At 40.8% G+C, this 60,948-nt stretch overlaps 1 protein-coding gene and 1 long non-coding RNA gene across 2 annotated transcripts; one reads left to right on the forward strand and one right to left on the reverse strand.

Annotated features, from left to right (window-relative positions):
* Nucleotides 1-19,733: 19,733 nt before the first annotated feature.
* Nucleotides 19,734-23,042, reverse strand: LOC108647926. Its single transcript, XR_001924792.1, has 2 exons — nucleotides 22,955-23,042; nucleotides 19,734-19,970 (listed from the first exon to the last, which is right to left on the reverse strand). It is a non-coding gene; the product is annotated as an uncharacterized LOC108647926 (long non-coding RNA).
* rgs20 (regulator of G-protein signaling 20) lies at nucleotides 22,022-56,264 on the forward strand (the record flags this gene model as incomplete). The annotated part of the gene is given in 6 exon segments (NM_001128030.1): nucleotides 22,022-22,048; nucleotides 22,992-23,083; nucleotides 40,352-40,500; nucleotides 45,924-46,010; nucleotides 46,122-46,356; nucleotides 55,133-56,264. Coding segments are annotated over 4 exon segments (657 nt in total). The 3' UTR covers nucleotides 55,322-56,264.
* Nucleotides 56,265-60,948: the final 4,684 nt, after the last annotated feature.

Below are 60,948 nucleotides of genomic sequence, written 5' to 3' on the forward strand. Positions count from 1 at the left end.
GTGCCATTGAGTCCTATGGGAGACTTACCTTGGGCCAGGTTGGAGCTGCAGAGTGCCATTGAGCCCTATGGGAGACTTTCCTTGGGCCAGGTTGGAGCTGCAGAGTGCCATTGAGCCCTATGGGAGACTTTCCTTGGGCCAGGTTGGAGCTGCAGAGTGCCATTGAGCCCTATGGGAGGCTTTCCTTGGGCCGGGTTGGAGCTGCAGAGTGCCATTGAGCCCTATGGGAGACTTTCCTTGGGCCGGGTTGAAGCTGCAGAGTGACATTGAGCCCTATGGGAGGCTTTCCTTGGGCCGGGTTGGAACTGCAGAGTGACATTGAGCCCTATGGGAGACTTTCCTTGGGCCAGGTTGGAGCTGCAGAATGACATTGAGCCCTATGGGAGACTTTCCTTGGGCCAGGTTGGAGCTGCAGAGTGACATTGAGCCCTATGGGAGACTTTCCTTGGGCCAGGTTGGAGCTGCAGAGTGCCATTGAGCCCTATGGGAGACTTTCCTTGGGCCAGGTTGGAGCTGCAGAGTGCCATTGAGCCCTATGGGAGACTTTCCTTGGGCCGGGTTGGAGCTGCAGAGTGCTATTGAGTCCTATGGGAGGCTTCCAAAATCATGCACAGAAGTATCAAAGTTAGAAAGGTTTTCCCTCTGTTTACGATCGTTCGGACACAAAAATGTAATGACGATATTATCGTGAATATTACGATTCTTTCGTAAGCATTTTGTTTTGTATTCAAGAATTTGCAAACTTTCAAGTTTCATAAAATTTTGAGTTTATTCAAATTGAAAAAATTCCCTGTGTCTGCTTTCTGTACGCTGTGTACAAATTTTTCCTATAGCTTGGAATTTTTACCAGGCATACTGTGCTTATCAGTAAATACAAGTGTAGAACAATAATACCCAAAGCAGCATTCTAGGAACAAATGCAGAACTCTCTGAAACAAACATGGCATATTATATGAATCTATGAATGTATGGCATGATAATGTAATAAGTAGGGAGGAGTAAACTTTTTTGCCTTTTTTTGCAGCAGCAAATATTTTCATTAATCTGAGAATTTTCTTCAACTTTTTCCCACACTTACCTTTTCAATTAAAAAGGCAGAGATAAATCTGCACCCTATAAATATAATTGCATTGGTAAAAGCATAGATAATCAGCAAGAATGTTCCACTTGTTTAATGGTATGTGATTCATAACAAAGTACATTTTTAATTATTGCTTTTAAGACCTCCTGACGTATGCGTATGATTTTTCACATGATGCCTACACTTAGTGCAAAAGCAGCATCTTTTAATGTGGTCTATAATTGAAGATCAATTTGCCAATAATTGGCTTTGTTAATGAAAAAAAAGGCCTTCATTTAATAAAGGGGTCCATTTGAACCACAGCAGTTAATTTACAGAGAAACATGCCATAAATACTTTTACCCCTAAATTGTCCTGTTCGAATATCTTTAGCTTTATGCTGTTGTAATTAGTACTTAGCAAATTTTCTGTTGCAATGACCAGTTTCCTTTAAAATTACATGGTGCTAAATAGAGGGTAGGAAGCAGCGGGTTAGGGTTTCTTTTGAAATTGATGTTCAAATCAAAATAAAAACTGGACCTATTCATTCCAAATATCAATGCTCTCTATATGTTGTTAGACAAAGCAGAACATATGAAATGTTGGGGGCACTGTGTCATATAATGCTGGGGACCCAGGTCTATGCACCATGAAAAGCTGTGTTATATATTGCTTTGGCCACTATGATAGAGGAAGTCACATAGGTGTTCTGTTGTATTATGGGGTGTGACCTATGTTGCTAGGACAACTGTGTTATGAAATGCTGGGTCCATATAATGGGGTGCCAAGCATTGTGGAAAATGGATCTGAAAGGAGTACTACATTGTTTCAGTGGGACATGTAGTCAGAACCATCAGGAAATACCAAAGGACCGAGCATGGTCAGACAAATACTGCTTTTAAAAGACATGCTATTTACAAATAACTTGGAATGAAAATTAGTAAATAATATATACTGGATCAATGTTTACAATTATTTTTTTACATCTGGTGCTCAGTGCAGAGGGCAGCGTCAAGGGGGGAACGCGTGCTTAGGAAATGAGCACTAAGGGGTGGCACTAAGGGGTGTGCTCTTTGGTCCTCCAGGGTCTTAAATTACCATTCAAGGATTATAAGGAAGTTAGTGTGTTGTAAAATCTTGGGTTATTATAAAGTAATATACAGAACCTTTTTATAGAAGTCTGTAAGCCAAATTCTCCTTTTTACATGGTTTCTTAAAAGGGGGAGATCTGTCTGATGACCTTAAAAAATATGGGAGACATTGGTAAAAAAAAGTTGGATGAGTACATTACCAGTTTATGTTCTTAATGAGCTGTTTTAAGTGCTGAATGGGTCAGTAGTTGGATGCAGAGTGTGCATTGCCCTGGTATTACTCTACATGGGATATAGGAGTCTGGGCAGCCGGCCACCTAGCCCCCCACCCACGCACTCATGTGCAAACGAGCATGCTCACACACGTGTTCTTTGTGCATGCGTGCATTGACTACAGGGGACTATTAACAAGCAGGCAGTGGGAGACAAGGGCCTGGACTAGGGTAAGCGACAAAAGAAGTACGTGCCCTGGGCCTCTCCGCTGATGTACACTAGCCACGTGCCTTTTCTGCCTACTCCTGGTTCCAACCCTGTGCAGCCTTTGGAAATTTTCTCAGAGCTTTTTGTTTTTTCTTTCTCAGTAGTGGGGGGTTGTATATCAGTTTTAGGCATGCAGTTTAACTATCAGTTTCAAGGGTGCAGTTTAGCAATGCAGCCAATACCCAACAGCCAAAAACATTAATACTATATATTATTAGTAGTATCATTGATATTACTATTAAAAAATGCAAATAAAAAAAACAGTAGCATGCATGAAGGCTGGTGTTATCCTTCAGATTTGTCTATGCTGCAAGTATAACTAGTCCCGACACTGCATGGATGTGCATTTGGATGGCACTTAGATTGTAAGCTCTACGGGGCAGGGACCTCCTTCCTACTGTGTCTCATACCACATGGCACTTACTCCCTGTGTATTAATACTTATTTATTGTATTTATTATAACACTTGTCTGCCCTGTGAGTAATTTTGTATTCTGTAAGATTGTACAGCGCTGAGTACCCTTGTGGCACTTTATAAATAAAGTTATACATACATACATACATGTATTTTTATTTTTTACATACATTTATTTTTGCTGTATTTTTATTCCCAGTAAAAATACTGCCTGCTCTTATGACTTTATGGGGGATGAACATTACTAATGTTAACCTTAAGGAAGTCTGTCAATATATTTTAATTATCACTAATGAAATTAAACTAGTCTAAAAATCTATTTAGAAGCTTAGACAATGTTTTTTTTATGTTTGCTTCCAGTTTGCTGGGCTGTTCCATGGCACCTAGACCCTTAGTCTAGACAAATGAGTATATAAGAAGACAGGGTTCAGACAGATTACACATTGCTCTGTTTTACTGGTAAGAAATATAGCACATTCGGATCACAAGTGGATTTGTCTCAACAGAAAGCAGACTTTAAGCTACTTTGTGATTAATTATCATGCAATTCAAGTAAAAGCAGTGTAGATATAGAGCAGACAGAAATACAAAAATATAAAAATATGGATTTTGCTTATCTGAAAGAAAATAAAAACTTTTTTTTAACTATAACAAGGCTCCTTTGACTGGCTAGGGAAATGAAACCCTTTACAATTACAGCCATTAGTATCAGCTTTGCAGCAGACTGGGGGGTTTCTTTGGCACATATAAGAAACTTCAGTGACAGAATTCAGCCAATGTGCAGATCTTCTGGTTCTCTATCTTCTTTATACAAAGCATTTGTTACTGGTTGAAAGCAACATATCCCTTGGTTTTAAGGTCTTCTCCAGTCTTGGAGCTTTCGTCTAAACCAGTGCTGTCCAACTGACGGCCCGCGACCCCCCTCTGTGTGGCCCCCTACCTGTCTGGCTGCTTTGATGGCTTACCTTTGTGTAAACTTTAAATGGTATCAGTACTGTGATTAACTGGCCTCCTGCATTGCTCACACCTCAGATTCAGGCTGTAATCCCCTTGTATTGTTTAAACATGTAATCCCCTGTGTTGTTCACACCTTTTAATCCCTACATTGTTCACCCCCTGCAGTGTTCACACCTCAGGCTCAGACTGTAATCACCCCCATTGTTCACCTGTAGGTACTGCACACACAGGCAGCTAAGGGCAGGCAGAGTATGGCACACACAGGCAGCATAGGGCAGGCAGAGTGCTGCCTGTGTGTGCCATACTCTGCCTGCCCTATGCTGCCTGTAGGAGGCAAACCTGGCAGGGGTTTGTTGTGGGTTTGTTAGCAGTTGGAAATAGCCATTAAATGGTCCATAAGGTGTGTAATTGTGTAATTATGTGCTGGGGGTTGCTGTGCTATCCACAGGGGAGGGGGAGGCATATGGATTTAAGGGTATATCTTAATATGACATAATATAATTCTTTCACATATGAATGACGGTTGATATCCCCGCAGTAAGGACCAAGCATTTGGGATTTTGCTGTGCTACCACCATTGTGATAAAATGGGTGTGGTTTGAAGTGGCTGTGGTTTAAAAAGGGGAGTGGTCAAAACTGGCTTCCATTAGAGGCCCTCCACCATGTATGCTAGAAAAATTCAGGCCCTCGGCACTGCAGAAGTTGGACAGCACTGATCTAAACATATGTCTGTCCCTACAACTGCCCCAGTTCCATTACACCATATGTACCTTTGCTCCACAAATTTACCTTGTCTGCCCAATGCCTAATGATCTTGAAAGTGTCTGCACACTCAAAAATTATAAAAGAAAAATCTTTTATTAAATACAAAACATAGAAAATATAGCCCAACGCGTTTCAACCCAATAAAGGGTCTTCATCAAGGGCAAAAAAAGTCCTGATGAAAACCCTTTTTTGGGCTGAAACCCAAAAAGACCCTTTATTGTTATCACCTGTAAGATCCTGCATCTTTCACACTTGCGAGACCTCAGACTCAAACTGTAAACTCACACATGTTCCCCTCTTCACACCTTAAACAGACTCTAGGAGCAGTGCTGGCATTGTGTCACTGTATTTACTGCAGTAAAATTGTTTGTCTACGAGTCATGATCAGTTATATTGACATAATAGGTTTCCCTATCACGTTCCTTCTGCATACTAAATAATAGGTTTCCCTACGTCCTTCCTTCTGCATACTCTGCCTGCCCTATGCTGCCTGTGTGTGCCATACTCTGCCTGCTCTATGCTGCCTGTAGCAGGTGAACCTGGCGGGGAGTGTTCTGGGAGTTTGTTAGCATTTGGAAATAGTTGTTAGGGTGTCCCTAAGGTGTGCAATTATGTACTGGGGGTTGCTCTGCTATCCACAGGGGAGGAGGAAGCATATGGATTTATGGTTGTGGCTTAATATGACATAATAAACATTTTTCACATGAGAGAAGGGTGATATCCCTGCAGTGGGCAACAATTATTTGTATTTTATTTTGGTGTGCTACCACCATTAATATGGACATGGTCTTAAAAGCTCTTCTGGTATCTTAAAACTGCTCAGTTTGCTCCTCTCTACCCCTTCCATCCCCTCCTTCCCCTCCCATTTCTCCTCTCTACCCCTACCCTTTCTGCTGTGTAATCTGAGCATAGCTCTGTTCCAGGAGCAGTGTGCAGGAAGGGAAGGGAAGTCAGACCAAGCTAAAATGGCTGTTTACTCAGGTATGGTAAACCAGTCTACAGAATAAATATAGCAATTTAGCTTGCACTATTGTGTCTAATCTGTTGGCAATAAAATGCCAATATGCCTTCCTTCTCCTTTAAATATAATAGTTTCATTTATGTAAGATGAGACAATGTGCAAACTGTTGCAGGTTCCCAATTACTTATCCTATCATGCATAGGTTTTTTCACTCCTAAAATCTACAACCTCCTCTGAATTCAGAAAGGTAGGTGGGGGCATGCCTCATGGAACAATCCTAAACTGCTCGTCATCAGTAAAAAAGGAAAAACCGGGGCAGGAAAGCATGGTTGCCATGTACACTGATATCCACTACCACTTTGTGCACCTTAGTGATCCAGCACTTACAACCATGGAATGGTAAATGAGCCCTTGTATGTTCCCTTTGACTTTTTTCTGGGAAAAGGATAAACAAACAACTTTATTATTATATCATATTGAGCCTCAGGTGGAAGAGCAAATACTATAGCACTACGAAACAATTAAAAAGGTAAAATGTTTGCCAAACAGCTGCTTGGCTTATGTAATATATAATATGTATGCGCTGGGCTTGAGCTGAAGTAGGGAAATTAACATGCACAAGGGTTTCTCCCTTAGCGTAAATAAATCACACCTCTTTCCACTGTTTGCTGCAATTAGGTATACAGATATAGAATACACTGAAAGAAGAAAACATCACATTAACACATCAAGTTACGTCTTGCAATGTTTACTGAAAGGCAGGGAGTGACGCAAGACACTGCATTTTTTATTACAGCAGCGATAATTTGTACAGTGTAAATTGGCTGTGTAATGGCAGCAAGATATGTACATGCACACTTAGCAGCACGAGACAGAACTGTTGCTTCCTACTAATCATCTCAAAAAGCAATGTATATTACAAAGCAGCCCAACGTATTTTAATGCATTTGGGGAATTTTTTTATTCTTTTTTTTCCATTGGATTGCTGTATAAAATGTTTTCCTTTTTGTCAATAAATTTTTATTTGTTAATATTATCCTATATTATTCTTATATCTAAGCTTGAATGGAGTTTCTGAATGGACTTTTCTCCCTTGTACTAGCACCACGTGAATTTTGAGCATGCATTTTCTACCAATTAGATATATACCCCCATATGCAATAAAAGGTATTAAGTTTGCCCAGGAGCAGTAAGCCTTAGCAACCAATGAGATGTTTGCTTTTAAACAGGTGATCAGTTGCTATAGGTTACTGATGCTGTGCAAACTTAGTGCCTTTTATTACATAACCCTATGTTTCAATGTGCAAGTGCATTGTAAGAAAGGTATTTGGTCAGGGTTGGACTGGGCCAGTGGGCACCAGGAAAAAACCTGGTGGGCCCTGCCAGCCCAGACCTGATCCCTGTGGCGCTCCCCCACACGGAAATCTCCTGGGGGACCCTGGGGGGGCAGGGCAGGGGCCCCTATGGTGGTGTAGGGCCCTTGGGATGGGAGCCCCGGTGGGCTCTGCACGCCGAGTCCGACCCTGTATTTGGTGCCCTAGAATTATAGAATTCTGTGCTCTATCTACATGAGACTGTGCTCTGTATGTAAGTACTTCAAAAATGAAATCAATACTCTTAGCATTTACAACCTGCTTGACCAGCTAACTAGTATAACAGATGAAACTTAATAATGAGCAAGGCAAATCTCCAGTAGGAAACACATTAAAGGCTCAGGAGGGAGCACCGGGGGCAGGCCAAGCTGTCCGGGCACCCTAGGCAACCCGGTCGACCACCCCGCTCCTGCACTTTTCCCCCTGCACATGTGCACACAATGCTGTTGTAAGGAGAGGGGGAGAGTCACTGCCCCCGCCATTTAATGACAAGCAGCAAGGGCAATGACAAGGGAACAGGACTAGGGGTAGGCAGGAGAGGTACCTGCCTGCTGCCCCCCCCCCCCCCATTTTTGCGCCCTAAGCAGGTTGTCGTTGTAAGTTGTAATTATCGGCCGGCATGTCGGTCTGAGTTATGTTAATTCTTTAATAAAAACCCCTTCTGCCACCCCTAGTTCTGGCCCTGAAGATTACTGTGCTATACCTTCTCTGTAACATATGCAACATGCTATTTAGTGCCCATTTGCCAAAATGTAGCTTATAGTATATTGTGATGCTAGCCTTTGCATACCTTCCAGGCATTACTCCCAAAGGACCCATACACAGCAAGAACAAGTGAACTAAACCCAAATCAGATAAACAATGTCCCTTTGAATAAACACATAGGATAAACATACAGTGTCCAAATCCTCAGGGGACTGCTAACTATCCTATGACATCCTGAGACTCTAACTGGCATTAGGATTGCCACCTTTTGCCAGGTGGCAACACTAACTGGCACGAATGTCTGCAGGTAGTACTAAATCCTCTTTACTACTTGTTATGGCACAAGACAGATCAGGGCAGCCCAGACCCAACCCTTGCCGGCGCTCCCCCTGCCCGACCGCTCCTACCCATACGCGTTAAATTTATGTGCTTGGGGGAGGAAGTCGGATGGGGGGCCTTGCGAGGGGGGTTAGGGGGCCCCAGGGGGGGTCCCTAACCCCCCTCACAAGGCCCCCCCAACCGACATCCTCCCCTGAGCGCATAAATTTATATTTATATAGCAGTCTCTCATTCAAACCAATCCCTGGTTACTAAGGTAATTTGGACCCTAGCAACCAGATAGCTGCTGAAACTTCAAACTGGAGAAGTGCTGAACAAAAATTTGAATGATTTAAAACTCAAAGATGAACAACCCCTTAAAGTTCTGATAGTTTTTTGGCTTTGTTTCTGGTCATGTTTCAAGTCATTGTCGCACTCAGTTGCACTTTAGAAAACAGATGCATAAATAACCAAAGTACTTACACATCTCAGATCTCTAGTCTTGAAATTGGCTAGAAAGTTATTCCTTCATACAGCCTAATGTTTTGATACACAGACACCCCACATTTTTACACACTCTTCTGTTCCCTTTCAGATAGGCAGTATCCCAACACTAGTAATGCTAAATACATCTGAGATGAAGTAAGGCCACTTAAATAGAAAAAAATAACATTGCAAAAAGGAAAAATAGCTAAATGCTGTGCAGATTGCCCCCTGTATCTCCACAGCCTGTCCAATCACACAGCACTCCTTGCCCAATAATTCGGTATGAATAACGGCTTGTCTCCTGGGAACATGTAGGAATTCAGTGTCTCATAACATTAAATTATAAAAGTTTATATCTACCTTTAATATGAAACAGATGCATTTGTGTACACTGCTCAAACCTACCAGGTCATCCATGCTTATTTGGAATATGAACATTGATTTTTCACAGCCTTTCAGATTCATTGATGCTGTTGTAAATGTAATTTTTTGGCAAAAATATTAGAAGAGCTGAACCTGAATTGTGCAATATCCATGAAATCATGTATGCTTTTTCTTCTTATTAAATCCAATAGTTGGGCCGACACTGACACCTGCCTAACACCTTTAGTACTACAGGACAGTGATGCTGGCTCAGGCTTTGTTAAAGTGGATCTGTCTAGCTTATAGCAAGAATGTTCATCTGGTTTTGTTGAAGGCATCTTAAGTAAATAATTATGAGGACTGTGAAAATATACATACAGACAAAGACAAGAGGTCCTCTGCACTAACCCATTATCAATATATATAGGACAGGGATTGTTTGTCCATATATTGCAATCTATTCAAGCTGGCCAACTATGTGAAACTCATTCCCAGGCTGGCCAGGTCTATACTCACTTTAATTTGATCTGACTGTGAAAATATAAGTAATACATGAACACTACTGTAGCTGACTTAGCCCCTCTAATCCCTGAGCATTTTTGTACAGATATGGCATCTATTATCAGGAATGCTTAGGACCTGGGGTTTTCTGGATACCAGGTCTTTCTGGAATTTGTATCATGATACCTTAAGTCTGCTAAAAATCATTTAAACATTAAACATGTATTTATAATTATAGAGAAAAGGAAATCATTTTTTAAAGGTTTAATTTTATTTTCATAATAACATAAACAACAATACAATAAAATATACAGTGCTTTGACCATATAGAGGAGGTAGTACACATCAGTTTAGCAGAATTAGCAATACCTGCATAGATGCAATGAGTAGGTAAGCTCTAATCAAGCATAGCATACACATTCTAAGACAATTAGCCCATGAGCATTGTCACTATACTGAAGGCTCAGCCTCAGCCGCGGTTCCTATACATTGTCGAATGCGTTGGGCAACCCCTAGCGAGGTACGTTAGATTAATGAGTGAAAGTCTGCTTGTTTAAAATTAGCTCTGTGGGAAATGACCTTCCCATAATTTGGAGCTTTCCGGATTTGGGATTTCTAGATATGGGATGGCAGTAACACTTTTACTATCTTAGTGTGTTTAGGCACTTTAAAAATATTCTTTATTTGGCTCGTAAATTATCTGCTATCATCTATTGCTAGGGTTGCCGCCTGTCCAGTTTTGAACTGGTCCAGTTTTTAAAGGGTTGTCCAGTTCAAAACTGCCTGCCAGAATTCACAAGTCAGCAAATAGCCGTCTGCCACATGGTAGCCCCACCCCTGTCATCACAAGCCCACCCTTTAATGTCACAAACATGCTCCTGGCATCATCATTTCTGCCCCTGATGTCACTCACCCTCATCTGGACTTTAAAAAATAGAAAGGGGTCAACCCTATCCAAATCTGTATGTAAAGCTATAACAACCAAATGTATAATGTAAATAAATAACCCTGTAAACATTCTTTCCATCCCCCTTCTCTTTGAGGAAATGTCATTGTACAGGCTGAATTATTGGCTTCACCTCTCAATATAGTCATATCTATTATATGTGTAGGTATACAGCCTCAAACAGTTTTAGGCAGATAACATTACTGATACTCAACTAGGGATAATGCCATTAACCTGTGCCTGTAGCCACCCATCCAGCACTGACAAAGCCCCCATCCCATCAATTCTGTATTTCTACTGTTATCTATTATTCAGAAACAACATTCAAAAAGAGCAGTAATCTAAGTAACAAGCAAGGAAAGGGGTGCACTAATAAGATGTATTTTATAGAAAGCAGGCTGAATTCATAGAACGGAATGTTCCTCTGGAGTATGTAAAATGTGTAGGTGGTGGCAGACTTAGAAGAAATGATTGTCAATTTTGCAGCAGTTCTTTTTTAATGCTTCTCTGTCCCAGTAGCAACCTACAGACCAAGAAGGGAGATAGGAAATATGTACATCCCACCATCATTTCTAAAATGAAAACTCATAAAGTATGCATTTTGTCTGGATATCCATCCTCCAGCAATGTAAGGGGGGATAATGTTGCCAGCTGCACTTGTATTGCTCTGTGGTCACCCAAAAATAAAAAGGTAATTTCCAAAAGCAGTGCGGTATAGAAAATGCAATTTTTGGACACAAATTGCCATGTGTTTACACATAATGCTAAAAATTTAGAAAATTTTAGCACAACAGCCCTTCTTTTTGCATTCATACATTGCCATTTATTATTTGCTAGTGCATCATGGGACCTGTGCTGTGGAATATGTTACCACTTTTTACAATATGTGTTAAGTATTATTTTTAGAACATATTCAGAATTCTGTATTGTGTTCTGAAGAAAAAAAACAGCTATCAGAGATATAAGCAGAACACTAATACAAGCATCATGTGGAGGAAAGACATTATGAAGTAATACTTACTAATACATTTAGGTGTCTTTTTCTGCTAATGCGATGCCTTGGTTATGTCCATTCTCTTAATTATGTCATGCCATGGCCCATGGGTGGCTCAGCCACATCCTATTTTGGAATGTTGTAAGGTAGTTATAAAACAGTAGGAGCTGAAAGGGAGTTTTAAGAAATGGCCAACAGAACCTGAGACAATGACAACTTATCCAAGGCCAAGAGTTTTTTGGCCGTGATCTACTCATTCCCTATTTAACCCCAGCCATGTCTCTGTCTCAGCTCCACTTCCATGCTGTGTAAGTAGCAAGCATTTCCGCCTACATTATTTACAGAATTTATCTCTGACAAACATTTTCAGCAATTTCTTTCTGGAATGCAATGAGCTCAGTACATTCATATTTAATGGTAAAACTCCCATACAAATTAGCAGGGGGGCTGGAGGGTCTAGCATGGCCTGGTCTGATTTCATTTGGTAAAGTCACCAGCAAAACTATAGCTCTATCGGTATATATTTTTAATAAATGATTATTATACATATATATGTATATATATATGTATATATACACATATTATGATTATTATACAAATATATATATTCCAGCAGTTCTACAGCTAAATGATAGGTTAGAACAGTCACTGCAGGGCAGTCTGAATGTTCTTTTAGAATCAGATAATTAAAAGATAGAGCGACCCTTTTCTCAATAGCTGTAATGGATATCTATGTATGTAATGTTTCATTTAAAAAGTTATGCCTTACCATAGATAATTCTACCCAAGGTACAGGAATAAGGCAGGGCTGACTAACTTAAGACAAGCTGAATGTTGCCCGGCAACTAGTTGTTGTGGGCCACAGTTATCATTTTAATAAGGTTTATTTTGAACACATCAATGTGAAGGCTAATAAGGCATTTAAGAAAGGAAAAGCACCGCAGTAAGTTATCTTTACCAAGCAGTGCCACTAATACTACATACGTATGAACATAAGATGAACTACTGATATAAATATGAAGCAATCGGAATTGCTCTCATCTTTTGTGATGAATATGGTCTGGTATTAATTGGTTTGGACTGTAAATTCATGACTACGATTCTCATAATAACATCTGTACCCCGGCAGTTTCAGAACTCTTCACACATCCATTCATGCAACTCCAAAAAGTAACACTTGTTTGAAGAGTTGCATGATACTTTGGTAATCCTTTCAAAGTAACTCCACAGCATTCACACCTCTGTGAGTTTCAGATGTCACCTTTCTGAAAAGTTACATAGTGCCATTGTGATTGGATTAGTGGAAGAGTATATATGCTGAGGACTTCCCATACCAGTCAGTTGAACTGAAGAAGCTGCTCGGATGAGTAGTGAAACGTCTTCAATGATTACCAAACAAGTCCAGTTGCTTTAAATTTATTTATACTAGATAAGACAAGAAACGTATACAAAAATATATGTATAACAAGATGCAAGTATGGTACTCTTCTAGGGTGAGTTTTATCATCACCCAGTAAAAACCTGCTAACAATTTCAGCCATTGCAGAGGCCATGGTGGAGCTCAGCCAATGAGGTAGAGGTAGTAGGTATCCAATCAGGGTGATGAGTGGTACTTAGTGGGGGTTGTATTTTATTTAAGATTTTATTTTGTTGCAGTTGGTTCTAGCATTATGTAGCTGTTGAATGAAGCAGGTTACCCTTCTGTTCTTATTTGTGGCTGCTAGTGATAGGAGAGAAAAATTTGCAGAGTGAAAAATTCGCAAAATGCTTTGAAGTCAATGGGTGATTTTTTGTGGTAACCTTTTCCAAGCCGTGCAACTTTTTTTTTTACATTATATTTGAGTATATGGGCGTTTTTTCGCAGTGAAACCTGCCGAAAATTTTTGCCAATCACTAGTGCCTGCCATATGATTACAAAATACCTTGTAGCACAATTTCCACTTGTAATGGGGGCAGTATATTGTGAAATATGACAAGTGCCAGTTTTATTCCTGCAAATGCCCAACATTTTCTGGCAGAATACACACTCTTATCCATATTCCTCATATATTTTATCATTCAGACCAAGGGGCAGTGTCCCTCTGCTCCATCAGATCAGAATCAGTAGTAGAACCAGACATCAAAGGTCACCTTCAATGTACTTGCCTTCTCTTTTACTCTATATATTAGAAAAATTGCCTTCTGGTGTAAGACAGCTCTCACACTTTGCATTGCAAGCTTTTGTTTCCCTTTATGAGACACAGATACACAGAGAAGAAATGTGGTGTACACACTATAAGTCTTATTCTACAGTGCTGCGGAATATGTTGGCGCTTTATAAATAAATGTTTATAAAAATAATAATAAGTTATGCCCTTATATTGTACTGGAAAATGCATGGAAACCTGGCATACAGTAGTTCACTTTGTAGAATTATGGGTCTTTGTATTCCCCTATGGGCAAGAGACCACACGCAAAACAAGATTTGGCTTTTAATAATGTCAGTGAAAAAGTGATGTAATATATTCACGTAGTCTGTTTCCAGTAACTGTGTCCATCAAAAGCTATTTGTCAAGGTCACTGTAATATGTTAGGCATAGTGATAGACATCCTAAACCAAAAAGACCTTCAGGAAATGTGGAACATAATATACAATAAATCAGGGAGAAGAGGAGAAATTCCAATGGATTGTTATAGTAGTGCACACAGAAAATACAAAAGGTCGAAGGAATGATCTGTCATTGGCTTGTGGATCCATTAGTGGGAAGGAACATGAAGATCCCTGCAAGACTTCATCAATCAATACAAGGTATCTGGTTTATGCTTTACAGAGGCTAAAACCCTTCTACATATTTAACACTTTCAGTCCATATTATCATCTCTTGTTACAATGGCAATCAATATGGCAACCTGAGGCTCTAAGCATTCATCTAGTTAAATAAAAATGTACAGCCTATAACCAACTAGCTTTGTCTAGAACCATATTACTGCTTTGTAGTGCTTAGGGGTATTTAAACAAAGGAAATTTACATATAACAGCAATATAAAGAAACTGATTATTATTATGATTACTATTACTACTACAAATAATAATATTTCTTAACATTTTCTATGTCAGTCGCTGTTTGCTTGGCCTAGTCCTGGATTCGATTTTGGTGCTAGAGGCTGAGGAGTTGAATACTAAGGGTGCTGCAACACAAGTGTCCACATTTTTATCGCCTATAGTTTTTTCATTCCCAGCGGACCTCTGCCGCTGGGAATTTTCCAGTATTGGTACAATAGGACACATATACTTCTGCAAGTGCAGTGAACAAAATGCAATTTAGAATGCGATTGTCATGTTTTTTTCCCACAGTGCTTCATTTCCCGCACAATTCCAGCATCATTGTGGTTGTCAGGGGGTGATGCACTTGGTGCAGTTGTGCTGTTCCTGCTGTGGTTGTGTCAAATTTTCCCAAATGACCACAACTGCGCACACATTTTGTCACAAACCAGACCACTCTGTCTGGTGTCATTTCTGGTGTTCGGCATGCAAGTGACACCTGTGCTTGTTTCTTTAAGTTAAAGTGTGCTGCACTTATTGACGCTGGGTGGGAAGGGAAACCTGGAGCTACTGCCTGGTCAGGAGGTGGTGGTAGCTCCAGGGTTACCCTGCATCAATAGGCGCAACAGCGCTCAATTAGTAACCAAAGGCGGAAAGGGCTGAGCACTGCTGAGTGCAACTATACTGAAGTGCAAAGAGCACATTTTGAAATTGAATTGAATTGAAAGTACTGTATCTTTACACCCAACTGATTGCAGTGAAACCACAACTGCACTTGCAGACGTACAGAACATGAGCCATAATGAAGTTCACCTTTTTTATTTTTGACTATTCTTCCAATTTTTCTTTTTCTAGCAGCAGCTCAATAAGGGGGTGGCTGATTTTCTATACTGTTAGGGCAGTGATACAGAGCCTTTTGTCACCCGCGTTAAAGCAAGGGTGTCCAGTTACTAACACTAAAGTCAATGTAAGAATGTCCATTTCAATGTTTGCCAATGGCAGGGTATTTTCCCCTTTGCCCCATGTGTCATTGCCCATAAATTTGACACATTAGTTATTACATCCCTTAACCACAGCCCTACTCAGCATGCACCATGAGCTTTACTAAAGTCAACTGTTACACAAATCAGTATGACACAATAATCATCATGGTTCTGCCATCAATAATTTCTGATACATGTTACGTCATTAACAAGCTGCAGTTTGATTCTGTCTCTGAGCCAGCACTCAAATAAAGCCCCAACATTTTCAGTTAATTAGTTTCCTTTTTTTTTTCCTTTTTTGCTGATATGTTGTTTCTATAATTTCCTGTGACTGTCCCAATCCCTCATTGTTTGGTTTCTTCCTGTAGGATTTGCAGTTGACGCTTTTCAGCCATAATAACTGACGGAGGAAATCACTAGGCACTCATGAGCCTTTTACAACCTATGCAAATATTATGCAAGCAAGCAACAAAGTAATTGCATTTACACAATTTTTAATTACGTTTATTAGAATGTCTCTGGCTTTGCCTGTGATAGAATGAAAACATGCTACATTTTAAAGCTACATTTCCCTGAGCGCTTGTAGAAGTGACAGTACTGCAGTCATGGTGTGGTCTGGTCACTCCTTGTAGCCATGCAAGGAAAGTAACCATGAAACCAGTGGGTGCCTCTGTTGGATCTACTTGGTTCTTTCAATACTGATTTCTTTGGTTTTGGCAGTACATACGGGCAGATTTCGCAGCAAAATGTGAATGCAAAAATGAATATAACTGTCCCTTAGGGTCCCATGTAATAATAATTATACAATGCCAACATGTTCCACATTGTTGTACAATGAATGGGTGTATACCTAAAGGTGGCTACACACGTGGCGATTTTCGATCTTTCGTGCGACCATCGGTTCAATCTGCCACTAATGTTCAGGCCTGAAACGGCAGATAAGGAGGTAGAAACAATAGGATTTCTACCTCCTTCTGCCGATTCAGCCCTGAAGCCAGATTTTGCTCAGGCACCTTCTATGGCGGCCGATCAAAATATTTTAACCCGCCCGATCGGCGAGTCGACCGATATCAGCAGCCTCCTGCGATAACAGTCGACTCGCCGACTTGCCATACACGCACCGAATATCGTACGAAATGAGGTTTCGTACGATATTATTGGTGCGTGTATGGCCAGCTTTAAACATACTGTACAACAAAACAACATCTTGAGGTTCAGGTTTTCAGAGAAAATAATAATTTATTCAAGTAAAAAATTAAGCATATCCACTTAGCATTGATTTCTATGGTGTCTCGGTGGGTCAGAGCTGGAGGAATTAAACAAAAACTGAAACTGCAACAAATTAACTGGCAAAGCAATAATACATCAAGGGGAAATGTGACTCACTAAGGTTTTATTATACACACATTTACAACATTGAACTTTAATAAATGTACTTCTTTGTAATAGTAAACAATATAGGTATAGGATGCTTGGCACCTGGGGTCTTTCTGTTATTTGGATCACCATACTTTAAGTCTGCTAGAAAAAAGTACAATGTACAGGTAAGGGATTTGTTACCCAGAATGCTTGGGACCTGCGGTTTTCCAGATAAGACATCTTTCCGTAATTTGTATCTTCATACTTTATATCTACTAAAAAATCATTTGAACATTAAATAAACCCTTAAGGATTGTGTTGCCTCCAATAAGGATTACTTACATCTTAGATACTCTTTTATTATTACAGAGAAAAGGAAATCATTTAAAAAAAGAAGAATTCTTTGCTTAAAATGGAGATAGCCTTCCTGTAATTTAGTACTCTTCTGGATAATGGGTTTTTATTAATGTTGTATTGTCCATTTAATTACACAATAAAAACAATTCCTATTGCCGCAGATCAGTGATACAAACACAAATTGTGGAGGAAGCCTGGAATTAGAGTTTTTAGTGCCTGTAAAATTATTTCTAACTGATATGAGTTTGTACATTGATTTCTCTCTGACTTCCCAAATCTTTTGGCACAGAAGCAGTTGGAAAGTAGAATCAGTGCCCCTAGGAAAACGCTTTTTTTTTTTTTTTCATGCAACCATTTTTTTCTTATGCACTAAACTTTTTTTTGCTCATTCTAAATACATGAAAGTCAATAGGTGCTTTTTCTTGGTGAATTTTTTGTCATGGCAAACATTCTGATGTAGGTTTGCGAAAAATTTGCTGATGGTGAAATTCATGCCTGTATATATATATATATACTAGCCATCAAATGTGGATCTGATATACCCCATGCTACTGGTGCAGGAAATTGTCCTTAGTAAATATGTTACTATGGTAGTAAGTTTAATAGAAATAAATAATATATGGAAGCATTTCCTTTCCTAGGCAGGGAGGGGGTGATGGTTGTGTTCATAATGAAGACATTCTGAGGCCAAGCCCTAGTGCCAGCGCTGTGAGGCTCAGATAAAGCCGCACAACAGAACCTTTGTTATGTTGTTATCATGGGCTGGGAAGGACTTGCCAAACATTGTTTGCTCTGTCCATGGTGCTGAACATGAAGTTACTGGTACAGCTGCAGGTCCCAGCTCTGGGCTCTCTGCTATCACTATGATCTCCCTCTAGCTTATTTATTGACATAAATGCAAATTGGAACAAGTGCCTGTAAACCATAATAACCAACAAGCAATTCATTTTTATCACGGTACAGTAAGTGCAACTTATAAATGGTTTCTGTAGGTTCCTGGACATATTGTGTGCCTATTATTGCAAGTTAAAAAGTACATGTAGGAAGGCTGCCAATATCTCAACTCATTCAATCACTGTCATTAACTACACTTCCCAGCATCCTCAGCTAGCTTTGTCCCATTATCAGTAAATAGTTATGTGATTGATATGCATTATAAAAATCTATTAAAGGTATGGGTATATGAAAACACATTATTCAGAAAGCATCAAATTACAGGAAGGCTGTCTCCCATAGAGAGCATTTTTCACTGTGCAAATCTGTATTGGTGAAAAAACAATCATGTTGGGTTTATTTAATGTTTACATTTTTGTAGGCTGGTGTGGAGATCCAAATTCCAGAAGAATTCCATATCTGGAAACCCCCCAGACTCAGCAATTTAAATAATAGATATAGAAAAGATCCCATACCTGTACAAGGATTTTTAACTAAACTTAAGGTGATCTAAATTCTGGAAAGATCCCTTATCCAGAAAACCCCAGACCCAAAGCAATCCAGATAATACATAGAGAAAAGATCCCATAGCTATTCGGTGACTTTAGAAATGCAATTTACCATTACGTACCCTATAACATAACATACCCCAGCTCTAGTCTTTTAACCCTATGAGGACTAGAGTACTGTATAACCTCTAGACTACAGCATTAGTGTAAGCACACACAGAGCAGCTTTCTGTGCATGGCATCAGCATTGTAAGAGTATGTACACATATCCCCATTCACACACCCACACACACGCTCACACCAAACCCATCCTTTTCCCCTGCTCTTATATCCATGAGTAACCAGGGAACCCTGACTTCTGCTCTAGTGAGAACAGAGGAAATGACGTGAGGGTTATTTATATATCTCAGGTCAATTTTTTGCTGCAGGAAATATTGCAGCTCCGCTTTACCTTTGAATGGCCCCTTTGCTTGTTGCTTGCTGCTCCAATATCTACAAGTGGGTATAAAGCCAACAAGGAAGCCTGCTGGACCGTATCCTCCTCACAACTAACTGGCCAACCAACATGTCTTTTATATAAAGCTACTTAATAAATAAGAGAATATGAAAGCGAGGCAGACCAGTGTGTGTGCTTTAATTTTTAGAAAACCAAAGCTAATATACTATATAATAGTATATAGAGAATATACAACCTATTGTAAAATATAAGAATATTAGATGTCAGCAAGGGATTCCATTTTTATACAAGTCATATTGTATAATAGTACTTTTTATAACACAGTTATAGGATCTATTATCCGGAAAGCCTGAGTCATAAGGTTTCCCAGATAAGGGGTGTTTCCGTATTTTGGATCACCATACCTTAAGTCTGCTATAAATCATTTAAACATTAAATGGGATGGCATTCCCATAATTCATATGTATAACAGATTGTCAGAATAGCAAATCCAATACCTGGACACAAGTTTCAGTGAGTCTTGTGACACTAAGCTTCTTTATAAGATATATTTTATAGATCATTCATGGCACTTGTGTAATATATACAGTATATAAATAATTATGGTTTTTTATGCGCCCTGCAACGCTTAAAATAATTAGTTAATTTCTTAAAACTTAAACTATATGTTTATATAAAAAAGACAAAACCACACAGAATTGGTAAAAAAAATTAGGGTTATAGGTTTATTACATAATTTGAACTTACATAATTATGGAATTTTGTGGAGAGACCACAAAACCAATATTCCCCCCAAAATTCAGACCCAATAAGGACCATACAAGTGTTCTGTACAAGCCTGCCTAAACCCCATCCCCCGGGGTTGGAAGGAAACAAGTTCTAGGGGAAATAAGTAAAGGTTGCTCCAAAAGGCTTCACCTGGTTTTCTTGGTGCCCTGCAAACAAAGGTGGCGTCAGACAGGTTCCCAGTGGTTGGGACACCAACTTCTTATACCATTTTTTGGTTCTGCAATGTCTCCAGCAAAGAGGGGCCCCCCCTTACTGTGCTCACCGTGACCCTCACTACTCAAGGCTCTTAAACTTTCCCATATGTCTAAAACAAATTATTAGTATAAAACATCCATTGCCAAAAAACTCTATCACTCCTTTAACGGCCTCAAATTAAATTTAAAATATATCTCTATGTTTACATCACATACTCTTTGTAAGCATTGGATTTTCATTCTATGCGTGGGTGATATTTGTTGCTAGAATCTTGACTACACTAAACTGAAATTTCATTAAAGGAATACCATGTTTTGTATCAGTTTGTTCAGTTTTGGATTTTCTGGTTAAAGATAGCACTGCATTGTCTAACACCTTAAAGAAACAGTAACACCAAAAAAATGAAAGTGTATAAAAGTAATCCCAATATGATGTACTGCTGCTCTGCACTGGCATAACTGGTGTGTTTGCCTTAGAAACACTACTATAATTTATATAAAGAATGCTGCTGTGTAGCCACGGGGGCAGCCATTCAAAGGATAAAAAAAGGCACAGGCAGATAACAGATATTGTATTCTACAGAGCTTATCAGTTATCTGTTTTGTAACCTGTGCCTTTTCTCCTTTTTTTCCAGCTTGAATGGCTGCCCCCATGGCTACACAGCAGCTTATTTATATAACCTATAGTAGGGTTACTGTAGCAAATACACAGCTTTTACCAGTGCAGGGCAACAGTACATTATATTTCATTTACTTTTTTTGTTTCTGTTCCTTTAACATATGACTGTTGGAAGCTCAACATAGACTGTTGTTTAGATTTGACTACCAGTGTGATATTTAAGTGCTGCTGTTGGTACTCACTTTAAAAAAATGCCCCATTTCCCTCTGGATATTATGTCTACAACAAAATTGGAGGTTCCTGGTACAGGATCCAACTTGCCTCCCAGATGTGAGAATATGTGTTGGTGCTGCTGGTTATTAATAACCTGTTCATACTCACTTTATCAGACCAAAACAAGATGTTCTTGTTTTCCATCAAATTGCCCTGGAGTTCTGTAGCTACAAGAAGGTCTAACAGAGTTAAATCCTTTGTCAGACCTACTTGTACTCATGCATTTGTCTAGGTGTGAGCCCCAAAGCCTAGTTAGGCAACTATTGCATTTTTTGGTTGGTGCTTATCCTGCCAGATAGCTGTGCCATTAAAGTGTGATTAAAAAAAATATATTATTTTATAATATTATTTCCTTTCTGTTTCTTAAGGCTTGTGGTAAATGCCCATCCCTTGTAGCTTATTCTAGAGGCAAAGTTCAGTAGAGAGTACATGTCTCCTAGTGTGGCTTTATTTGCTTTTAATAAATTACTAACACTTATTAGTTTATTGATGAACTTCTCCAGAGAGAGTCTGCATTGTCCAGTCTAGGCATTAACATAAATGCATAGGTATGTTTTTAGTAGGCCCAGCTGTTATTTATGTGTTCAAAGAGCTCAGAGTTTCTCAAGCAGCTGAATTAAAGTATTTAACTTCTGCTTGCATGCAAAGCTGGGGGTCTATTGACAGTAAAATTGTGTGTATAATGTGGTCTTGGGAAGCTGCTGACTGTGCTCCACAGTGTCCATCTTGCTTGTTGCTGGTCTGAGAAGTTGTGAGATTATGCTGGAAAGTGCGATACTGCTGCACGGTTAAACTATCTGTAGGGAGAGGGGGCGGCAGGCAAACCCCCCCCAAGGCCCAATGACGTTGCCAAGTTGACAATATGGGCCCCGTTACCACTAAATTGTGAAGTGTTTTTGCACTGGAACGTACGGTACTATGGCGCTACTGAATGGAACCATTGCTGGTCCAAGGTGCACTGCCAGCTAACGGAATGTGAGCCCTCGGGCTACTGGCGCTGCCAGCCTGTGCATTACTTTTGTTTGCCTGGTTTGGCATTTGTATTTATTTATATTTAGTCATTTTAACTGCACTGTATTTGCCCTTTTACTGCCTCTGTTCCCTGACAAGCCTGGATTCATGTTTGCAGCGGCGGAAGGTAAATATCAGTCTCCAGTGCTGTCAGTGATTTGCGCCACATGTAACGCTGCGTATTCCATCATTACCGCAATGTTGAAGAAGACTGCGTTATTCCCCGAGGCATTGCTCCATTGAAGCGCTCTGCTATGTGGGCTTAACATTTGTGATAGAAGTACAGATAGGGCCCCAGCATTCCCAGCAGCACTGACAGGATACCCCGGCACTGGGAATATACATGTAGCGGAGGCACACTGAGGCTCAGGGCAGAACTGGGAATATACATGTAGCGGAGGCACACTGAGGCTCAGGGCGGCACTGGGAATATACATGTAGCGGAGGCACACTGAGGCTCAGGGCGGCACTGGGAATATACATGTAGCGGAGGCACACTGAGGCTCAGGGCGGCACTGGGAATATACATGTAGCGGAGGCACACTGAGGCTCAGGCGGCACTGGGAATATACATGTAGCGGAGGCACACTGAGGCTCAGGGCGGCACTGGGAATATACATGTAGCGGAGGCACACTGAGGCTCAGGGCGGCACTGGGAATATACATGTAGCGGAGGCACACTGAGGCTCAGGGCGGCACTGGGAATATACATGTAGCGGAGGCACACTGAGGCTCAGGGCGGCACTGGGAATATACATGTAGCGGAGGCACACTGAGGCTCAGGGCGGCACTGGGAATATACATGTAGCGGAGGCACACTGAGGCTCAGGGCGGCACTGGGGCCACTCGTCGCGGCCATTGAGAGGGGGAACCCTGCGCGCTGAGCACATTACACTGGGCAGTGAGGGGCTGAGCCTGCGGGAGGGGGACCTGCTGGGAGAGCTGTACATTCAGCTGAGCAGGAAGGGATTGTGCCTGCGGTACTGGCTGTGTGGGGAAGCGCTGATGGGGAAGGAGAGGATTTTTTTCTTACCCTTCCTTGTTAATTGCTTCGGTGCCCCTTCCTGCAGAATCTCGGAGGCCACACTATCTGCTGGGTTCCGCTGGGTCTCCCTGCTGCACATCCATTTCCTTTCTCTGGTCCTGGAACAAACAAATTCAGGTTAGTAATGATGAAAAATCACACTGCCTTGTCTTATCAGCATTAGGACCCCTCACCCTCCCCATTTTCTCACGCCGCCTCGGTTCTATTGTTCTTCTCTCCCTGCACCTTCTCCCCCCCTTCCCAACCCCCCCCTCCTGCTGCATTTGCTGACTTGCCAAACAAAAGACCAGCAAATTGCTAGGCTTGTCCTATTTTATACACTAATCTGCCACGATTTGTTGAAATCAGAATCTCCTTGTTTTATAAGAGAGTCACATCATCCTTTTGCTTTGGAATCAGTGCTGTGCCAAACCATTGATCCTGAATGATGTGCAACCTGTGGCTCTCTAGGTGAACTATAACTCTCAGAAACCAAGATGCCCTTCCATTGTGACTGGGAGTTGTAGTTCAGCAGCAGCTGGAGAGCCACAGGTTGCAGCTGACTCTGTAAGGGGCACTGGTTGAGAGAGAGAGAGGCGGACACACAGTGCTAGTCGTCCCACCATACACTCCTGTGCACTGCCTTAATGTCAAGGGATTCCTTGTGAAAGGAAGGCAGTAGCTGTATCTCCCAGAGAGAGCTGCCTTTTTAATCGCTCTCTGTGGCATTCACGGTTCACTTGTCCTTTACTTCCAGCATAATCACTAACAGCCCTGCTGCTCTTGGCACTGTCCAAACTGCTTCAGAACAACAAGCTGCAGCCCCAGCACCAACTTCCCACAGTTAGCAGGGAGTCGCCAGGGGTGCAACGCCGTTTTGGGGGATTTTTTTTTTAAATTAAGGACACAGAGTCAATAGAGCGGAATAATAATCAGAATAATAGGAGGAAGCGCAGGCGCATGTGCATGGAGGATGATGAGCAGCCGGCCCTGGGTGAACAGCCCAGCTTCAACGGAGGTGATCAGGGCAAAGATTTGCAGCTGCCTCCCGGCATTGATGGTGAAACTGTAAGTAGCGGAAGAAGGGCTGGGCTGATAACAGGACACCGGCACTCAGATGCTGCTGGCTATTATGTTATCCCTGTTTTTGCCACTTAAAACCCCTTGCTTAGATGCAGCGTGTCACTCACTAGGGAGCACGGGTTCCATTTTTTGTAAGATTCCTTCTCACATATAGGATTTTTCCACTCATAGAGCGTGGTCCTGCTGCATGCAAAATGAACAAGACAGTTTGCTCTGGAACCGCAGGCTGAATATAAGGTTGGGTCCCCTAGGGTACCCCTCATCCCCATCACTCACGGGTACCAGTATATTCTGTACAATTCCATACTGCTAGAAGCTGCATTCCTGTATAAAGCCCCAGCTTTACATAACCAAGCATGGATTCCTCAGAATAACCTGCTGGGCTACAGCATGCCCATTTAATGCACAGTGTAATTCTGTCACATCTGCAAGATGCCCATTTACTAAACAGTGCTTGTATGGCAGAGGCCTGTGTATGGGATTCTCAGTTAGTACACCGTGTCTGTATAGTAGCAACCATTCTATAATTGCTCATTTATTACACAGTACAGGCATAGGACCTGTTATCCAGAATGCTCAGGACCTGGGGCTTTCCGGATAAGGGATCTTTCCGTAATTTGGATCTTGATACCTTAAGTCTACTAAAAAATCATTTAAACATCATTTAAACCCAACAGGATTGTTTTGCCTCCAATAAGGATTAATTATATCTTAGTTGGGATCAAGTACAAGGTTCTGTTTTATTATTACAGAGAAAAAGGACTTAGAATTATTTTCTTATAATGGAGTCTATGGGAGATGGCCTTTCCTTAATTCGGAACTTTCTGGATAATGGGTTTCCGAATAAGGGATCCTATACCTGTATTTTCCTTTGTTTATATATAAACGAATTGATATAGTGCTGATGGATTCTACAGTCTCTGGACCAGCAGAGCTTATGATCTTAGGTCCCTGTTACATAAACACACTAAAATCAGGTTTAAGAACCAATTAACTTGCCTATAGTGTGGAAGGAAACTGACAAAGGGAGGACATACAATTTCTTTGACGAATTACAAATTCCTGACTAGAAGCAAACCTAGGACACAGGCACTGTAAGGCAGCAACACTAACCACTGCACCACCAGGTTGTCCATATTAGTAGCCAGTGTGTAGAATTCTTACTACATAATGTCTGTATGCTAGGCCAAAGCTTGCTGGATGTCTCTGTACTGCAGAGTGCCTATATTATAGTAACCAGTGTTTAGGATTCTCATTTACTAGAGAGTGTTTCTATGACAGTGATCATTCTATAGAAAGCTAATTTACTTGATAGTGTTTCATAAGAGTGTCTGTTTATTAGAGGCCATTCAATGGAATACCAGTTTCGTATTTAGTAACACTATATTACATGTCATTCTATAGAATGTCCATTTAGTGTCTGTATATTAAAACTCATTATATTGGATGCCTATTTACAATATAGTGTCTGTATCTTCTATATATTGGATTTTATTTTTATAGGATGCTAATTTACAATTAAGTATCTTTATATGTTAGAAGCATTTCTCACTCATTTACTATACAGTGTTGGCATGTTGGAGGCCATTCTGTAGGTGATTATTTACTATATAGTATCTGTAAAACACATTCTATTGGATATCCATTTACAATCTAGTGCCTGTATCTTTTATAAATTACATTTCACTATAACCATCATATTTATAGGATGCTTATTTACTACACAGTATCTATATGACGAGGTCATTCTATATATGAAATCTCATGTTATAGGATGCTCATTTACTATATAGACGTAGTGTCAATTGGAGGTCATTCTTTAGGATGCCCATTTCCCATATAATAATCTGTATAGTGGATCTTATTCTATAGGATGCTTATTCACAATACAGTGGGGTTCAGATTTGCACCTGGGTAGTAACCCATGGCAACCAGTCAGATGTTTGCTTTCATTGTTCTACCTGCAGCTGGCTAAAAAAATGCCATTCACTGATTGATTGGTTGCTGTGGGTTACTGCCCAGGTGCCCAATGTTGATAAATGAGCCCCAGTGTCTGAATATTAGAGCCATTCTATAGTGTATAATGTAGGTTAGAGGCAATTTTACAGGATGGTTATTTACTATATAGTGTCTGTATATAACATGTAATTGTATAGGATGCCCATTTTCCATCCAGTGTTGGTACATTAGAGGCCACTTGGTAGGATGGTTATTTACTATGTAGTGTCTGTATATTAAATGTCATTCTGTAGGTTGCTCATTTACTATATAGTATCTGTATATTACAGGCTATTTAATAGGATGTTCATCTGCTATACAGTGTCTGTGTATAAGATGTAAGGCCATACAGCATTGGAACATTAGAGGCAATTCTGTAGGATGGTTATTCACTATATTACGTAACAGCGATGGATATTAAATATCATTCTATGGGATGCTTTTTTTTTTTTTTTTAAAGAAATTGTTTTTATTGATCTATGGGATGCTTATTTACTGTAGCCGCCAGCACAAGGTACAGAGCAGAGCATACACAGCTATTGCTAGGGGCACAAGTTCTGTGCTTGGGCTCTAAGTGGTACAAATTTGCACTCCTTATTTTTCCTGCACTTGCACCAAAAACAACAAATAAAAAGAGCCCAATAGGGCAAAGTCATAATATGGTTTTTCTCTACTGTTGGAAAAATGCAGATGTCGCTTGATGCCACTATGAGTACCTGGCCAAAATTAAGGGTGCGACCTGGTTGTTATATCACATTCCTATCCCGTAAAATACCAGTCAAAGGCAGGTCGAGTATTACACATGTACTGGTCACCAATCTTTTAGGTTTTTTTGCTTGACTGGGCCTAATCTGTCCCAGTCTGCCACTTAAATGTCATTGCCCTGCCCACTCGCAGTCCCACCCCCTCTCCTAGCGAACCGCCTGAAAAATGTAAGTAAAAAAGATGGCAACCATTGTCGAAATACGCATTGTGTGAGCAGTGATAGGCAGGTATCATTTTGGTCACATATTGCATACTATTGTGGCATTATTAAGGTTTGCTTCATGATTTAAGAAAACGCATTGTGTGATATTAGCTATAGTGTCTATATGGTAGCAGTCATATTATAGCATGCTTATTTACTATATGCACGTTGACTATAAGTACCTCAGTAAATTGGCTCTTCCTTTCTGGCTGACTTCCTCTGCTTTCTAATCTTCATAGTTTGTTTAGAGGCTAAAGATGGACACACAGCAGCTGACTTATGTCGGATACAGGGTATTCTTTGCTTGTGTAGAAATGACCACCTCCAATGACCTTGGATGCCTCCCACTGACTTCCATGGGATCTGTGCAAAAGTGCAGTTAGAGGTGCATTAGGTACGTTAATCAAAATGTGCCCTTTGCACTTCCTTATAGTTGCACTAGGTGCCACTCAGTCCTTCCTGACTTCCGCTCTGAATCGACCAGACGGTACCTCTAGGGCTTCTTTCACACCCAGTGTCAAGCTCTCATAGTCTTACAAACTGGCATGTACAGGGGTCTTGGTCTTGGTGCAGGAGCGTGGCATTATGGGAATTTTGTTTACAGCGGTTTTGTTTCCTATGACACTTCTGATTATCTGAACAGGTGAAACATGGGGAGACTGAAGGGCACTATTGAGAGAACTGAAGGTATGCCTGTAGCTTGAGATTAACTCTTTATTAGCCTTTCTTCTCCTTTAGGGCCGTGGCAGACGGGGAGATTAGTCGCCCGCAGCTAATTGTCACGACTACAAAAAAGGCAATACTTATAACTGTCTCTACTTGGGTTTTAGCAGATACATCTCTCAGTATTGTCTGTGGTAGGGTATTTTCTAGCATTTTGTAGCTGCGACAAATAGCTAGCGACAAGTAGCAAAGTGTATTAGCGCTAAGCAGGGTGGGTTTTGTTCTATTATTTTTCAGGTGTCAGATTTGGGCCTATTGTAATGAAAATCCACCCTTGCTACTCTTCATTGACTTTCTCACAAGAGGGTTTTGCGCGGTGAAACTGGTTTGGCTAAGACTGAAGGACATACAGACCATCTTTAACTATTATTTTTTACAAAATAATGATGCCATATATAAAGGATTATGTAGTACTTATGGCTATATTTATCAAGTATGAAGTGTGCACCTTTCATTTCATGTTCCAACTTGACAAATGAGCTATGTATCATAACTATTTAAAGGACAAGGAAAGTCAAAATCTATGAAGCACACTATTAAATAGTACTACTATTGCTGTGTAAAAACGCTATAATTCTGGCTTGCCTAATGAAAGATTTACAGAGATACACCTGCTACATTCTACATACTTGTTTCAGTGAATGGCACCACCATTTTGTCAGCACCCCCTTGCCTCTCCCCCCCACCAGCACCCACTTGCTTCGTTTTGTCAGGACCCTACCCCCCGTCCGATCTCTCTCTCCTGTCCGCACCCCCTTTGCCTCTCCCCCCACCAGCACCTGCTTGCCGCTGCCACACACCACCCGCTCGCCGCTTGCCTCTCCCCCCCTGCCTCTCCCCACCTTGCCTCTCCCCCCTGCCTCTCCCCACCTTGCCTCTCCCCCCACCAGCACCTGCTTGCCGGCTGTCTGTTCTTCTGTGCCGCTGCATACACGCCATGGCAACCGGACGCTAGGGGGGGTGCGCATGCGCCGCCTTAGGTCTCAAGTTGCCAAGTCTGGGAAGGAGCGAGGCATTATGGGAATCTTCTCTACCCTGCTCAGCGTTTTTTCTAACTGTTTGGCTTCAGATCTTCTGAATGGGAGAAATATGGGGAGACTTAAGGGCACTATTGAGACAACTGAAGGTATGCCTGCATTTTGAGATTAACTCTTTACTAGCCTTTCCTTCTCCTTTAACACTAATTTCCCCCTTAGTTATTATTGGTGCCAAGTAATAAAAAAGTAAATCATGTAGACCCAGGACAGAAGTAACCCAGAGCAATAAATAAGACTTTTGTTTTTATTAGTTGACTGACCAGATCTAGATTTTGGCAGTCCTTACAGTCATCTTAATATAGAGACCAATTACATTATTACTTATTATTGGTTACTGATGTTGTAGTGGTTGTAGATTCTTCAGGGGTGGCTGGGGAGAGGAGTCCTAAGACATCACCTTTGACATCCAGAGCAGAATTACTATAGTTGACTTCTTTTGAGATGACTTACAAATAGTCTGCTTTTTGTGCCATACATCACAGCAAACGTTGAGGTCTAGGAGGTTGCTGCCAGGTAGATTGTCACAAACCTCAGAGTCAGCTCCTATATCCCCCTGGTAATCTCTGTATGGTGCATATCCTTTAATGGCCTTAACCAATCACAGAGGATTATGAAGAAAAGCAAACAGCACCTCTACTTATTAGTATCACAATAAAAATACTTTATTCTAAACAAATGGTTTAGACCTTGGACATCATCAGTGTTCCAGGCTACCATTGGCCTTTTTTCAATAAAAAAAAGCCATTGGCACACTAAAATGTTGCTGATGTCCAAGGTCTAGGTTGGGTAGTTTGCTTTAAAAAATGAAGCAACAGTTCTTATATTATGCTGGAACCTGGGGCACAGATTATGTTTTTTGATTGTAGCATCTTGTATTTTTCCCTAATTGTGCAGATCTTGAACAAAGATTCATATATATCTTTATCATCCAATATTAACCTAATAATTTAGTCCATAATACGTTTCAATTCTTGTAACAGTTTCAGAAAAGCTTAGTGAAACAGTAAAAGGCCAAATTGTTCTCCTGAGTGCTGAGAAACGATCACAATGCCAAATGACTGCTAAGCTGAAAGTTTCCAAGGGAGCTGTAGAAGCCACTCTCGAGAGACGTTCACAAGCCAAGCCATTTTCATCCCAAGGAAGACCAGACAGACCTAAAGTGATCACAGCATGTTAAGGCCAGAATATCAAGCTAACTTCATTAAGAAAGAATCTGAGATCCAGAGCCTGCTGAGCAAAGAATCCTCTAGGTCTCTTATTAAAAGTACGGTAAGAAGACTATTGGTAAACAGCAGCATTCATTGGAGCTTAATAGTTTCCACACCTTTCTTCAACTACTAAACAAGGATAAACATTTACCAGGGGGCAATAGTAAAATGTCACCATAGGAGACATAAAAAAAAGTCTTCTTTACATCAAACAGTGGTCTTGTGTGATCCTACACAGGCATCAGTGCTGTGCCGGGCACCTTTGAATTCCAAGAAAGCACAAGAGGTGCAGATATTCATGGCATTCTCACCACAGACTTAATACCTATACCCAGTTGAACATCTTTGGGAAAATGGCTTAACAGTGAAAGGTACACTCTGGTATGCTGTTAAAGATTGCTGGAATATTTATTGATTCACAAATTCTGGAAAAACATAAGGAATCAATGAGACTGTGAAAAGGTGAATATAGTGGTGATACTGAATACTGAGACTGCCTTTTGACTGCCACTGAATACTAACACACTTTTATTGAACAATTTGATTTTAAATTTGATTGTAAAAACTTTTATTCATTTTGTATAAATGATGACGTTTACACGGTGGCAGAATGATGTTTGGGAGTTATGTCTGGGATTCTGTACTTGCAATTGATACTTTCCTCCAAATTTAGAAAGGTTTTCATTCTCTAGTTCTGTAGAGAGCCATGAATGGTATTTCACCCAGTCCTGTTCATGTTCTCGTGTAACTAAACCAGTGTTTTTATTGTTTCTACACAGTTTATCTGTTGTATACTAACCTATACCCTATAGCCCAATTTCAAATGGAGTGTCTGCTCCCACAGCTGCACAGCTGCTTCTTTATATAAACAGGCCCAACAGACAGAGAAAATACAAGAAACCACACATGTTGCAGCCACCTTTTTATTTTTCCAATTGTTTGTGTAAACTGCATAAACCATCAGTACAGCAGGAAGTGAAGAGGATCTGCAGCTCCTATTAATTCCTCATCTTGTTATCCACTATGCATTACATTCTCAAACCTGACCGATTCCAGAACCAACTGATATCCTTAACGTGTGGATTATTGGTTGGGACTAGTGGGCTAACTCTGTTTGTTACTATAATATTAGTACATGTATGGCAAGCTTAATAGTATATTACATTGTAATGCATACAAATAACCCCTTTAGTTAGAATTGCCCATTCATGTCAGTGACAGTGGTCTAGATCTGTATGTGTTTTCACATATGGGAGATCAGTGAAATGTATTAAATTAGACAAATAGAGTTGTTTTCTGGACTTTATTTTCCCTTTTAATAACTGATCCTGTTGTTTTGAAGCCAAGACACATCGGAATCTACTTCGGTGAGGGGCAAGTGGCATACTTGATATCTGAAAAGCAATCACCATTAGATAGTACTATAACCCACTAGTCATAACAATACTATCTTTTTACTCTAATATCTTCCCACACAACATATTAAACTGCAACCTAACAGAGAGGACATGATAGAACCTTACTCAGGGATTCTCAACCTGCAGGCCTACAACTCTCTTAAGCTGGCCATACATGCACCAATGATATTGTACGAAACTTTTCGAAGACTGCTCGAAGAGGCGGCCGATATCGCAGAAGGCTGCTGATATCAGTCGACTTGTTGATCGGCCAGGTTAAAAGATTTTAATCGGGCGCCATTGAAGGCGCCTGAGCAAATTCTACATTTAGGGCTGAGTCGCCAGGTGGAGGTCGAATTTCTATTGTTTCTACCACCAAAATTGCTACATGTATGGCCACCTTTAGACCTACAAAGGGTTGGAAATTGACAACAGTAAGTGGAGAGATAAATGTCCCCAATTTATCAGTGCTAAAGGTATGGTGATATCCATTCTATATTCAGTTTGCAACAACCTCTGTAAGTTACCATGTCCTTTTACTGAAACTGTAATAATTTAGCTGAAATTAAAGCATCCGTATATGTGCAGGAATGATTCATGTTTGGGGCACAAGCATGAAAAAAATTCCTAGGGGGTGCCCAATAAGGCCTTTGCATGGCAATTAGGTAGTGCCATGTGGGCTAACAGACAACTGGGGGCTCTTTATGGCATTACACATAGTCTTTACGCCTCTTAAGTCAGAAATTAAGAAATGTGCACCTATTAAGAGGCCATGGGAGTAACAACAGAGGGTTGATGAGCAACATGTTGCTCTCAGACCAGGCTCTAAAGGGTCAGTCAGTGTATGGCTAACATAAATACAGGGAAATTACACATGTGATTGATACTTTGGTGTTTTTGCTGTTGTTGTAAGTGATCTAAAGTTGCCTGCCTTGGAGGAAAATGGCAATATTTCCAAAGGGACAGGTGTGACTCAGGATTTGCTAGACTGTCTAGTGAGTCAGTCTGTTGTGCTGCACAAGTTTAACGCTTTCTATTCACCACATTCTCAGTGCAAAACCAATAAATGTGAGTCAGAACTGAACTTTAGGTTGTTACAACACAGAATATGAATGCATTAGTCATTAGCATGTGTAGTACTTTGTGACTCAGAATTCAATGTTAGATTCTATCCTGAGAGGGCTTACAGGAAAAGCAGCATAAATCACTTACTGGTACAGTAAATTAAGTTTTTGTTTCCATTCATAATAAGACATTTTGAGATATTGTGGAAGAACTCCTAAGGTGGTATTATTTCTAACAGTAAGGAATAAGGTGGCCAGTACTTTCCCTTTCATGCAGGAGCAAGAAACAAGCAGTTTATATGAGGGGTTTCTCCTAGCTAGATGTGTCTTACTATCTATTCCCTGATAGGATGATGTGTATGTTGGTGTAGCTGGTCTTCTAAGAACACACTGAAAGGCATTTAAAGTAAGTGCACTAGGTGGTTCAAGTGCTTGGCAAACACACTGTATAGGAAAAATACAGAGCTGTTAACCACCCCTATTTCTTTTCGATTTTGAAGATTCTACCCCATTTTTCCGTCCCCCAGCAGCATTCTCCTGATTCTTCCGAAGTCTCACTTAGCCCTGCAGTGAATTTCGGGTGTACATGCACAGTAAGCGTTCAGTGATGTCATTTGATGCATTTGCGCATGTGCAGGTAGAATTGTTCGGCCTCAGCAGTGATTTTGTACATGTCTATGACGTTACTTCCGGAAGCATGCGTGATGTCCATGACGTCATTTCTGGGTATCAAGAGAAATTTTCGCTGGCACATTTCCCCCGACTGTTAAGTTGACAGCTCTGCAAATGATGCCCAGATTTATGCATTTATGGAAAACTCCTCTCAAGCCTGGGTTCACACTTCTAATGAATGCTTAGTGGCATTAATGGTATGGAGGCAGTGCCTCTGGAACAGCTTTTAGATTGTTTGGAAGGTGGAAAGTTTTAAATGGCTCGATTAAAATTAGTTTCAGTTTTGGGTTGTTTGCTATCCATGCCATGACCCGATTCTCTGCAGTGGATTCCATAGTTGTAGTCTTCGTGTTCAGCTTGGTCTAGAATGGCTTTTTCTGTGACTTAATGTGGGCCTTCACTTTGGGGGGTGGGACGTGATGTCATTTGGGGCAGGGCTATGACATAAGGGGGGCAATGGCTGGGCAGCTTCTGCTGTGAGGCGAATTGTCAGGTGGCAACAGCCTGCAAATTAACAGGATAACCTGGTAACTTTGAGAGCCGAAATTCTAAATCGAAATTTCAGCGCTGCTAGTAGTACAGAAAACAATTTTGTTCTATGCACTAGCAATGTGCTCCCCCCCCCCCCCCCACACCTCTGGAATGCTTGGAAAGGTAAGCGATGGGGGCAGCATTTGAAAGGTGGCCTCAGGGTAGCCAGGGCCCCAGAAATGGGGAAAGGTGGATGGTGGCAGTAAATGGGCTGGGAAATTTCAGACTGGGCGGAGTTATAGGCTGAGCAGAGCTGGGTCCATAGTCATAAAAGGTGATCGGCAGAGAGGAGGGTCAAGGAAGGGTGGAATTTATAGGCTATTACAAATTTACCTGCAAGTACATTGCTGGTAAATTTGTAATACTGGTGCCAGCCCTAGCTGCTGATTTACCGACTAGGTCGCCCCGGTGGCAACCCCAAATGGCTTTTTTATTTATTTGTGCTGATTGTACTGGAAAAGCTCAGTTACAATGCTTTAACTGTTGTCATACTCGTACTGTATATTTAAAGGAGGAATGCCATAATCAATGAGGATGCCCATATGTTAGACACCCCCAAGGACTTTTATTACTTACCAGGCCAGTGCTCCAGTTTGCTAAAAACTGCACCAGCCCATGGTACTACTGTAGGTTGTGTATGCACAATAAAGCAAAATTGTGATGTGGTGCTCCTACAGGTACAAGTACCCATTGCACAGGAGCATAAGCCCTCAGGTAAGAGATTATAATCACTGGAGGGGTGCCTAGCAAATTGGCACCTCCCAGTGATTATGCCTTTCCTTCTCCTTTAAACGGGTTCATGAAAAGAGGACTGAGGACCTGTACATCCATACAAATGGTACTGAGGCACGTAGCCATCTTACTCTATGATACTGTCTTCGCTGAGTCTTGATATCAGAAGATTTGCAGAACCTAGGCTGCAGCAAGTAACACAAAATTCAGAATATAATCACAATGTTCTTCACCTTTTCGTTTAGTCAGACCAATCAAGTCAAATTCAGTATATTACTATAAATATTACAATAACAATAACAGCTCTTCCTTATCCCCTATGCTTTTCAGGAGCAAAACTGTTGTGGAGGCAGAACTTTTGACTTCTTCGGAGCCCAAGAGATATAGAGGCCCAGTGGGCACAGACTGATAAGCAGTTTAATGCAAAATGTCCTATTTCAAAGCCTTAAACTCTCTCTTTAAGCCCCAGGCTAGTATATTAGGGTTAGCATAATGCCACATGTGCTATCCTCTTGTCTTGCATCTACTTGTGCTTCTGTACACAGACAGGCACTGTATTGACCTAAGTGCAAACCAATGGAGCAGATTTTGGCATGGAAACATGTATTTCTTTTTGAGCTGAAATCTAATTTGTGTGTCTGCACCCAGGCCGATACAATCAGTGTAGAGAAACAGGAGTAGATAGGCTGTTTCCTGGCCTGTATTCAGTGTCGCACTGGGGTGCCTGGGGCCCACCAGGGCTTCCACCTCAGGGGCCCACCACCCCCATTGCGAAATCTTCCACCCGCCACCAGTCTGACCCGCCTCCCCATTCATATTACTCATGTTTCTTTTACTTGTAGCCGTGATACAGGGGTGGGGTATGCCCAAAGTTCCTGGTAGGGAGTGGGGAGCAGGATGGGTTGGTGGGGCCCACCAGGTTGTTTCCCAGTGTCCCACTGGCCCAGTCCAACTGTGCCTGCATTAGGGCTAACATGCTTTCCAGTCCCACAATCAAGCTGGTAGCACTTTATTTTCATTGGTCCTGTTTATGCCAAGAACAAATTACTGAAACATGCACTAAGTGCTCCACGAGTGTCCCTAAGGAGCGTAAGTTATAGTTACGGCATATATTGAAGTGAACTATAATTGGAGTAATGATCAATGTGCATTGCATTTAATATTTGAGGACTAGAGTGAGTATGAGTAGGGGATGAATGTCTTATTTTTATATTTGTTATTTAACCCACTGGGCCGATGTATGTCATACTTCCAATGTATTTAAAACTAAGTTTTAAAACTCAATAATTTGTTCTTGTACCAATGCAACAGAAAAGTAAAGCAGAAATCATATTAGTAGCAAAGAGTTACCACCCTTTCTGAAAAAAAACCCACACCGTTTTCTTATATGTTAAACTTTTTGTCTCTATTAATAACATTGGCACATTGGCATCAAGCATCATATGTACTGGCCAGACCATTAAAACCTTGGCCAGTTGGCAACCTTATTTATCAACTACATTAGTAACTGACCCCTGTAAGCAGTGTTGGATGCTGCACTGGGAGCCTTATTTATATGCATATACCTTTGTTTATTTATATCAATTATTGCTGCAATCTACACAATCTAAATACTTCCTGTGGCGAAGTTATTCCTAAAAAATGCCAAGTGCTTTCTTAGTGTTACCAATCAATAGTTTCTGAATAAAACACCTCTCTGATGCCATTATATGGCCATGGACCTCCTTTGGCTTGTGATATCCTTATATTTTAGCCTCATAATATCCTTATATTTTAGCCTTATAATAGCCTTTTATTGTATGTACTTTCTCTGCACTTCCTGCATTCGGTTAACCCTTAGGTTGCTGACTCTCAAATGAACCCTAGGTCCAGGTATATAATATTCCTCAAAATGAATAATATATCAGTTAGCAGGGCTCCAAAAATAGTTTTTGCAGGGTTAAGGAACAGCAGTGTCAACTTGGACTACTGCATTTGTTCCGCTTTCTTGTGGTATAATACAAGTAAATATCTATATCTTATATATATTATAGGGAAAAAATACTTAACTCTGGAGCGCCCTCCTCTGTCCAGACTTCTCAGATGAGGTCTTATGGGGTAAAGTAAAATAATAAAAAAAAAAAAAATAGCGTAATACAGTAATGAGATATTAATAATCACCCCTCTAAAACGTGTTTATATCTAAAACAAATCTAGTGAACACCACTACTAAATTTACTTCACTTTTCTGTGAAAACACATAAATACAATCCACCGCGAAATGTTTAAAGTTCGTGTCTATTTAAATAAGTGAATCTCCGTATTTCACACTCTTCCGTGACTTCTTTTTATCCTTAGCCAATTGTGCATATACTTACAGACCAACACTGTGGTCTTGGAGCTTGTAACAAATTCCCTCGTGGTTGAACTATAACTCCCAGCTTCTCTTTTTCCACTTTCTCCTGGTGCTGGACAAATATACAACGGACATGTGTAAAATCCTAAAACTTTATTCTAAAACATATTAAAAGTTTAAACTCACAAACGCCATAAAAATTGCGCCCATCGGGAGTCCTTTTGTAAACAGCGTCGGATCCTTGCTTGCTTATCAGTCTCTTTATGCGATCTGCAGTACTCGCTTTGATCCTGGCTTGCAAATCTCTCCGTTCGCGTTCTCCGTTTGGCGTCTCTATCCACCGCTGACGCTCAGCTCAGAGGAAGCCAGTCGGCGAAACGCGTCAGCGGTGGACAGACACGAACTTTAAACATTTCGCGGTGGATTGTATTTATGTGTTTTCACAGAAAAGTGAAGTAAATTTAGTAGTGGTGTTCACTAGATTTGTTTTAGATATAAACACGTTTTAGAGGGGTGATTATTAATATCTCATTACTGTATTACGCTATTTTTTTTTTTTTTATTATTTTACTTTACCCCATAAGACCTCATCTGAGAAGTCTGGACAGAGGAGGGCGCTCCAGAGTTAAGTATTTTTTTTGTTTAAACCGAAGCACAAGGTATCTGGAGTGGGTTATACATTTCATTCACACTGAAAAATTGTTTTGTTTCATATATTATAGGGCATTGTTCACTTTTCCTGTAGATTGACCTTACCCTAATTATATCGGACTACTGTGGATTTATAGGGACCATAGCCCTAAATGCCCTTGTTTTAATTAGGAATCCAGTTCCTTACAACCCTGCATTTTTCCTAAATATGTATATAGTTTTTTTTAACAGCATAAATTAAGTATCTATATATTATTTTGAGCATTTGAAAAGGGTTACTTTCCCTTAGCACTCTGTATGACTTGCTTTGTAAATTTATAGTCACAATAGCCAAAATGGTCTTATATTGGCACACTATTTACTTTCACCCTGTATGTGATTGCTAAAGCACTATGGGGTACATATGTGTGCCTGTCAGTACTGCCCTGCACTTTGTAAACAACCCCATATGATAACCAGACTTCCTTGTGCAGTATGGGCTTAGATATTGGTTTGGTTCTAATTGCCAACTGCAGACAAAAGCAATAAGGAGACAGACAGAGCATGTGGAAGGGCTATAGAGTAACTTTGATTCTCCCAAGCCAGTACCAGCTCCTATGGTGTTATGAAATGATATCAGTGTAATGCTTTTATGTATGGTCTCTCACAAACCCAGACTCCCATGAAACTTCGCAAGCTGTGATTCAGATTCGATTTAAAGGCTCATTTATGATTATAACTGTCTCCTGTTTCGAAGTACACCTATTGATAAAGGGGGAACTTGGAGCTCTCGTCACCTTTAAGCTGACAGTATTTCCAGGGTTCCCACTCTGGGCTGCGTCATTTTTTGCTGTGTGCCAGAAAAGATGCCATTCTCTCATACACAGTTTCCCCCTTGAGGCCACAAATATGCTGGAATTTTGGGGAAAATTCTGCATTCTTGGTAAGGAACATGGGGAATTGTGTCACATTGCATTTGCTTTCGTAAATGATTTTATCTTACCTTTTTGTTTATAGGCAGAAGCAGACCTGAAGCCTTACTTATGAATGCAGTGCAGTGTGCAACATTTGGTGAATTGTCATGTCGTTACCTAAAATGCAGCATTTCCCCCCAGAATTCCAGTGTAATTGCGGGTACACCTTCTTTGGTAAACAAAACGCAAGTTTTGATGCATGCTATTTTACCAGAAATAATCATCAGGTCCAGGCTGCTGGTAATTCCAGGGTTCCACTGAACCAATGTATACAGTTGCAAAATTCATCAAAGCAGGCTAAAGGGGCACATTGGCATTCACCACGAGTTGCAAAAGAGCATGTACTGGGGCAAGTACCTTTCTAACTAATGCACAATCCTGTTGGATTTATTTAATATTTAAGTGGTTGTTAGCAGAGTTATGGCATGGTGATCCAAATTGCATAAATATCCCTTATCTGGAAAACTCCAGGACCCAAGCATTTCAGATAACATATCCTATATCTGTACATCCTTACTGATTATAAGAATATGTCAACCATGCCAGGGTTAAACAGGCAAGCATCCAGAAAAATGTAAAACGTCTCATACATAGTATGTATTCCACTTCAGTTATAAACTTTTCACATGAGTAATTAAAAATGGAATTGAGTTTGTTGAGCAGACTCTGATTCACAGACATTCCATTTAGTAATTGGCATTACTTGGGCGGATAATTAGAATATGCATAATATACTGACTACAAAGTTTGTGCTAGTATCTCTCACACATATTATTATGATTATTATTTTTGTTATTATTATTGACTTTTTTTGCATTGTGTTAGGGAGGTGTGTGTTTGTTCTGTGCAGAAGTACAAACCAGACCGTGGCAGCAGGAAAGAAAAAAACAAAGTTCACTGGGGAATAGCTAACAACAAGATAGGAACCAGGAAGTCTCAGAGGGGCAATTTTCCAATCAGGTTCTCATCTTTTGCATTTAATAAATAGTAATGAAAGCACTGTGCTAACCATATGCAGGAGGTCATTATAACAGCAGCACCTGATACATGTCGGACTTTCTGTCAGCCAGAAAGTCTTCTCCATGGTTTTTAAGCTTTTACTCTTCACAAATAAATCAAGTCAAAGCTATAACATTAATCAAAATTTAAAAAAAATAAATAAAAAAAAAATCACCATTTTCGTCTCAATCAGTCAGCATTATGAGCACAATAGTGCAGCCAACGCTAGTGCATTAGCAACAGAACTGTTAGTAAGGATGGAAATGCCATAAAGAGGTCCATTCGGAATGCCAGGTCACATAACTCATTGCTCCAGATCTACAGGCTTGTTTGTGTGCTTCCTGTTGTCTCCTGAATTCAAAGTGCATCTCCAACATTAATCACTAGTGACCACAGCAATGTCAAGGATGACTGTCCAACCACACATGAGTTTTTCCAACAGAAACACAATTTATTACACAGATGTTATCTAACCCTAAGCAGGCCCAGACTGGGATTCAAACTAGGCCCTGGCATGTTAGGTCCAAACAGCCCCCCACCAGCCCAATATATATATATATACTTACAACAGCTCCTCTGGCATTTTCCAGAACCCACACAGATTGCAGGTCCCATGTCACCTCATGTTCTTAAGGTGATAATAAACCAATACTGGAGTGTGTAGACCAAATTCCTTTTCATGCTAAACGGTAACATGAAATAAAGTCTAAAAATAGCCTGAAGGGGGATCAATATTGCCCACATGGTATTGGGTAATATTTTGTATCTTATTTGTAGAAGTTTGCCATGGTTTCAAATTTTTATTTTTTGAGTTTTAAAATTTCCCCATTTCTGCTAATGTTCACTCAGGACCCTTTATGTACTAATTGCAAAATGCTAAGTTACTAACTCTTTGCTTGTCTGATTTATCCAATGGACTCTGTAACCTGGGAGCATCACCTTTACCTGGAGCTCTTGGCTATGCTGCATAAATCACTTTTCATGTAGTAATTGCTCATTTGTCCTTACACTGGGTTCTTTTCATTGTTCTCACGTGGCTGTTTGTTTCCTTTCCAGCCCATGGGATCAGAGCGGATGGAGATGCGCAAACGGCAGATGTCGGTGCATCAGGAAGCAGTGAGTGCCACCCAGGCGCAGCAAGGTGTCGGCAATAGGGGATCTAATGCCTGCTGTTTCTGTTGGTGCTGTTGTTGCAGCTGCTCATGGTACGACAGTCCAACGTTATTAGTTACTCTGCATGTGTCATTGTGTGTATGGAGAGATGTTTACACAGTGACCACTTAATGGTTAACTTTCTCCTGAAATGAATGCATTTTTTTTTTTATAAATCTTTATTATTTTAGTGGAGTTCAGGGAAAAAACTCCTCCATATTTGTCAGTGCACACACAGCATTTACCGGCACATCTTTACATATATTGTAGGATACGATCTGCACCTTCAGTTGTCCCTGAAGGATGCAAAGAATCTGTTAGTTGGCTTAAAGGGGAACTCTGCCTTTAAAATAAAAATTTGTTAAAGAGCCCCAAACAACACCAAACCCCCTAATATACCTGTAATCTGTTCCTTCCAAAGTATAAATACATATAATTTTTAAATGCTGAAATCCAGCTGCAAAACAATTCTCTTTCTGCATCATTTGAAATCCTGGCAGGGGAGGAGGGACTAAAACATTGATGTAACAAATTGTAACAACTTCACAGTTTACAGACAGCAAGAACTACGTAACACACAATGCATTGCACTGTGATGTTACTTTATCATGTCATGGTATTGATATCACGTGTACAGGGAATTGTGGGATTTGGAGGATGCAGACTGAAGACCATTAACTACTGTTACATTTTATTAAAGTCTCAAAGTAGCCAGCCAGGTCAGCTGGGGGACAGGGAGCCAGACTTAGCTAATTGTTTCAAACCATATTATTATATTAAAAATTAGAAAAAATCTGCATAGTTTTAATTGATGTATATTGCAAAGTTGCTTGAAATTACGTTTACTTTTGAAAAGTTCCCCTTTAATTAAGGGGTTTCAAAGTTGTTCTGTGGCTACAATACCTGCCACTCCAGAGCATCATTGTGCCTGAGAGAAGCATCTAGTGACTTGCAACAGAGTTTGAAGGGGTGCAGTGCTCTGCTTCCTATAATAAACAGCAGAATATTACTAATAATGCAGCATGCTTCATCAAATGAAATACTCTTACCCCCATATGTAATAAAAGGCACCCATTTTGTTGAGGAGCAGTAACCCATAGCACCTGATACAATGTTTGCTTTTAAACAGGTGACCAGTAAATGTTTGCCGCTCATTAGATGCTATAGGTAATAAGATATAAGGTGATAAGAATAAGCTTCTGATATTACACAACCCCATTAGGGCTCATTTCCAAAAAGAAAGGCACAATGCTAGGTGTAAAAAAGGACAAATTTAACATAGGTGTTAAATTGCACATGTATTGCCAGTAGTATCCAATCAGAACTTTGCCTTAATTTCCTACACATAGCAGGAAATTTACAAAAGTGGATTCACAAACAGAAATCTTCCTAAATTCTGACTCAACCACCAATTTTCAGTTTTTGGTAAAAGAAAGATATTTTACCAAATTTTTTTCCAAACATTTTTTCCCAACGTTTCAAAAATGTAGTAAAGCTCAGTGTAACTCTGTCAAATCTGTGTTTCACCCAGCCTTCATTTCACACCTCTTCTAGGGGCACATTGTGATCAACAAACAGCACATTCACACTGGCACCCAAACTGGGATATTGGGGTACAAGGATGGACTGGCCTCAACAGGGCACTGGATAAAAACCTGGTGGGCCCTGGTCCTGTTGGGCTCCATTTTACTGGGCATATTGGTGGGTGGGCTGCATTGCTGAAGAAGTAAGAGAAGTAGTGCGGTGGCAGAGTAGTGCAGGGGGTGGGCCTTTGATTCACTTTTTTCCATGAAGAAGGTATTAAAACCCTTAAATCTTGTTACAGACATGGACTTCTAAAAGATAAAATCTAAAAAGTGTCAGACAAATTCTTAAAAGTGGAGATAGAAGTTTGTAAATAAGGCAGAAAATCCGACAAATCTATCTTCACTTTATTTTGTTTCAATATCACCACTTTTTGTGAATTCCCCCCCATAAAGTTTGCACCTACGTGCACTCTAAATGCAGCCCATGTGACATAAGTTGAGCCATATGTGGTACATAATGCAGCTTGCTGACATCAGTATACCATACTCCAGAACACCAAATGGCTAAGGCTCCTGCTGCCTGAATATTCATGTTTAAGCCATATACAGTCTAAAATAATAAGAAATTTATTTCTTCACTATTTCTCTCTCTACTCCCGTCACCCTTAATCCATCAGGATTGTGTCCCCTCTCACCATGCCATGAATATCTCCCCTCTGTTCCCCTACCTGTTCCATCAACTTCACCTCCCACACCCCATTCCACCATCTTTCCCCTGTGCTTCACCCAGCCCATCAGCACCTCTACTTGTCTGCCATACCACAATACCTCAGGTTCCTCCCCTATCCATCTACTACCCCAGTACAACAAACTAGGCCCAATTATTCTATGATTAGCACAAATAATTACATATTCTCTAAATATCTAAAGTAAATTACAGTAGGGAAAAAGTAATGGACTTCTGCCCCCAATATCACAATTTTATGCTTGTTACATAGCTGCAGGTTAGACCCTTTTTGTTCCTTTCCTACCTTCCACAATGCTTGGTAAATTAATGTCAGCAGTAATAATAATCTGCCTAACTGCACACTAGGAACATATTCTGTACAGCTGTCTTTAATCCCAGGAAGCTTTTCAATAATGTAAAAGACTGGGCCACCAACTGGGTCCTGTCCATCTTCCTCGGCTGCTGAAGTATAGACAGAGTAAGAGATTCTCTATGAATGACAGGCTCAACCTATTGTGGAAAAGAGCCAAGAATTGTAACTGCGTAGATTCCAGGGATAGTGAATACAAATGAATAAGAAATAAAGGTGGGGACTGGATTGATCCTGGTATCCCAGGCTTACCAGAAATAGAGGACACGGGTGGGGGGCTTACCAGAAATAGAGGACACAGAGTTTACAGTGGTTGTATTATGGTGGACCTGGGTAGATCCGAAGCTTGGTGGAAATATTCCAACTTCTGAAATTGGAATGATGGCAGCTACCGATAACTTGGGAATATACTGTACATTGTATATATTAAAAAGGAATGCAGGTACACTCGGCCATGCAAAAGAGGAGATCTTTGTCATAGCTAATATATATATTATAATAAATACGCATTAAATATATTAAGACTCTTGGTAGGGTTCCTCCATTGCTTCTTCAAAGAAGCTCAAAATGGGTATAGACCATTTGCCTCTGCTGTCATTGTGCTGCAGAAATAACTTTACTAGTATGATTCATTACGGTCATTTTAAAGGTGCAGCGATAGTGACAGCTATTTTTGACCTACACTTCCCTCCACTGTTCATACTATTTTCTGACACTTAAGAATTAAGAAAAACATGGGTTAAGTCTGCCCTTGTCTAGTTACCCATAACAACCAGTTATCAGTTTGCTTTTATTGGTTTAGTGCAATTAGAATAATGACCGCACAATTGTACGTCACTAGAAGTATAAACATTCATCATGTAAATCACATATACACAATCTAGAAGCTTAACGATTATTAGAGTGCAATTCTGGCTGCCAGGCTGCTACAGGTTGGGCAACCCTGATACTAAAAGGCTTCAATTACTTTGTTTTTAAATCTCTCTATGTATTAGTTGTTTGTTAATATACTGAGAGCTAAATGTGTCATTATCCTTTCCAGTTTTAATTCCCAATTTGTCATTGACACTGAGTGCAGCTATAGCTCTTGCCTAGGCTGCCATTCCCTCTTGCTGACCATAGCCTTCTGTATCAACCCCCTATAAATGTCCATATCAGGCTAGGGCTGGGGCTGATTTATTAACATACGGTAGGTGCTATTGCATCAGTTATGTGACTGTTTTTCCTGATAATACAGTGTATTAGCCCTTGGCTTAAAGCTTTTGGTGAGAAACTAATTGGGCTATTGGAGAGCATTATTTTACATGGAAGAAATTTTTCATCAAAATATAGTTTATACCTCTAATATCTGCAACTGTATAGTTATTATTAGATCCATATAGGGTCTATATCAAATATATAATAGCAATTTGAAAGATTATATATAAACAGTTGCAAACATTCTCCAGTTCAACAACCCCTGTCGACCAATCATTAGGTGGCATTCCCTAGGTTAAAAAGCAAACTTCTGCTTACTGTGGGTCACTACACATTGTGCAAACTGTGCACGTGTTACCTCCCCCTCTATGGCCGTGCCAAGCAGAGTATTTACAACTTTACTAGCAGCCATGAATACAGCTGCAATTGGCGTCCCAGTGATGGAAAGCACCTCAAATAAAATGCAGTGACTGATGGAAATTGGGCACCAGTGGATTTTTGACCAAGACCATAGACCAAGGGCTGGTTGTGTCATGGTAGTACCTATTTGTAATGTGATGCACAATAACTTTTACTAATCATTGGCCAAAGTAACACTTTAGGGTAGGCACCACCATCACACACAAAGGGGACTTGTAGTTGCTTGCTAAGATGAGAATAAACTAAAGGTCCACATGGTCTTGCAGATGGACACAATAATACTTTATTCATGGTCACCAATGAAGCTTCTTCAATAATTTCTGTTGCACAAATCCCCAAACAGTGAAACAGTACACTGATGCCTACCATCCTGTTCCTGCTCTTCAAGCCAAGGTCCTGCACTGTACAGACTACAGGCACAGGGGTCAGCCTATAATTAGGTTCTTAAAGCCCCCTCTTCACTGGGTCCCTCTCTGGTGATGTACCACTCGTTGGAGCCTCAAATGCTCAACTAGCTCACCCCACCTACAGTAAGCGCCACGTGTCTAACCTACCACTAGCTAATGTAAATGTTGACTTACTATGGATACCTACCTATCCCTTTATCCCCTCCAGTGACCTCCATGGGTCTAACCTATCACTAGCTAACATAAGTGTTGACTTACTTTGGGTTCTTTTTTATTCTCTCACCACCTCGTGTAAGCTCCACAGGTCTAACCTTCCACTAGCTCATGTAATTGGTGACTCAGTTCAGGTACCTCACTGAGGTGGCAAATGCCTCAGGCTCCCTGGGCTCATTCACTCTGCTTCTCACATCAGCCAACTAGGAAGCTCTCTCTCTTATACAGTTTCTTTAGGGAACTCCACTCTAAGTACCAGAAAGGAGAACCTGCTCTAGAACCTCCTCTAGGGGATCCCCAACCTCTGAGCGCCATCTTGTGTCTGAAACCGAAATAACACTATTTATTGGTAATAAATTAAAATAGCTACTCCTTACACATTGCTATTGATGGGAAAAAGTGGGAATTTGCAGGTTTGGTTAGTTTTCAAAATGCAGTTTGCCATAACAGCTTACACTTTCTAGGGAAATTAGTTGAAAAACAAGGTTTACTTAAGAAAACAATGTAAGTATAGATCAATGCTGAAAGCTGTAGGAGCGCTATATATAATGGGCAGTGCTTGATATGCATTATCTAATTCAAAGTTGTAATTGGTGGCTTTGTTGGTGTCTTACAGTCTTACTGTCCGGAATCAGGATGATGAAAGAACAAGGAGGTCTTCTAATGAAATTAGAGGTCACGGCATTCCAAACTGGGAAGAAAGGTAAGCCTCACGTGTACCTCTGGGGCAGCTGTCCTTGAGTTGTGTAAGTACATTTAATAAAGTCACGCTATAAAGTAACAAATAATGCTCTGTTTTTTCTTTATCCGTTAGTCCATCTCCTACTCTAGAAGATGTGTACTCCTGGGGGCAGTCATTTGACAAACTGATGACAACGCCAGCTGGAAGAAATGCTTTCCGGGAATTCCTACGTACAGAATTTAGCGAGGAGAACATGCTCTTCTGGATGGCTTGTGAAGAACTCAAAAAGGAAGCCAGTAAGAATGTAATAGAAGAAAAGGCCAGGCTAATATATGAGGACTACATCTCAATTCTCTCTCCCAAAGAGGTAATCTCATCTCATCAAAGTGCATGTGATGTTCCAAAGCAGACAGTATTTATCTGAGTGATAATGAGGTAACATAGTAACATAGTAACATAGTAAGTTGGGTTGAAAAAAGGCATACGCCCATCAAGTTCAACCATAATGCCTATATATAACCTGCCTAACTACTAGTTGATCCAGAGGAAGGCAAAAAACCCCATCTGAAGCCTCTCTAATTTGCCACAGAGGGGAAAAAATTCCTTCCTGACTCCAAGATGGCAATCGGACCAGTCCCTGGATCAACTAGTACTAAGAGCTATCTCCCATAACCCTGTATTCCCTCACTTGCTAAGAATCCATCCAGCCCCTTCTTAAAGTTATATAATGTATCAGCCAGCACGACTGATTCGGGGAGGGAATTCCAGAACCTCACAGCTCTCACTGTAAAAAATCCTTTCCGAATGTTTAAATGGAACCTCCCTTCTTCTAAACGGAGTGGGTGCCCTCGTGTCCGTTGGAAGGACCTACTGGTAAATAAAACATTAGAAAGGTTATTATATGATCCCTTTATATATTTATACATAGTTATCATGTCACCTCTTAAGCGCCTCTTCTCCAGTGTAAACAGACCCAACTTGGCCAGTCTTTCTTCATAACTGAAACTTTCCATACCCTTTACCAGCTTAGTTGCCCTTCTCTGGACCCTCTCTAACTCAGTAATGTCCCGTTTGAGCACTGGAGACCAAAACTAAACAGCATATTCTAGATGGGGCCTTACCAGCGCTCTGTAAAGGGGAAGAATAACCCCCTCCTCCCGTGAATCTATACCCCTTTTAATACAGCTCAAAACCTTGTTTGCCCTTGCAGCTGCTGCCTGGCATTGCTTGCTACAGCCAAGTTTATTATCTACAAGGACTCCAAGGTCCTTCTCCATTATGGATTTGCCTATTGCAGTCCCATTAAGGGTATACGGGGCTTGCATATTTTTACATCCCAGGTGCATGACCTTACATTTATCCACATTAAATCTCATCTGCCACTTAGCTGCCCAGATTGCCAGTTGGTCAAGATCCTGCTGCAGGGATGTCACATCCTGAATAGAATTGACTGGTCTGCAGAGTTTTGTGTCATCTGCAAACACTGATACATTACTCATAATACCCTCCCCTAAGTCATTTATGAACAAATTAAACAAAAGTGGACCCAGTACAGAACCCTGAGGGACCCCACTGAGGACCTTATTCCAAGTAGAGAATGTACCATTAACAACCACCCTCTGTACCCGATCCTGTAGCCAGTTTTCTATCCATGTGCAAACGACTTCACTAAGACCAATAGACCTTAGCTTAGAAAGCAGTCGTTTGTGGGGAACGGTATCAAATGCTTTCGCAAAATCCAAATAGATGATATCTACTGCATCCCCACTGTCCAGCTTCTTACTTACCTCATCATAAAAAGCAATTAAATTGGTCTGACATGACCTGTCCTTCATAAAGCCATGCTGATTACTGCTCATAATGGCATTCTCCACTACATAATTTTGAATGTGATCCCTTAACAAGCCTTCAAATAACTTGCCCACCACGGATGTCAAACTTACAGGCCTATAATTGCCAGGCTGAGATCTTACTCCCTTTTTAAATATGGAAATGACATTCGCCTTCTTCCAATCCCTAGGTACCATACCTGATGAAAGAGAGTCTGAGAATATCAGAAACAAGGGCCACTGCAATTCTGCCCCTAGCTCTCTCAGTACCCGAGGGTGTATTCCATCTGGCCCAGGTGCCTTGTTTACATTTATCGTGTGTAACCCTTTAAGCACCATATCCTGTGCCAACCACTGTGTAGTTGGAGCTGAGGCAACAGTGCAGCTATTGGGTGGGACTTGTCCCACTGGCTCCTCTACTGTATACACAGAAGAAAAGAACTGGTTAAGCACATCTGCCTTTTCTGTATCCGCTGTAACCATATTGTTATTATAACTCAATGGGGCCACACCCTCAACCTGCATCTTTTTACTATTAATATACTTAAAAAACTTTTTGGGGTTAGTCTTGGCCTCGGCCGCGATGCGCTCCTCATTTTCTATCTTTGCCTTCCGGATTGCTGTTTTACAACACTTGTTATAGTGTTTATAATCATTAAACGCAGCTACTGTCCCCTCTGACTTATATTTCTTAAAAGCTTTCCTTTTTCTCCCTATTAACTTCTTTACCTCAGAGTTAAGCCACATAGGGTGATTCTTAACACTTCTACTTTTTCTTATTAATGGAATAAATTGAGAACAGTAATGATTTAATATCATTTTAAATGACAACCATTTCTGCTCTGTGTTTTTATCAGAAAACATAATGCCCCAATCTATGCCCTGAAGCGCTGCCCTTAAGGAGCTAAAATTTGCCTTCCTAAAATTCATTGTCTTTGTTGCCCCCGTGTAAATTTGTTTCCTGCACCAAACATTAAATGAAATAACATTATGGTCACTATTACCCAGGGGTTCAACCACTTGCACATTTGCTATACGTTCTGGGTCATTAGAGATCACTAGATCTAGTATAGCATGGTTCCTGGTTGGCTCCTCAACAACTTGTGACATAAAGTTGTCATGCAGCAAGTTTATAAACTTGTTCCCATTTACTGTCCTGGCAGTACTATTGCCCCAGTCAATATCAGGGTAATTAAAATCCCCCATTATTATCACTTGCCCCAAACTAGCAGCCTTTTCTATTTGCAACAGGAGCTGGGCCTCCTCCTCTTCGCTTACATTAGGGGGTCTATAGCATACCCCTACAATTAGTTTGGTAGATTCCTTACTATCTGTGAGAAGCTCAACCCATAAGGATTCAGCTCCCTCTGTTAACCCCATCACTTCCTCCCTAATATTTGCTTTTAATTCCTGCTTAATGAACAGACACACTCCTCCTCCTTTTCTATTGCCCCTGTCCCTCCGAAACAATGTATACCCCCCAATATTAACTGCCCAGTCATGAGACTCATTCAACCAAGTTTCAGCAACTCCAATCACATCATATTTCCGCTCCAACGCCAGTACCTCCAGCTCTCCCATTTTACCAGTCAGACTCCTTGCATTGGTAAACATACATTTAATACTGGTTCCGGCGTGAGAATGACGTGTAAACAACTTATGGGCCTCCCTGCCATTATCAGTATACCGAAGCAAGTCTCCTCCCCCATTTTCCCTTACTATGCCCACTACCTCATCTATCCTGTCTACCACAGAATTTCCCTCTGCACCCTCCCCCCCCACTCCTAGTTTAAAATCTCCTCCAACCCTCTAGCCATCTTTTGGCTATGTTTTGCTTCACAAAACATATGTTTTGCTTCACAAAGGTGACAATGATAATCTGAGAAGAAAGGGTCTAAAAGACTTAAAGGGCCATTTGCAAGCACAGTGAATTTAATGAATTTTTGTGATGCAAATTGTCATGATTTTTGCCCACAATGCAGTGGCAGGCCAAGAGGGATGCGCACTCCACTCCCCCTTAGCGAATGTACTTGCATGAGTGTGGGCATGCTCTTACACGGGGGGGGATGGTGATTAGGTGGCAGAATTACTAGAGAGAGTGACAAGCGACCAGGGTGTGACTAGAAGCCCAGACCCCACTGCCCGTCACCACTAAAATTGCATTTTCCTGGACCCTGAACTTAGGGTAGCAGACAGAAGCAGTATGTGCCTAGTACCCCCCAGTGTTGCAACCTAGATCCCGCGTTTCTAATTGATCCATCAAGCCGTCAATTTTTACAGTCAAGGAGATTCACAGACGTGTGCAAGGAATTGTGGGAAAATAAGTCTTGGCTGGTAGAGAGCTCACTACTGCTAAAGTGGCACATGTAGTCAGAACCAGCAGTGCATGGAACAGAAAGGAACAAACACTGCTTCGAATAACAGTTACATTTACACATTTTGAAAATATTTAATTTAAGTCATAAAAGACAAAAAATGATGTTCAGTGCCAAAGTGACCTTGATTCCCTTTGTACACAACCTAAGTGTGTAACGTGAGATCCCATCAGCCATAGCACAATCACATCTATTCACCTATGGGACCGACCTCTCAACTATGTTAGGAGTAATGCTAGAATCAGATTATATTTTCATGCCGTCATGCTGAGAGTTTGTGAAGGTAACAATGTAAAGAAAGCCATTTAAGTGACACAGCAAGCCACATGCCCCCAGGGTCCTTTCTTGTAGCCCGGTGAGTGGGAAAATAATTATTCTGAAATTGTTTGACCTTTTGAGGCAACTATTATATTCTGGAACAATTAATGGTGCTTGAGATTATAAAGAGCAGGGAGAGAACATGTCAGTCACCTGGAGAATGTAACCTTTAATATCTTATTTTTTAGTCAGTGTAAATAAAGAAGTGTTCTTATTAGAGCACAGCATGTGCTGGGTCTGCCCATGGGCTGTTAGGGGGGATCAGTCAGCGGTCGGCTTTCTCTGTTTAACAATGAATGTGCTATAAGCTGACATAGAGCTGCCTCTGTTATATAACTGCACCTAAACCTTATTGGAGCTTCCATAAATATGTTTCATCTATTTTTGTGCATGTCATGTGCACCCCTTTAGATTAGAAGAACGGAACTTGAGGTTGGGAATGCCCTTCCTAGTGATGTTGTAATTTTTTTAGGGTGAAGACACATGGAGCTACTTAGTAGCAGCTACTTGTCACGGCTACTAAACGCCAGAAAATACCCTGCCATAGACAGTACTGAAAATTGCTTCTGCTAAACACACGTGGAGACAATTATTAGTAAATGATCAGCATTGTCTATTTTTGTAGCCAAGTAGCTGCTACTAGTAGCTCCATTTGTTTTCACCCTTAATGCCTATAAGAGGGGCTTGGATGATTTCTTGAACAAGCACAGTATCTAAGGCTATTGTGATACTAATACCTACAGTTAGTATTGATGTTGGTATATATGGTTATGTATGTGAGTGTATAGATAGGTCAGTATGGGTCTGTATGTGAGTGTATAGATAGGTCAGTATGGGTCTGTATGTGAGTGTATAGATAGGTCAGTATGGGTCTGTATGTGAGTGTATAGATGGGTCTGTATGTGAGTGTATAGATAGGTCAGTGTGGGTCTGTATGTGAGTGGATAGATAGGTCAGTATGGGTCTGTATGTGAGTGTATAGATAGGTCAGTATGGGTCTGTATGTGAGTGTATAGATAGGTCAGTATAGGTTTGTGTAAGTGAGTGTATAGATAGGTCAGTATGGGTCTGTATGTGAGTGTATAGATAGGTCAGTATGGGTCTGTATGTGAGTGTATAGATAGGTCAGTATGGGTCTGTATGTGAGTGTATAGATAGGTCAGTATGGGTCTGTATGTGAGTGTATAGATAGGTCAGTGTGGGTCTGTATGTGAGTGTATAGATAGGTCAGTATGGGTCTGTATGTGAGTGGATAGATAGGTCAGTATGGGTCTGTATGTGAGTGGATAGATAGGTCAGTAATGGGTTTATGTATGTGAGTGTATAGATAGGCCAGTATGGGTCTGTATGTGAGGGTATAGATAGGTCAGTATGGGTCTGTATGTGAGTGGATAGATAGGTCAGTATGGGTCTGTATGTGAGTGGATAGATAGGTCAGTATGGGTCTGTATGTGAGTGGATAGATAGGTCAGTATGGGTCTGTATGTGAGTGTATAGATAGGTCAGTATGGGTCTGTATGTGAGTGTATAGATAGGTCAGTATGGGTCTGTATGTGAGTGTATAGATAGGTCAGTATGGGTCTGTATGTGAGTGGATAGATAGGTCAGTATGGGTCTGTATGTGAGTGGATAGATAGGTCAGTATGGGTCTGTATGTGAGTGTATGTGTAGTATGTGATATAGATAGGTCAGTATGGGTCTGTATGTGAGTGTATAGATAGGTCAGTATGGGTCTGTATGTGAGTGGATAGATAGGTCAGTATGGGTCTGTATGTGAGTGGATAGATAGGTCAGTATGGGTCTGTATGTGAGTGTATAGATAGGTCAGTATGGGTCTGTATGTGAGTGGATAGATAGGTCAGTATGGGTCTGTATGTGAGTGGATAGATAGGTCAGTATGGGTCTGTATGTGAGTGGATAGATAGGTCAGTATGGGTCTGTATGTGAGTGGATAGATAGGTCAGTATGGGTCTGTATGTGAGTGGATAGATAGGTCAGTATGGGTTTATGTATGTGAGTGTATAGATAGGTCAGTATGGGTCTGTATGTGAGTGTATAGATAGGTCAGTATGGGTCTGTATGCGAGTGGATAGATAGGTCAGTATGGGTCTGTATGTGAGTGGATAGATAGGTCAGTATGGGTCTGTATGTGAGTGTATAGATAGGTCAGTATGGGTCTGTATGTGAGTGTATAGATAGGTCAGTATGGGTCTGTATGCGAGTGGATAGATAGGTCAGTATGGGTCTGTATGTGAGTGTATAGATAGGTCAGTATGGGTCTGTATGTGAGCGGATAGATAGGTCAGTATAAGTGTATGTGCGCTGGGTTGGAATGGTTGAACTTGATGAACTCTGGTCTTTTTTCAACCCCATGTAATTATGTAAATGCATGTAAACCTAAAGTAAGATGATGTCATTCTAAGCTACTCTCTAAAATACATTAACAACACTTTTTTTTAAGGGGAAGGAAAGTTACAATCACTGGGGGGTGTTAGGCACCCCCAGTGGTTGTAATAGCTTATCTGAAACCCCCGGCCAGTGCTCCTTTAATGAGAAAACTGCACCTGCCGGGGTGTATGCAACAAAGTGATCGTCTTACTTCTTCAGTCTTCACGCATGCGCAGTGAAGTGAGAAGACAAACTTTAACAAAAAAAGTCAGGTTTTCCATTCAACTGTACATGTGCGGATCGCTCACCTGCATTAACCCCGGCCGGTGCACTTTTCTCCTGACAGGAACACTGGCTGGGGGTTTCAGGTAGGTGATTACAATCACTGGGGGGTTCCTAACATTTGGCACCTCCGGTGATTTAGCCTTTCCTTCTCCTTTAATTAATTGTACTCGTAATTGATATTTAAAGCATTATCCATGTGTCCCTTTCTGCACTGCCAGTTCTGCCTCTTGAAACAATGTAGCAGCATTCAGCCATGCATCTATCTTCAGGTCTGCGAATCAGCTGGCTTCTGCTATAAAGTTTCACCAGTACAGGGGATAGAAAGAGGCAGACAGATGTTGCTCTCAGTAGGAATTGCATTTACAGATAACTTTAAAACCACTGAAACTTCACAATTAAAGTATATTGGAAAGTTTCTTCAAATGCAATTTCTTATATTAGGCACATATTAGTTTTGGGTTTATATACCCTTTAACAGTTTAACATTCCAGCATGAAAGATAATGGTACAAATTCTTTCTCTTAATTTGCATTGGTACTATCATCAGTGCCCAATTCATACTGGCACAGCCAAAGGGTCACAGTGGAATCCCAGGGTACACTTAGGAGGAAGCAGAGCTGGGGAGCAGGCAGGAGTAAAGCAAACAAGAACACAATTTATTGTGGCACCAGTAGGGTTAACAGAAGGTAGGCACTTGTATAGAAGCACAAGCAGTTTACAAAACAAGACTGGGGATAAGTACTGGCACAAGCAGGGTTAATGAGCAGCCTAAAGGTGCCATACATGGCATATATGTTTACCTATATGGCCTTATATGACATTGAGGTGGGAAATATTGGATTGACTCAACCGTTTGGCCCCAAAATGCAGATCCAGTCCTTGAATTGGTGGGAAAACCAAACTAGCCGATCAATATCAGTCAGTTGGCATCTTATATTAGCCTATGTATGGCCAACTTTACTGGAAGTCTGGCAAGGGGTTAAGAAGATAAAAAAGTCCACAGTTCAGGCGATAGTTAAGGGCAGTCTGCATACAAACCAGGTCCGTGACAGGTTAACTGGATCAGATGCCAGTACTCATGGATAGCAGGATGGCCTACTGCCAGCAGGGTTGGTCATAAGAAACAGGCAAAGACCAAGGGAATATTTATGCCCCTAAGGAGCTGATGTCACCTCTCCAGTTCCCTGGTGTCTGTTGGGCACATGCTGGTCCTTGGTCAGTCAGTGATCTCATCAATCCACACTGGCCCAGTGACACCACAACCGGCACAGATCGCTGTCCCTGCAAATTTTGGGGGATGGGGCCTAATTAAGTCACCCATGACATTGTGCATGTGCAAACGCCATTCCGGTTTCCTGCGCAAGCACATTATGCCCTGCAAACACACACACTCATTCGCTAAAATATCAGGGCTTTAGGCTAATGTCCCACAGAGTTAGTCGCCGCAACCTCTGAAATGCCTCTCCACCGGCAACAATAGGAGTCTCCAGTGTAAATGCCTACGCATCACTTCGGCTTTCCAAAGTCAGGAGAAGTTTCCTCTTGCAGGCATTTCGGAGGGGTTAGTGGCCCACAGTAGTAGAAATCTACCGAGGGTGGGACTTTGGACTTAAGTGTTGGGAGGCGGGTAAGTTGACTGCTCTGCTATGGGGGAGCAGGGATTCTGACAGGTGTTAGTGTTCACTGCTGCTCAATAAATACTAACTAAAATAAATATATTGCTTTCTGCATTGATAAGGGAATTGGCACACAGGGAGATTAGTCACTCACAATAAATCTTCGCTACCGTGGACGACTTTCCTTAAGAGGCAACTTGTAGGCGACTAATCTCCCTTTGTGCCACTGCCCTTAATGTGTCAGTTTAAATATTTATTCACCACAATGTTGTGACTGTTCTTTGTTTTGATGCAGTTTTGTTGTAGAAGAACTGAGTGTGATTGTCTTGCAGGTCAGCTTGGACTCCAGAGTAAGGGAAGTCATTAACAGGAATATGCTGGAGCCTTCCCAACGCACTTTTGATGATGCCCAGCTTCAGATCTACACTTTAATGCACAGAGACTCCTACCCACGATTTATGAACTCTGCTATTTACAAGAACCTTCTTCAAACCCTGTCGGAGAGCCCTGCCGACTCTTAGTTTTCTTCTCTATGTTTCATTTTTGTTTTTTTTTTATATAACTGTTGTTTTTATTTATTTAAAATAAAAGAGAAATGTGGTACTGTCCTTGGCAGGGAGTTGTAAGCAGGGATGTTCCACCTACAACCCTACGTCTCTTGTGGCACTACATCCCTGGCGCTGTAGCGGAAGGATGCCGGGTGTTGTTAGTCATCCCTTTTTTCAAGCTATCAAGACTACGCCTGAAATTTATACTCAGGTATATTTTAATATGGACAATACACCATTAATTCTACGGAGTGGTCTTCATTGCCATGCTTGGTATTGGCAGCTAGTGATCAACTGTAATGGTAATTGGTTTTTTTTTTTGGTTTTTTTCCCATAAGAAGTTGAAGAAATGTTTCAATGATCCTTCACCGAGTAGTTGTGTTTTTACAACAGTGATTAGCATGTACTCAATGGCGAGAGTTACTCTGGTGGAAGTGCCTTGATGTCCTCTGCTGATTTCCTAGGCCACATATGGCACACGCGTCACCCATGTCTACGAGAAATGTCTGTTCTTAGTAAGCAGTTCTCTCCTAGAGATGGTACTTCCACTTGTCTTAACTAGAGTACATGTATTTATATATACATATATATATTTATGTACAATAAAATAGCAATGGGCGTATGGGCCCGCTGCTGATCAAACTTACTGAAGCCAGTGGTCTGGAAAAAAAATGTCTATAAAAGAATGCATTTTCTTGTAAACCAGTCAAAGAAATTTATTATTTTAATATGAAAATTTCTCATAAATGGATTTTTCTGTTTGTGTATGTTTTTAAAAGTTAGATTTAAATAATTCTTATTAATTTTTTTTATTTCTATTCTTTTGCAAAGGGAGAAATAAAAAAAATATTCTATTTATTCTTTAGCAGAAGAAAATAAACTGGAAAAAAACTGTAATAAAGCACAAGAGTTTGAACTCAATAGTGGTGTTTTTTTAATGCCTTAATATGCTAAATATGGTGCATTATCTGTAATGGATCTGTAATATTGCCTGAGATTAGCAGCACCAACCCAGACATTCCAGTCTTCTTGCCTGGGGGGATCAGTGGAAAATGGAAGTATTTGGGTGTGGAGGCCTGGGCTGGCAATCTGTGGGTTCTGCTGTAAGATGCCACAGAGAGTCACTATTTAGTGGGCTGGAGAGGGGGCTGTTTGGGCCTCTGTGTACTTCAAATGCCAGGGCCTATTTAAAACCCTTATTTGGACCTAATTGAGATGGCCATGGAAAGTTTGAGAAGGTGGGAACATTAAACCTTCACAATCATTTCACAAGGTTTTGTCAGATGCAGGGATACTAAGGGGACAAGCCATTGGCATCATCCTGACAAATCTGTGGATGTGGGTGAGCAGCACATTCTGGCTGTTACAGGATCGTCTTGTCAAATCTTGTCAAATTGGAAAAATCCAACAAATTAGAATGAGAATGAACATTTCATGGCACAATGTGGCCCCCAAGCACTGGGCACTGACACAGCAAGCATACTATATACAGTGTGAGACAGTGGTTATTGGCCCCTCAAGCATCTACACAGTGAAAGACAGTGAGTACTCTGGGATAGCAGTATTAATGCAGTGCCCACTTTGTGTTTAATGTCCCAGAACACATTCTGTTGCTGCATTATAAGGTAATTGTTGGGAGTGGGCTGGACATGTGCTTATTCCGACTGGTGTGGGGCCCCCATAGGTGCCGAGCCCTTTTAGGTCCAATTGGCCTTAGGCGGGTCCTGCTTTCATCATCCACAATGTAACTTTTTCAAGTATAACATAACTTTTATGGGGTTATGTAATAAAAGGCACTAAGTTTGCCCAGGAGCAGTAACCCTTAGTAACCAATCAGTAGGTAGAATTTACTGGTCACCTGTTTGAAAGCAACCATTGGTTGCTATGGGTTACTGCTACCAGGCAAAGGGATTCTGTCATGATTTTTATGGTACAATTTTTATTTCTAAATTACACTGTTTACATAGTAAATAATTCACTCTACCATTTAAAATGTTATTGTTGAACCAACAAATGTATTTTTTTTAGTTGTAATATTGGTGTGTAGGTGCCATCTCAGTGCATTGTGCATGAGTCTGAGCTTTCAGAAGAAGCTGGCGCTACACATTAGAACTGCTTTCAGATAACCTATTGTTTCTCCTACTCCCATGTAACTGGAGGAGTCCCAAGCCGGACTTGGATTTCTTATTATTGAGTGCTATTCTGATATCTACTGGGAGCTGCTATCTTGCTCCCTTCCCATTGTTCTGCTGATCAGCTGCTGGGAGGGGGGATATCACTCCAACTTGCAGCGCAGCAGTAAAGTGTGACTGAAGTTCAGAGTACAGGTCACATGGCTGTAGCACCCCAGGAAATGAAGAATACGGCTAGCCCCATGTGAAATTTCAAAATTAAATATAAAAAAAATCTGTGTGCTCTGTTAAAATGGATTTTGGTACAGAATTCTGCTGGAGAAGCTCTATTAACTGATGTATTTTAAAAGAAAAACATGTTTTCTCTTAATACCTTTTATTACTTATGGGGGTTAGTGTCTTGTATAGGTATTCACCCCTCCTCCTCAATCACCCTTCCTTGGGCTTCTACATTTTTTTGTATTACTACCTGGAGCTAAAATTTTTGCAAATTTTCCCCATGATATTCAATGTCAGAAGACATTCACCTCAATTTTCAAATAGTCCCACAGATCTCATTTGGACTGAGATAAGTCCTGTGAGTGGGACACTGCACTTTATTCTTGAGCTACCCCAGTGTTACTTTGCCTCAAGTTTGGAATCATTGTTTTGCTGAAAGATAAATGGGATAATGTAGTGATCCCCAACCAGTGGCTCAGTAGCAACATGTTGCTCCCCAACCCCTTGGCTGTTGCTCCCAGTGGTCTCAAAGCAGGTGCTTATTTTTGAAGTTCTGGTTAGGAGGCAAGTTTTGGTTGCATAAAAACCCAGTGTAATGCCAAACAAAGCCTTCTGTAGGATGCAAGTTCACAGAGGGGCTATTAAATAGGCAATTCCAGCTTTTATTGGCACCCCCAGAATCCCTGGTATAATGTAATAAAAGGCACTAAGTTTGCCCAGGAGCAATAACCCATTACAACCAATCACCAGTTAGCAATTACAGGTCACTTGTTTAAAAGCAAACATCTTATTGGTTGATATGGGTTACTGCTACCAGGCAAATTTAGTGCCTTTTATTACTTATGGGGGTAAGTCTCTCCCAAGATTTAGATTTTTAGCAGGTCCTGTGGGGGCAGATACTGTAGTGGTAGCATCATGCTGTGGAAGTAAAAATACAGGTAAAATAATAACAAACTTGTTTCAGTTTAAAAAAAGTCAGTTTTGGGAGAACGTTCAACTTTCAGCAGGACAATGATCCCAAACACAAGACAAAGTAACAAACAAAATGCTGAATGTGCTGTAATGGGCCAGTCAGGGGCCTGATCTCCATCCAGCAGAGAATTTGTTGCACTCTCTGAAAGTTGCGCGAGTGTCATCTAAACTGACAAATCCGTCAGCATTGAGAACATGTGCGTCTTATTAGGGGGTGTGTTTGCCAATCCTTACACACGGCTCTGCACTTCTGGCTTCAGCTGCAAAAATGTCATGGCTTTTTCTTGTTTTTCTTATATTCTTTTGATTCTCAGCTGGACTTGGAGTTAAGGAATGTAAGTAAATCACGAGAGCAAGAGAAGTGAGGTACAAATGGAATTTCCAACATTCCTTTACTCTCTGCTTACCACCTGCTTCTTCTGCTTTTGCAGTTTAGTCATTCATGACGCTCAGTTATTTTTCTGCTTGTCGCTAGCAATTCTACTAATCCAATAATTTTACCCATATTACGTCTTTGGCTGAGTTTTACTGTGCCTTACGGCCACGTTGAGAGTGGCACACAGCTTCTTTGGCTGCAGCTGTTCTTTGCATTTTCACATTTCTTAATCATTTTCCCCAATTACATTTCAAATTTTGTATCTGACATTCCAAGCTAATCTGCCCCTGTGGCTTAAACCCAACTACTTCTTTATTTCTGCTGTTACTGGGCAAAGACCCATGTATCTAGTTCAAACTTATCTTGTACCTTATTGGTTATTTGGGTTGACCACGCCTCTTGCAAACTCATATAGTGTTTAGCAGGAGGGTGTGTCTTCCTCTTTGGCTGCCTCTGTGTCTCAGGTGAAGGTCCACTGAGCCTGGGATCAGAATAGGCCCCAGTTAAGCCTTATTGCCCTAGAGTACCCATCCTATACTCTAGAAAAGTGGGGGACAGGGACCCCGTGAACAAGGACCAGTTAGATAGTTACTCTTGTAAGAGCACTCTCTAGGAGAGTGAGATAGAGAGGGAAGGAAGCAAGAGCAGCTCGGCTCCACCAAGGAAAGTAGCTGGAAGTATTCCTCCATACAGGCAATGTTGCCTTAGCATAGGCCCATGGTTTAAGACATAGAGACAGGCAGTATCTCAACCCTGTTCCACAGTCGGCTGTAGGACTCTCAAGCTAGGGGTTATCAACCTGAGGACTGAGGTGTCTATCCTGACTGCTTCCAAAGGGGTGTCAAGCTGACCAGGTGCATTTACCCTGCCCAGACTCTAAAAGGAGGTGGGATAAACCGGTGTGCATCCTCTCTTTGCTTGTCCTAAGAGTGCATCATTTAACATCTGTATCATCTGTGTGAGTATAACCCTGCTGATTCATTTGTCTTTGACAATAAACCTGTTTATAGTTAAACTGCAAGAACCTTCTGGCGTCCATCTTTGCTAATCTGCACTGCACACAGATACGGTGAGTTGTAGTCCCACTGCACCCCCAGCTCCGCAGGTCTCTTCCATATAGCGAAGGCCCATCCTGTCTAAGAGAGTCGCATGTACCCCATGCTCTAAACCACACTAGCCTGGGTTTTGACTATTTTATAGCCAAATAGGGGTTACATTACCTTTCCCTAATCTCCTGCCCCCATCTGGCCATCTTATTTACCCTTGCAAGGGTATCATTTCTAATAACCATTCTCTCTTCTTTATTCTACCATTTTCTACATTTATTGTGAAAAAAAAAGCTCTAGATTTTTCTCTATTTCCGCCAAGTGATTTCAAACTCCAACCAAACAAATCTGCTTTTGCATGGGCTCCAGAACAAGGCGTCTGTTTGCTAAAGTTCCTAAAAATTGTCTATAAACTATTACTGCATTAATAAATAGTTTATATAAAATAGTATTTATTAGCAAATTGTAAATGTATTATTACAAATATTTATGTCCAATAAAGTAGATTCAGGAACCAATTATTTTCACATTATATTAATTATTCTAATAAAAATACATTTATCATCATTCCCCAATCACTAATTTTCACTGCTCATGTTTAACAACTGACTTTATATCGCTCCCACTATAGTTTCTGGCTTTGTTTCACATAACACCACTCTCCAGGTGGCGATAAAAGTTTCCGACAATAATGTCTATATTTCGTGACAATTCTGGCAATAATCTTTAGGAAACCTTGCGAGACAACTTACGTATCATGAATGCGATTATATGAATAATATATATGTGCACCAGAATAATTGCAATGCCAAAAGTGCTCGAACTTTAGTCATTATCGCTGTCTATCTCACCTCT

Source organism: Xenopus tropicalis, chromosome 6 (assembly GCF_000004195.4).
Source record: "Xenopus tropicalis strain Nigerian chromosome 6, UCB_Xtro_10.0, whole genome shotgun sequence".
Lineage (NCBI taxonomy): Eukaryota > Metazoa > Chordata > Amphibia > Anura > Pipidae > Xenopus > Xenopus tropicalis.